The sequence below is a fragment of the Meriones unguiculatus genome, chromosome 5, assembly GCF_030254825.1.
Source record: "Meriones unguiculatus strain TT.TT164.6M chromosome 5, Bangor_MerUng_6.1, whole genome shotgun sequence".
NCBI lineage: Eukaryota > Metazoa > Chordata > Mammalia > Rodentia > Muridae > Meriones > Meriones unguiculatus.
The window spans coordinates 96611431-96683519 of record NC_083353.1 but is presented as its reverse complement, the minus strand read 5'-3'; the positions used below and the strand labels follow the sequence as shown (position 1 = coordinate 96683519).

Genomic DNA, 72089 nt, shown 5'->3' with positions numbered 1-72089 from the left:
GTCATTAGAATAGAACAATAGCCTACAGGCTGGGAAAAGATCTTCACCAACCCTCCATCTGCCACAGGGCTAAAATCCAACATATATAAAGAACTGAAGAAATTAAACAACAAACTAAGTAATCTAATTTAAAAAAATGGGGCATTGAGCTAAGCAGAGAATTCTAAACAGAGGAATATCAAATGGCAGAGAAACACTTAAAAGAAATGCTCAACATCCTTAGTCATCAGGGCTAGTGCAAATCAAAAAGACTCAGATTTCACCTTATACCCATCAGAATGGCTAAGATTAAAAACTCAATTGACAACACATGCTGGAGAGGATGTGGAGAAAAGGGAACCCTCCTCCATTGCGGGTGTGAATGTAAACTTGTACAACCACTTTGGAACCCAGTGGCAGTTTCTCAGAAAATTAGGAATAGCGTTACCTCAAGATCCAGCTATACCACTCCTAGGCATATATCGAAAAGACAACCAACCATTCAATAAAGACATGTGCTCACCTATGTTCATAGCAGCTTTATTTGTAATAGGCAGAATATGGAAACAACCTAGATTTCCCTCACTGAGGGAATGGATACAGAAATTGTGGTACATTTACAAAATGGAATAATACTCAGCTATTAAAAACAAAGAACTTATGAAATTTGCAGGTAAATGGTGGGAGCTAAAAAGATCATCTTGAGTGAAGTAACAGAGAAGTAGAAAGACACACATTTTATATTTATATACTCACTCATAAGTGGTTATTAGACATATACTATATGGTAAATATACTAAAATCTATACTCCTAAAGAAGGGAAATAACAAGGAAGAGCCAAAAAAGATACTCAGATCTCATTCAGAAGAGCAAATACGATAGGAGATGACAGGGAACAGGACAGGAGCCTACCACAGAGGGCCTCTGAAAGAGTCTACTGATGGAGGTATCAAAGCTGATGCTGAGACTCATAGCCAAACTTTGGGCAGAGTGCAGGGAATCTTATGAAAGAAGTGGGAGATAGAAAGAATCAGAGGGTATAGGAGCTCCAAAAGGAGACCAGCAAACCAAAAATACTGGGCTCAAGGGGCCCTGCAGAGATTGATACCCCAACCAAGACTGTGCATGGAGAGGACCTAAAACCCATGCACAGATGTAGCCCATAGACTCAGTCTCGAAATGGGTTCACTTGTAAGGGGACCAGGAACTGTCTGTGGCATGAACTCAGTGGCAGGCTCTCTGATCAGCTCTCCCTGCGGGGTGGGGGGTGTAGCCTTGCCAGGCCACAGAGGAAGACAATGCAACCAGTTATGATGAGACTTGATAGGCTAGGGTCAGATAGAAGGGGAGGAGGACCTCCCCTATGAGTGGACTAGAGGAGGAGTACAGAGGGAAAAGAGGGAGGGAGGGTAGTATTGGGAGGAGACAAGGGAGGGGGTACCACAGCCTGGATACAAATTGAATAAATTGTAATAAGTAATAAAATTATTTAAACATGAAAAAAAGGAATGCTCAACATCCTTAGTCATTCGGGAAATGCAGATCACAATGATTTTGAGATTTCACTTCACACCCATCAGAATGACTAAGATCAAAAACTCAAGGGATGATGCATGCTGGAGATGTTGTGGAGAAAGTGGAACCCTCCTCCATTGCTGGTGAGAATGTAACTTTGTACAACCACTTTGGAACTCAATCTGGTGCTTTCTCAGAAAATTAGGAATAGTGTTACCTCAAGATCCAGCTATCCCACTCCTAGGCATATACCCCAAAAGATGTCCCACCATTCAATAAGGACGTTTACTCAACTATGTCTGTAGCAGCTTTATTTTTAATAGCCAGAATATGGAAACAACCTAGATGTCCCTCAATGGAGAAATGGATACAGAAAGTGTGGTACATTTACACAATGGAACACTCCTCGGTAATTAGAAATAAGGAAGTCATAAAATTTGCAGGCAAATGGTGCTAACTGGAAAAGATCATCCTGAGTGAGGTAACCCAGAAGCAGAAAGACACTTTTGGTATATACTCATTTATAAGTGGATATTAGCCTTATAATATAGGATAAGATGCTCAATCCTCATTCAGAAGGGCAAACAGGATAGACATCGGAAGTGGAAGAAGACAAGGAACAGGACAGGAGCCTTCCACAGAGGACCTCTGAAAGACTCTACCCACCATGGTATTGAAGGTAATACTGAGACTCATAACCAAACTTTGGGCAGAGTGCCAGAATCCTTATGGAAGAAGATGGAGATAGAGAGACCTGGTGGGGACAGGAAATCCACAAGAACAACAGAGCAAATATCTGGGCCCAGGGGGGCCTACAAAGACTGATACTCCAACATGGAGTATCAGTACCATGCATGAAGAGGATCTAGACCCCCTGTTCAAAGGAAGCCCATAGGCTGCTCAATTTCCAAGTGGTTTCCCTAGAAAGGGAACTGTCTCTGACATGAACTCAGTGGCCAATTCTTTGATCACTTCTCCCTGGGCTAGGGAGCAGCCTTGTCAAGAAACAAAGGAAGATGATGCAACCACCCTTAATGAGACCTGATTAGCTATGGTCTGATAGACAGCGAGGAAGTCTTCCCTTATGAGTGGACTAGGGAAAGGGCATAGAGAGAGAGAAGAAAGAGGGTTGATGTGACTGGGAGGAGATGAGGGACTGGGCTGCAGAGGGGATTCAAAGAAAATAAATTGTTATGAATAAATTATTAATTAATTAATTAAAAGTTTGGCTGTTCCACAAACCTGTTTGTTGTATTGATGTGATGTTTTGCTTTGCCTATAAAAAGAAGCTGTTGAATAAACTTGTGGCTTCATGTTTTACTGACAGTCCTCTCGAGGTGATCCCTTGTGTCTGGCTTTATTTCTTTCAATCCTCACTCCCCACTCAGGTACTGTTCCACTTTGCTGGCAGTCTCCAGCATTAACGAATATCCTGTTAAACGGTGAAACTAGGGTCAAAGCTACTTATAAAAGAAAGAACTTACTCTGGCTTTATTCTTTCAAGGTCTTAGATTCCATGTGCATGAATGGATAGCTAAGAGCTAGCATCTGATTTCACTACCAGGAGACAAGGGAGCATAATTGGAATGATATTTGAAATGTTAAAACTGACCCCAGTGACACACCTACTAATTTTTCCTTTGCTTTTCAGAGGACCATGTATTCAAATATATGAGCCTGTGGGAGGCCCTCTCATTCAAATCACCAAAGTGGTCACATGTCCAAGCTGAAGAGACTCTACCTAAATGAAGTACAAAGAAAAAAACAGGTTTATCTAAAGCTGCTGCTCCTTTTTTTCATTCATTGACAGGAGGTTCCATTTTCTTGAATTTCAGACCAACCTTTTCAAGTTTTGTTTTATATATGGCAGTAAATTGAGTTTCTATTTTCATGGGAATGCATTATATTTTGGTTGTAACTGCGAGACCACCCGCAAACAAAAGTAAGAGCAAGAAAATCAGCCATGTACCAAGGATTCAAGGCTTCTCAGAATCTGGAAACTTCTCTGTTAGGTAGTGGTGAGATTTTCATTCCTCTTCTTCAATTTCCACCCATGTACCTACAACAAAGATTTTCTTCCTCTGCAAAAAGCAGTCCATTACTGCACTTGCAAGATACAGCTTTCTCAGTGTTCACAATGTCTCTGTAAATCCCCTCTTTACACAGATGAGTTACTAACTGCAGGGAGGTACTCTCTGTTTATTTCATATCGTTGTCTTTGAATTAGAAGCAAAGCATAGTCTGTTTACATTAGCAGAGATTATAGTATTTTAAACTAAGAACAGGTAATAACAGAGCTCTTCTTCATGACTCTCAGTCCACACTATAAACAGCGAGGAATGAACAAATCTGGCTTCATCCTTCATTGTAAACTTTTAAATAATTTGGAAAAAAAATCTTGAATTTGCAATGATCTTCAGCTATTAGTAATAAAATGACTCTCAGTTTTACTATGTTAAAAGACATGTGTGTTCAGTTGGAGTTAAAATTTGGTATAAGATTCATAGATGTTAATTACTCTCATATAAACTAGATTTTTTTTTTAATTATTTAGATCACAAAAGAAGTTTGCATTGAGTCAGATTTTGCATTAAGAATCAGATTTTGGCAAAGCAAGAGTCCAACTGGAATCATGCATGGAGAGGACCTAGATCCCCTGCTCAGATGTAGTTCATGGCAGCTCAGTCTCTATGGGGGTTCCCTAATAAGGGGAGCAGGGACAGTCTCTGGCATGAACTCGGTTGCTTATTATTTGATGACCTCTGCCTGGCCAGGTGACTTTTCTAGGCCCCAGAGAAAGAGGATCCAGACAGTCCTGATGAGATCTGATAGGCTAAGATCTCCCCTATCTTAGATAGGGTAAGAAGGTGGAAGGATGGGACTGGGAGGAGATGAGGGATGGAGCTATAGTTTGGAAACAAAGTGAATAAATTATAATTATTAATAATAAAAACATAATTATTATTCTCAAAAAAGTCCGACTAAATAAGAAAGATGTCTAATTTTTAATGAAAGTGATTAATGGCTATTTTCCCTTCTTGAATTGAGAACTTTTGTTTCTTAGGTAGTGTTTTTTTTATTTGTATTTTGATCCGGGCAGTAACTCTAATCTACAGAACCAAGAGCATGTTCTGTATTCTGAAAATTGCTTTGAAGGTACATATCTTAAAATAAATCAAGTTAAGATATAACCTTTGTTATTAGTTTTTAACTCTACAGTAATAAACTGCAGTGAATGTGGCTGGATTCATTTCTCCTTTTTGAGATTTATTAGTGTTTTCTTTATAGCTTGATATATGAGCAATCATTGTAAATGTCCCATTGGCTCTTGAAAAGAAGGAGCAGAGCTTACATAGGATTTAGGAGTTGAAATATAATCACATAAAATAAACCCTATTAATATATTACTAGACCCAATTTTGTTTACTTGCTCTGTCACAGACATTGTTAACGTTTTGCAGTTATATTTGTGTTGACGACTAGCTCTAGTTTTATTTCTTTTTGCATGTTAAATATTGAAAATTCTAGGTTAAATATTTACCACCATATAGTTTCCTACATTATGGCTTATGTTTCCAGTACAAATACAAATAAAGTATAAATGCATATGTAAAAATATATTATATCTTACTTTATTTTCAGACATAATAGCTTATGTTAAACTTTATATGCCTCTAATATTTAGTTAAGCATATATATAACTTTAATTTTTACATTTAGAAACTTGATTATCAAGCACCGAGGATTTCATCATAGTTTTCTTTCTTTCTATTTTTTTTTTTTACTTTTTTTTTTTTTTTTTAAATTAGCCTCTCTGAATTATGTTTGATCTTGGAGTCTACTAGAATATTATTAAAATTTCTACACTATTTTTACATTTAAACAATTATAAATCTTTTTATCTTATTTTGTTTAGTTTTCTCTTTTGCTAGGCCATCTAGGACGTTTGTATTGATCCATGTGTCTTGCGAATAATATGGAATTCATTTATAAATGAAATACATATTTGTAATATATGTTTATGTATGCACATATATTTTTTAGGCTACTCTTAATTTTTTTAAACTAGAAATGCACTGAAATGTGACTTAAAGCGAATCATTCCAATTTAAGAGATTTAATTATTTTATTTAATGTGTATCAGTGTGTGCCTGAATGAATGTCTGTGTACCGCATAGGTACAGGCCAGAAGAGGTTGTTTGTTTCCTGGGAACTGGAGTTAACAGATAATTGTGAGCCACCATGTAGGTACTCCGAAATGCTGAACCATTTCTCCTGAATATATCAGTTTTATACACAGAGTTTCGTGAGTGGACTGTATAGCCCATATGTCATGAAGTCTGAAAACATACAGAAATATCACACAATCATTTAATAAAATAGCAGTAACTTATATGGATACAATCCTATGATCCATGGCAGCAGGAATGAAGTAGGAAGCAATGATTGTACATGAAGTAAACCAGGTGAAGAAGAAGTATTCCAAGATATCTGTCATATGTGGAATATAAACTATTTGATCTTAAGGAAGCTAGAAGTAGAATGCTGGTTACTAGAATCTTTGAGGAAGGGTGCCGGGAGAGAGGGGCAGAGAAAGGTTAGCCCATAAGCACTTAATTATAGCTATATATTAAAATAAGTTCTTCCATGCCATTGATGGAGGATAACCCAAAATAATGATGTGCTGGTGGATATTTCAAAAATAAAAGAAAGAGCTTTAGGTTTTCAAATAAATAATTGAGAAAAAAGCTATCCTTATTTAGACATTAATATATATGTATATAATATATGTATATATGTACATATATATTATGCATACACAATTTTCAAGTGTGTATTAAAAAATAAGATATAGAAAGCAACCAAATATCAGGCATCAAGGGAAAATAGGATTCTGAAAGTGACATAGATCATGTCCTCCTCTAATGTGTCCTACAAAGTATTAAATATTATTAATAAACAAAGTTCAAGCATCGGTTGTTAGAACCATTACACTCTGCTCACTATCTCATAGCACCATACCATGTCACTCACTCAACAGACCATAAATGCGTGTTCAATGCAGCTGCAGATCAGTGATCACAATCTTATTGTCATACTAAAAGTATATATGAAGTATGTAGTCGTCATGCAAAAGGAAACACAGCTTTGGCAATAAAATGTTGTTTAAAGATAATGAGAGGTCATAAAATTCTATAAAACATTTTATTATTTTGTGTGTGTATATATTTGGATGAGAAAGTTGTATCCCGCAGTACATATGGGGAGGCTTTGTGGAATTGCTTCTCATTCTCCACATTTATGTGGGTTCCAGGCATCAAACTCAGTTAACCTTTCTTACATGGCAAGCACTTTTATCGAGTGAGCCATTTCACAGGCCCCTACAATTATTTTTAACATAAAGGACTGCAGTATTCTAAAATAAATCATCTGTCATGTCCTTCCTAGTCATCTTTCATGCAAATGGAACCATGTCAGTCATGTACAAAGCATGGCTATTTCATTCAGAACAGCGATTTCAAGATTTGTCTGTGTTGTTGCTTATATTCACATGGCACTTGCTGAGGTTCAAGAGCATCATGCTGAGTGAGCAGATGCACAACCATTTTAACCCCATTGTTTACCTCAAGCACATTTAGGTCTTCCCAATTTTTTGCTATTATACAAATAGAATGCTGTGACAATCTATGGACAAATTTCCCCCTATATACGGCCACATTTCTCCTGAGTAGTTTATGAAGTAGAATTGCTTCCAGGGGTGGACAGGCATCTAAAATCTATGTAGAGTGTTTTCAGTGTCGCCGTAATGGACCCATTTACTGCACGTATCCATGTTTAGCAGGTGGAGGATGAGTGACCCTCGGGTCTAAGCAAACCTTTGAAGGTTCAGAAAAGTTAGAAGCATTTTTATTTTAATACTAGAATATAATTTGTTTTTTTTCCTATTGATAACTACAGGAAAATAACAAAAGCAATTTTAGATAAAAATAAATCTGCTAATATTTTTATATAATTGTACCTGTGTCAAAAACCACACACGAAGTTTCTGCTCTGTGTTTGTTTTTGTTTATTTATTTATTTCTTTCTTTTTACAATGGGAAACAATTGAGTTGGAGAGAAGGCTGGCTCAGAGGTTAAGAGCACACTGGCTGTTCTTCCGGAGTTCAATTTCCAGCAACCACATGGTGCCTCATAACCTTTTGTAATGAGATCTGGTGCCCTCTTCTGGCATGCAGGCATACATGCTGACAGAACACTGTATACATAATAACTAAGTAAATCTTATTTCTTTTTTTTTAAGGAGGAAACAATGGAAACCAAATAGCGTAAAATCGTGAGTGTCCTGGATGAATGTGCAAAATGTAAAATGCAACTAACTTAAAAACCTTAAGGACATCTAATTTGAATATTCTTTCTGACTTTATGAGAACTACACCTAACTCTGACACATTCTGAAACAAAATGGCTATTTTGACAAATATTACTTTAACTATTAATGGCAATGTTTGCTTTTGTAAAGCAACATTGTTTTTCCCAAAGCATAAATGGCTGTGTCTATTCACAATAAGTACCTACTATATATCTTTTAAAATATGACAGTTTATCACTTCACGAAAAAGAAAAATGGCTATGTTATCAGTCACAAAACTTCAACGTCTGGGTGAAATTTTGAAGCTCAGAAAACTTTTGCCTGCTTACCAGTACTTAAAGATGTATTTGAGGAAATTGACGATAACAGTACTATTTATAACTTTTGATATTACACAGTGAAGTGTGTCAACTGTGAGAAATCTACACCAGTTAAGGAGCCAGCATTTGGGAGAAAAAGGTCTATAATAATATACAATGATGGTTGAATGAAAGATACATTCACAGTTTAAGACTGAGCAATGAATCCTCTTCATTATAAAAGAATGTGGGGAGTTTGTTGACCTAAACTTTAGACTCCTAATGTGGCCTAAAGTTTCCTATAAAGTTAGTTGCTCAAAATGTTAAAAATTGTATCTTCCAGAGCTTACTTATTTTTAGGCTTCATCTTCTATGTTTAATTTCTAATGACCTTTCTTTACTAAGTAAGCCTGTTAATGTGACCAATGTTTGTTAATTGCTGTCCTCACTCTTCCCCTCCCTCTTTCTTTTTCATTAATTTTCTTTCTCTATCTGTACATTACTATCTCTCCTGTATAGGGGACTGAACCTAAGGCCTTGTGCATCCTCTGCAAGCTCTCCTCAGTTGACATTATCCCATCTCTAACGGATTTCTAAATATTTATTTATTCTATAATAGTCCTTTGAATTTTTGATCATTCTTTCTCTCATGTTGATGTCCTACCACCCTTTTCAAACATATTTGTTAATTGCTAAATTCAACAACTGTGTTATGTGTTCATTTCTTCTATTATCTTTCATTGTTAATGATTCATGCGTGTAACAGTTTGGTTGTATATAGGGAACTGTAGATATCACTTTGTGGACCCTATGAAGCTGATTTTCTTCCAAATATATATATTTTTTTGCCTGTCAGAAAGACACTTATCTCTTTGATCATATATCTTTTTGAATTTATAGTCTTCTTTATAATGAATATGTCTTCTGACTTTACTGACCCATTAGCTAAGAAAGTTTTAGTACTAGGTTGACTTGTGGAACTATAGGGGTAAATCCTGGCTTCCTAACTCCTGCTTGCATCAAGATTTATCAAATGTTTTTTTTTTTTTTTTCTTTATGCTGACTTTTATTTTTAGATTTAAAATGAATGTTTGCTATGTCTGTGGTTTTGTACGTGTGTATGAATGTTCTTTGAAACAAGAAGAGGGTGTGGGATCCTCTGGAGCTTATCTTATAGGTAGTGGTCAGCCTCCTGATATGGGTGCTGGGAACCAAACATATCCTTGACAAGAACAGCAAGGACACTTCTCTTCCAAGACATTTGTCTATCCCCTGCATGAGGATTTTAAGGCAACGTTCAATAGTTTGACTGACTTGAATTTAAATTGTTAGGTTTTGTATCAATAGTGTCCTCATATTTCAGTCATTTTTCCAACCTCCAGCAGCAACTGGAACTGATGACATGACTGCTCCATGGCATGGTTAAAGAGATGGCTTTTATTGTAAATATGAGAGAGAAAGAACAGCCAGAGGCACCTGGAAGTCTAGAGCAGAAAGAGAAAGAAGTAAACTGAAAATGGCCAGCATACCGGTTTTCTCTAGAACTGTCTTTGAAAGAGGAGAGAATAGCTCCAGAAAGAGGACAGAGAAAAGAAAGTGAGGAGAAGGAAAGGGAAATGGGGATTCGGAGAAGGAGTGAGAAGGGGAAGAGGGAATAGAGAGAAGAGGAGCATGGAGTGGAGAGGGAGGGGTTGGGGTGAGAGAGGGTGAGCACAAACACAGCAAGAATAGCAGGGTTATAAGACAAACAAGCAGCTAGGGGTGGTGGAAGACCTTGGCAGGAGGGAGTTTAGGACTGGCAAGGAGGTGAAAATGCTAGGAAACTACAGTGGACTCTGAAAGGTGTAACAGGTACTTCTTGTACTGAGGAAGCCTGGAAGCCAGCATGAGCTTTGATATGCTAAATCCCTCTGTCCTGAGGTAAGGAGAAGTGGCACTGGTATGGGGAAGTGACTCACTTTGGTAGAGGAGAACCAGTTTCATGTGCTCCTTAGTAACTCTGGCTTTTATCTAACTGCTAGAAATACCTCTGTAGTCTGGGTGAACTCCTTCCTAGGTATTTGGACAGCCTTTTGGAGTTTGAGGATTTGCAGATTTATTTGGACCTAACACCCTTACCTCTGGCTTTTATTTTTGTGGCCTAGAATTTCAGGCTGTTAGGAGCAAATCTTCAAGGTAAAAATTCTTAACCTTGCATTTTTCCTCCAGCAATTGTGCTTTTTATAGTTTCTGCCTGCTTATGTTTGTTTTGTGGCTTTAGACTATTTGATATTTTGTGCAGGATTTATTCATGTTAATAGTTATTGAATTAATGCAACACAGTATTTTCTGCTGTTTTCAAAACTAGAGATCCCCTGCTGATGAGACTAATTTTCTTTCAATTATGTTTCTGTTATTACCAAAGAGAGTAGCAAAAATATTTGATATGTCATACTATTTCATAAATTTTATAAAATTTCTTCCTTTATTTTTTTCATTATAATGCTTTTTAATAACTTGGCAAGCACTGAAAAATAATACTCTCTCAGAAACAGAGAAAGATCAGGCCATGAGTAGCCATAGAAGAGCACATCAGCATCAGTTTTAATAATGTATAAATGATCAATGATATATATAACCCATGTGTGGCAAATCCTTGCTAACAAATGGCCAGCAATGAGAAGCAGATTCAGTCCAATCCACATTCTCTGGGCATCACCCAGTGAAGAGAAATCTGACCCAAGCTATTGGGATTCTATAGATGTAGTCCCATACCTACCTGTCTGTAAATCCACCAGTCTCCACCTTCAGGTGTTACAAAGTCATTACTCATAGTTCAGTGTGCTCTGTGTAGAAAGACCATTATTACTACTTTTTGTATTAAATAATTTTATTAAAACAAAAAATTTTGTTCAACTTTCAATTGCTTCATTGTATCTCACTGTTTTGATATGTCAAATATTTTCTAACCTAATATTTTGTGTGTGACCCAATTGACTTAATAAGTTACTTGTACCAGTATGGTTGGGAATATTATCAGAAATTCTACGGAATCCCTTCGGCACATGATAACAAGGAATCCGGATTCCCCTTTTGGGGTTCTTGGGCTCATTGACAAAAGCACCATATGGAAAGACTCAAGAGGAGGCTTGAAGGAAAACTTAGGAGAATTTAAAGGAAAATCCCCAGGGCAAGCAAAGTGTAAATCTATCTCATCAACTGCCTGCAGGAACGTAACAGAGAAGAGGGGTAAAAAAGCCCCACTGCTTGAGGTAGGCACTGTGGAAGTCAGCCACAGGGTGGCAGGCAACCACCTGGTGAGGAGTGCAGTTTAGAGAAAGGACAGGGAAGCCAAAGTGTTAGGTAAGCATCCTTAGAGATGGTGAAGAAGACAAAGAGAAGTAACATTCAAAGTAAAGAGCGTTATGAAGGAGAAGGGCTAGGACTCTACAAGCTACTGTGCTATGGGGTGCGGATTCTGGAAAGAGAAAGAGTATCCTCCCATTGAAAGAAAGGATAAATACTCTTTGAGATAAACCTATATTCCTAGAGGTTATTTAATTTTTTCTGGTGGATGGTCAGCAAGACAGATGGTAGACCAGCCCATCTGGAATGATGGGGCTTTTGCTAGGCTAGATAGTTCATTCTCCTAATCAGGAGAATATATAATTTCCCCATTATGGGCCTTGAGTGCTGAGTCATGCTGTTCCAATTTCTCCAGCTGTTGCATTCTTTCTTCCATGTAGCAATAAAACAATGAATATAATGAAAAGTTGCTTCTTTGAAAATATGAAAATATTGATGAACCAAATCAACTAAAAATAAGAGGAAAATACTAAAATTGATAAAATTATAAATGAAGAAGGAGACATTACAAAAAATACTATTGGACTCCAGAAAATAATAAAGGTATACCTTAGAAACCTCTGCATTGAGAAGAACAACAACAACAACAAAAAGATCAGAAAGAAGGAGAGGAGGACCTCCCCTATCAGTGGACTTGGGGAGAGGCATGCATGCAGAAAGGGGGGTAGGTGGGACCGGGAGGGGAGGAGGGAGGGGCTTATGGGGGGGATACAAAAGGAATAAAGTGTAATTAATAAAAGTTAAATAAAAAATTTAAAAAAAAAGAAACCTCTGTTTGAGGAAGTTGAAACATCTCAAAGAAATGGACATATCCCAGATCATATAACATAGCAAACTTAACTTAAAATGAGTTAAATAATTTATACATATCTATAATCAACAATGACATTGAAACAATTAAGCCCTTAAACCCCCCCACCCCCCAAAGCCCAAGACCATATGGATTTACTGGAAAAGTCTCTTAGAACTTTAGAGAAAAGTTAGTGAAGACTTCCAAACTGTTTTTATGAAGCTGCTATTACCTTCATATAAAAATCAAATAAAGACAAATAAATAAGTAAATTACAAACTGATGTTCTTAATGAACACAGATATATTATTTCTTTTATTTTTTCTGGAAAAAAATTATCATCCTTCTTCATGCTTTAGACACATGAACCCTCTACTCTGGTTCACATTACACATATGTATTGTGTGTAAAGTTCTTCTACCGTATGTGTATAACAGGTCTATGTAATCAACATCTGACATACACTACCACACTGTAGAGCCATTGATATATTTTCACAAGAGCACACGGTACACATGAACATACCCGCCAGTATGCTATGGACTTATGGAGAGAAAATATGTCATGTGGCTTTGTGAGGCCTGTGTAACGCCGTTTTGAAAAAGAAACTTTATTTTAACGATAAATGACCTGGGCATGAACTCTAGTTTCAAAAAAGGGGATAAATCCATAAAAATGTGCTTTGATCACTCACTTCTGATAATATTTAACCATTACCCCTAGCAATGGCTAAAACAAACAAAAAATACCAATAAGTTCAGCAAAACAATTACAGTATGCAGACACAATCCAGTTTTATCACCTGATAGTTACTAAATATCAATCAATCATAGACTGATCAAGTTGGAATCCCCCGAACCTTGCTGTAACCCCACTAAACCCCCTGCTGATTCAGAGTTGTGCGCTCTCCATCCTGATCCACTGAGATGGTTGTGAGACCCTGCTTTAGCTTGAATAAAACAACCCTGCTATGTTTGCATAGGAATTGGCTCCTTGGTGGTCTTCGGGGTCCCCACGATCTGGGCACAACAGCTTGTTCTACTATAACATTGGAATCTGACATCTTGTTTGGCATAAAGGAGATATTATTTAATAATAAATGTTGACACTTGAATGAGCATGTGTTGGCAACTACCAGAGGGAACACTAACTCAAAATTCATAGAACTGGGATTTAGTCAAGCTTTAAACTTAACATCTGTCATTTTTTTCCTCCTCTCTGTTGTATAGCATTTATGCAATGGTGAATGTCTATAAGCCACTGGTAATTTTTCTTCCAGCCTTAAAATCTAATAAGTCTTTAAACTTATATACCCAATTATCAACATTTTCTCTGATTTTGTATAACATTTTAACGAAAACTAGTTTCTTTGGGGAAACAAGAATTTCTACCCATGCAGCTTCTACTATCTTTTGCTTACATGTAAGAAGTGTCGTTTAGTTCATCTTGTGCTGAGAACAGTCCATCTGCATAAATATTTACTAAATGTCCATCAGTCATAGAACTATCAAGCTGGAATTCCCCAAACCTTGCTATTTCTGTCAGTACTTTATAGAGGTGGCAACTGGGATGTATAGGAATAAAGTGATTTCTCCAGATTCACACATTATCTCTTAATGATGAAGTTAATATTTTAAAACAGCATTGAGTCAAGTCCAGTGCTGTGAACTAGTGCAAGATGTTGCATTCAATGCTCTAGGAAGCTACATATCCACCTAAATATAAATCTTTTCTAAGACTCCTATGGTTTAGTCATGATCTGGAGAGAGGGAGTTATTGACCTGACAAAGGTATTTATATAGCAAGCAAACTAGAACTACAGGAACTGAGGGAACATAACCAAAGATATTTAATTACCTTTCTCCCACTTTTCCATATTTATGTGTAGTAAAGGCAAAAATAAAATGTAATTGAAATGTTTACAAAGCTCAAAAAGTAGTACTTAAGAAGAAAAGTTTAAAAAAAAACAGCTAAAATATTTCTGACTTCTTGCACTTAAGCTCTGCATTACCACAAGTAAGGATATTATTTATAAAATACAGCTGTAATAATGCTCTCTGGAGATTAGCATAGAGAATATATATCAGCAATAAAATCATAAATGCACTAGGCAGGTGCAATATCCTAGCTGTGTTCATTAATACAGTGGTATTTGGGTCTGGGTAGAACTTCAGCTGCAGAATAGCTTTTATCGTTTAATCTTTGTACTTAAGAATGGAATTAGAATAGTTTGTAGTGGTATGTAAAACTGTGTAAAAATCTTGATAGAGTTTAAGATTAAAATACTGTGTATTCATTCCATAAAACTCGGGAAACACTGGCAAACAAAAGCAATGAAATCTATGATTTCACAGCTATAAGCAATGCTTGAACAGAGCACTGTGCGTGTGCGTGTGTGTGTGTGTGTGTGTGTGTGTGTGCATGTGTGCCCGTGTCTGTGTGTATTTCTGTGTCAGAGGATCTGCTTGCAATGGCATTAATAATATAAATATGTGGAATTCTCTCACTCTACCCATCATAGTGTCCCCACTTTTGGAATCTCTAAGTGTTCTGTCTATGGTAACAATTCACCACTTGAAAATATTCTCTAACTGAAGACACTTGATGTTGTTGCTGAAAATCTATGTTAAGAGTTTCATCCTGACATATCACTCGGTGACCATCTGGCTGTCTCCAAACTCAACCAGTGTACAGAATGATTTATAAGGATGAGGTTTCTTTAAGATTTTGCTTCAACTTCTTGGATCATAAGGACTCTAAGCCAAAACAGAAAGAAGGAGCTTGGATGACGTCAAAGATTTGAGAAAGCTCATGTAACTTTCTTGGTATTTTTTCCTATATGTAACAAGGTGCTGCGCATTTTATGAAATCATGTATATTCAAGTGGTTTTTATTTATGAAAAATCTTCATATTTTTATGTTTCAAAATAGTGACTTCTCTTTTGTCTCTCTTAATGAAAACCTTACTGCTGAATTCCAATTCTGATATTTTCTTAGATTATAATTTTCCTACATTATTAATTTTCTTTCCCCACTAATGTGGAACCTCAATTTAATTTTAGTCCATCATTGTCCCACAAGAGTATGCTTCCTCCCATCTCCTCAAGCATGGCTTACCTATTTTTCACAAGACCTGAGTTTCTGAACCTAGTAGAGGAAACAAGAGAAACACTTCCTGATTTAGGTATAGAAAATGGCTTCTGAATAGGATGTCAGCATGTCAGTAGTAAAGGACTTACTCAGTGTGCACAGGGTCATGAGTTCAATTTTGAGCAACACAAAAACTGACAGATAGGTCTGACAGGATGGGTTTGTTTCAAATGCCTCTGCATATTAAAGGAAGCAATCAAGAGAGTAAGGAGTGAGAAGACAGGGGGTGTAACTTTACCAACGAATCACCTAAAGATGATTAGTAAGTTCCTGTCAAATGAGGATCCTCTGAGCAAACAAACAAAAAAGAAATAACTAAGAAAAGCTAATACTGATCCTCTACTCTTAGAGCTGAGACTCTCTCTTGACCCTGTGTGATCAGTCTGGTAAACCTCTCTATTCCCGGGTCGGCAGGGTTTATAACTTTGTTTAACATGAAGAGCCTTAAGAAAATGAAACTTTGACCACTGTCACCCTTTAAGATTAAGGGATCAAAGCATCCTAGGGACTTGTGGCAGGCTGAAAACAGGAGGTAAATTAAAGGGAAAGCAGAAAAGGAAAGCAGCCCCCATGGTGGAATGTGAGTGCAGTCTTTCACCAGCATAGAATCTCAAAAATATGCCAGAACCAGCAAAAGTTCTGGGGAAGGTTACCCCCATTTAGACAATAGTACCTTATCATGGAGAGGCATTTCCAGCAAAAATGTTAAAGTAGAAATGATCATGTTTAAGGCCAAAAAGTATAAATAAGTTTAACGTTATGTTTTATCATCTGTAAACCTGTATTTAAAAAAAATTACAAACTGTGAAGTATATTTACAAGTGAAATGGGTCTTGAACTCTTATATACTGTAACTTTTGATCCTTTTAAAGCTTCATTTTAATCTTTTCAATCTAAAAATATTAATATACTTTCAAAACTGTTTCATAATTTCATTTACTTAAAAAATGTTTCGGATAAAAATGTATCGAAAGATTTTGTAATCGCTTTAAAGTCTGTAAGTAGGTGACATAAAAGCGCACTAAAATGCGCTTTTATATTTTATATATATTTTATCCTTTGTAAATACGAACAGTTAAGCCATTTAAATGCGACCCTCTTTAGAAGTTCTTCAGTGTGTATTATTGTTATTTTTTATTAAATAATTTATTTATTAACTTTACATCCCAGTCGTAGCCCTCTTTCTCTTCTCCTTCCAGTCCCACCTTCCTTCCCCCATTCTCACTTCCCTTTTCTTCAGGAATAGGGAGTCCATCTACCTACCCACAGGAGCTCATCTGATCTCATGAGGATTGAGTTCATTTTCTTCTCTTGTGGCCTGGCAAGGCAGTCCTGTCATGAGGAAGTGATCAAATAGCAGGCAACAGAGTCCATGTCACAGATAGTTCCCACACCCCTCACTAGTGGACCTACATGAAGCCTGAGCTGCCCATCAGCTACATATATGCAGAGAACCCAGGTTTAGTCCATGCATGGTCCTTGGTTAGTGAGTCAGTCTCCATAGGCCCCTCTAGGCCCTTGTTGGTTGACTCTGTTGATCTTTTTGTAGAGCTCTTGTCAGTTCTATGTCTTTTTATCTTTTCCTCCACTTTTCCACTAGGCTCCCCATGCTTTGCCTGATGTTTGCCCTTTAGTCTCAGCAGCTGTTTTGAAATGTTGCTAGATGGAGCTTCACAGAAGACAACTCTGATAGGCTCTGTCTACAAGCATTGCAGAGTATCCTTAATAGTGTTAGGGGTTAGCTCTCTTCCATGGGGTGGGTTAGACCAGGCATTGTTTGGATATTCCCTCACTCTCTGTTCTACTTGTCCTATCTTTGTCCCTGCAGGTCTTGTAGGCAGGGTAAGTTTTGGGTCAATGTTTTTGTGGGTGGGTTGGTGTTCTCCTCCCTCCACTAGGAGTCTTATCAAGGTAGAGGGTGTTCTCTTCAGTCTCCATGATCCCTCCTACTAGTCTCAGCTAAAGTCCCCCTCATATTCTCCCAGAGACCTATTCTGACTTAGTTCTCCAGGTTGTCACAGAGATGGCCCCAACCACAGTTTCTCTTTTCTCTTTAGGCCTTCTGTCCTCCTAACAGAGTTCCTACCAGGTCTGATATCCACCCTTATTTCTCTTTCCATTCCCTCTCCTACTTTGTTTCTTCTCTTCAATCACTACCTTTGTCTATTCTATTTCCCCTTCTGAATGAGATTTAAGCATTCTTCCTTGGATACTCCTTATTACGTATCTTCTTGGGGTCTGTGCATTGTAGTATATTTATCCTGTACTATATGGCTAAAATCCACTTATTAGTGAGTATATACCATGTCTATCTTTCTGGGTATTATTGGTTCTCAAGCCAGTCTCAGCTTACCTCTCTTGTCTCTTTTGTTCTCTCTTTTCCCCTTGTTCTTAACATTTGCACTTAAATCTACAGTAACACATATTCTTCATAAACATCAACTTTGCTTCATAAAAAAGGACTCAAAAAATGAAATATCTAACAAACAACCAAATAATTAAATCAATACCTAAGCAAATAAACTGAGCAGATGTTTCTAAAGTGAAGTACAAAGCCCTTATAAATATGTAAAACAAATGTTTGATACTTTTAGCTACCAGAAAACAGCAATTCTAAAGAAACTGAACTTGTATTCACCCTACACAGTCTGGCTAGCTTCCCCAAAGCACTTCAGAAAAATGACAAGAAGATCTGGAGGAAACTGAACTCTCTATATTGCTGGTAGCAATGTAAACTAACACACCCACTGTGGAAATGAGTATGAAGGGTTTCTACAACATATTAAAAGTTAATAACATATGATTCATCTATAGAACACACACAGACGCCAAAAAATTCAAATTTATATACAATAGTGGTACTTACATGTTCATGTCTGTCTCTTTTACTATAAGCAAAGTTATTGAATGAGTCTGTGGATGAAAGCATAGAAGAAATGTGAATGTGTAGTTACTGGATTTGTCCAAAAAGAAGAATGATGTGATGTCATTTTCAAAAACCACTGATAGAACTACATATGGCCACATTAAGCGAAATAATTCAGACCTGTAAAATCACGTGAAACATTTTTTCCCCTCTTAGGGAAGGTGTTAAAAGTAATATGTAGGTTATTATAAAAGATTTGGAAGCAGATAAGAATTGTAGGAGACAGGGTAATAGAGGGGATAAACACAAAAGATATGCAAACTTGAACCGCTCTGTGATATTGTAGTAGACTGTGGGCTTAAAATGACATGAAAAGAGTCTAAGAGCCAGAGGAGATGAAGGACACCAATAAATTAGACCCTCTCACTCAACATGATAAAAGCACATGTGAACTCACAGAGACTGACTCAGCTTGCACAGGGTCTGTGTGGATCTGCACCAGATGGGGTTCTAGAGCCAAAATGAGAGATGGACACAGGACCCACCTCTAACCCCAAAGCAATATCCAATTGGTGACCACCCACAAATGAAAATTTAGTTTCTTCTAAGGGAGTCTCACTGGGAAAACAAACTGCTGTTAAGGGTTTGTATCAGTAGATAGCCAATAGAAGACAAACACAAGGAAATGTTCAGAGGTCTTTTGTCTCACAAAGTCATATTAGGAATTTTGTTAGTTTTTTTCTATAATGTTGCTTTATTATTTTTTGTATTATTTTAATTTTTTGTCCTCTCTTTTTACCCTACAAGTGTTTTACATATATATCATGGTTTCCAGTTTAGTGCTTTTGTGGGATGCTTGAGTGTGTGGATAAATGGGCCTCTGTTTCTTGAGCCTTCTCTTGGGCTCTTTTCTTTCTTTTTCTTTATTTGTTTTGTTGTTTTGTCCAAATATGATGTGTTAGTTTTTGTTTAATCTTGTTGTTTGTTTTATTATATTATTTATATTTATATTATTTACCAAAGAAGATTGTTTGTTTTCTTTTTTCATTTTTAAATGATTATCTTTATTAATCAATTTATTTTATATCTCAATTGCATCTTGCCCTCCCCCATTTCCTCCCAGTTCCTCTAACTTCAACTCCCCACCAGCCATCCTCATGTCCTTGTCCTACATTTCTCCTCAGAATAGGCTCAGAAAAAAAGGAGTCCTCCCATGGATATCAATCCATTTTGGCATATGAAGTTCTGGTAGAAGCAGGAGCATCTTCTCCTATTGTGGCTAACTTAGGAAGCCTAGTTAGGGGAAAGAAATGCAGAAGGGGTCAACAGAGTCAGAAACAGCTCTTGCTCCTGCTGTTAGAAGTCCCACTTGAAGACCTAGCTGCACAACTATTATTTAGGTTTGAAGGGCCTAGGTTTTCCCCATGTGTGCTCTGGTTTGGTAGTTCAGTCTCTGAGGATCCCTACGTGCCCAGGTTATCTGGTTCTGTATGTTTTCTTATGGTGTTCTTTACCTCTATGACTCCTTTCATTCTTTGCCCGCCTTGTTAATGGAATTCCTCAAGCTCCACCTAATATTTGGCTGTTCTCTGTTTGCAGTAGTTTCTAGGTGAAGCCTCTTTGATGACAGGGTGCCTGTCTGGAAGTATAGCAGAACTGCATTAATAGTGTGGAGGTGAGCTCTCATGGCATGGGTCTCAAGCAAGGTCAGTCATTGGTCTTTCATTACTTTAATTTCTACTCTGTCTTTACCCTTGCATATCTTGTTGGCAGGAGAAACTGTGGGCCTAATGTTCAGTGGCTGGGTTGATGGGGTTGGGTTGATGTGGCTGGGTTGGTGACCCAGTCTCTTCATTGGAAGTTGTTTCTGGTTACAGGAGATGGCCATTTCATTTTCCGCATCCCCCATTGCTAGGACTCTTAGCTAAGATCACCCTTACAGATTTCTAGGAGTTTCCACTGTCCAAGATTTCTAGCTTGTCCCAGAGATGGCCCCCAACCCCACCTAGTACAGTTCTGTCTCCCCTTACCTTTCCCTCAGTCCTCCCTCTACTTGATCCTTCCTGTTCTCCTTTTCAACTTCCCTACTCAGTTTCCTGCCTCTAGCCACCCATATGTTTATTTTATTTCTCCTTCTGAGTGAGATTCAAGAGTCTCTTCCTTGAGCCCTCCTTGCTACTACTCTTCTTCGGTGTGGGGATTGTAGAATGGTTATCTTGTACTTTACAACTAATCCACTTATAGGTAAGTATCGTACCATGTTTACCTTTCTGGGCCTGGGTTACCACAATCAGCATGATCTTTCCTAGTTTCATCCATTTGCACACACATTTCATGATGTCCTTTGTTTTTAATAGCTGAATAATATTACATTGTGTAATCATACAACATTTTCTTTATTCATTGTTCAGTTGAGGGAAATCTAGTTCGTTTCCAGTTTTTGACGATTAATGAATAGAGCTGTTATGAACATAGTTGAGCAAATGTCCTTATGATTTGGTAGAGCATCTTTTTCGTATATGCCCAGGAGTGGTAAGGCTGGGTCTTAAGGTAGAGGTATTCCCAATTTTCTGAGAAAGCACCAAATTGATATCTAAAGTTTTTGTATAAGTTTACATTCCCACTAGCAATGGAGGAATGTTCTCTTTTCTACACATCTTCACGAGCATGTGCTGTCACTCCAGTTTTTGTTCTTGGGCATTCTGACAGGTATAAGGTAGAATCTCAGAATCACTTTTATTTGCATTTCCCTCATGAATAATGTTGAACATTTCTTTAAGTGCTTGTCAGCTGTTTGATATTCCTCTGTTGAGAGTTTTCAGTTTATATCTGTAACAAACTTTTTAATTGGGTTATTTGGTTTAATGATGTCAATTTTTTTTTTAGTTATTTATATATGTTTTATATTAGCTCCCTTGTCAGATATAGGATTGGTGAAGATATTTTTCTCCTTTTGTGGGCTCCCATTGTGCCCCATTGATGGTTTCGTTTGCCTAATTGAGGTCTTTCGGTTTCATGGGGTCCCACTTACTAATTGCTGATCTTAGTGTCTGAGCTGTTGGTGTCCTTTCTGTTCAAAAGGTGGTCTCCAGTATCAGTGTGTTAGAGGCTGCTTCCTACTTTTTCTTCTTTCAGATTTAGTGTGTCCAGTTTTACGTTGAGGTTTTTGATGCATATGGACTTTAATTTTTTTTTGCGGGTTGATAAACATAGATCTATTTGCATTCTTCTACCATCTGACATCCAAGTAGCACCATTCATTAGAAAAGCTGTTTTTATTCCATTTTGTAGTTCTAGCTTCTTTGTCAAAAATCAAGTTTCCATTGGTGTGTGGGTTTACTTCTGGATCTTCAATTTTTCTTTGACCCACCTGTCTGGATTTATGCCAATACCATGTATTTTTATTACTATTGCTCTGTGTATTATAGCTTGAAGTCAAGGATGGTGATACCTCTGGAAGTTCTTTTATTGTACAAACCCAGGATTGTTTTAGCTATCCTGGATATTTTATTTTTCCACATGAAGTTGAGTATTGTTTTTTCAAGGTTTATAAAAAAATTGTGTTGAAATTTTGATGGGAATTGCTTTGAATCCATAGATTGCTTTCGGTAAGATAACCATTTTTACTATGTTAATCCTGCTGATCCATGAGTATGGGAGATATTTTCATCTTCTAATTTTTTTTTCAATTTCTTTCTTCAACGACTTGAAGTTATTACCATACAGGTATTTCACTTACTTTGTTAGAATTACACCAAGATATTTTATTCTATATTATTTGTTGCTATTGTTAAGGATGTTGTTTCCTTAATTTTTTTCTTAGTCTGTTTATCATTTGTATAAACGAGGGCTACTATTTTTTTTTTTTGAGTAAATTTTATATCCAGCCTCTTTGCTGAAGGTGTTTATCAGCTCTAGGAGTACTCCGGTAGAAACTTTGAGGTCACTTTTCCATACTATTCTACCATCTTCGGATAGTGATACTTTGACTTCTTTCTTTCCAATTTGTATTCTGCTTGATAGCCTTCAGTTTTCTTATTGCTCTAGCTAGAACTTCAAGTACTATATTAAATAGATATGTAGAAAATGGGCAGTTCTTCTTCTCAGTCTGCTTGGCCACCTGAAATCTGTCACTTATTTTTTTGTGGGAGGGAGGGCTTGCTTCCTCCCTAGAATTCCTTGCTGAACTCCCAGGGTTTGACTGCTGGTCAGTCAGCCACCTCATTCTGGTTGCTGCAAGCTTTTGTCATTCTCAGGTCTATTAGCATGGATCACTGCATCCATCTTTCTAATACCACTCAGAAAGCAGCCAGCTGTTTCCAAAACAGCCACAACTCCTCTGGGTCACTCAGGGTTTTTGTAGGCTCCTGACTTGGACTTAAGAACCCTGAACCCTCAGTACCTTGATGCCTTCTGGCCTGGAGCTGGCAGCCTAGCCTAAAAGAGCATAACACAGTTTTGCTAAAACATCATTTTCTCCTCTGAACTCCCAGGCTTGACCTGATGTCTTCTGCCTTGGAATTTCAGTTCCAGATTTCATCTGTTCCTGCCTGGCATGCACTTATGTCTCTGAAGCACTCAGGCCTATTATTGTTGTTGGTGGTGTTGGTGTTGGTGGTGTGTGTGTGTGTGTGTGTGTGTGTGTGTGTGTGTGTGTGTAGGGGGCAGGGTCCTTCTATTGTTTTGATTTGGCTGGTGTGAAATTATTCTATCCTGTGTTTCCTGAGTGTAGTTAACTTCCTTGGGTTGGGGTATTCTTCTAGTATCTTCTGTAGGACTGGATTTATGGATACATATCGGTTGAATATGGCTGTGTCATGAAATATCTTGTTTTCTCCCTTTATGATGACTGAAAGTTTTTCTAGATACAGTGGGTCTGGACTGATATCTGTGTATCTTAGTGTTTGCAAGATGTTTGCCCAGGCCCTTCTGGCTTTCAGAGTCTCTGTTGGGAAGTCAGGTATAATTCTGATAGAGCTGCCTTTATATGTTACTTGCCCTTTCCCCTTGTAGCTTTTCATATTATTTCTTTGTTTTGTATATTTGGTGTTTTGATTATTACATGGTGGGAGGATTTTCATTTCTGTCTAAATTTATTTGGTTTTGGATAAGCTTCTTGTATGTTTATTGGTATCTCCTTCTTCAAGTCGGAGAAATTTTCTTCTAGGATTTTGTTGAGAATATTCTCTGGACTTTTGAGCGGAGAATCTTCTACTTCTATTCCTATTATTCTTAGGTTTGGTCTTTTCATAATGTCCCAGATTTCCTGAGTGTTTTATTTCAGGAGCTTTTAGATTTAACGTTTTCTTTGATATGGGTTTCTTCTATTCTAGCTTCTCTGCCTGAGATTCCAAATCTCTTCCAAATCTTATATTCTGTTGATGATGCTTGTGTCTGAATTTTCTATTCTCTATCCTAGAAATTGCATCTCCAGGATTCCCTCTGTTTGTGGTTTCTTTATTGTTTTAATTTCCATTTTCAGGTCTTGGACAGTTTTATTCATTTCCTTTACTTTTGTGATTTTTTTTTCTTTAAGAGATTTGTGCATTTCCTCTGTGAAGGCCTGTATCATTTTCATAAGATTGGATTTAAGGGTTTTTGTTTGTTTGTTTGTTTGCTTTGTTTTGTTTTTGGTGCTTCAGCTGTGGCAGGATATCCAGGGCTTGAGGTAGTTTGATGGCTGGGCTCTCGTACTGCTATATTGCCCTAGGTATTATTGATTGTGTTTCTATGCTGGCCTTCAGTCATCTAGGTTTTGCAGTTATTATTGATTTTGATGCTGATTTCAGAGTTTGTCTTTGTTGGATGGTGGTTTTTTGGATGTTTTCCCCTTTGGTTTCTGTTTCTTTTATATCTACTGGATTGAGTAGCCTGAAGTCCTGGTGACTAGTTAGTCTTCAGGTCCAATAGGGTGTCTCCATTGAGGTTTTTGTGGCCTGTGTGGCCTCTGAGGTTTTGAGTAGTAACCTTGCCTATGGCATTCTTAGTTCCAGTGTGGCCTGGGGTACCCAGTACTGATGAGTCTTTCAGAAAGCAGGCAGGTTGTGGGCTGGAAAATGGAGTCTAGGGAGTAGAATAAGGTTGATGGGTATATTTAAGGGAGCATGGTGGGCAAGGGTCTGGGATAGGGTCTTACCTGGTTGTCCTTTGCAGGCCTCCAGGAATGCAGGCAGTATTGTGGGATTGGAAATGGAGCACAGGGTATGGGGTGAAGTTTACCACTCTTGGAATTCTTTTCAGAAGAGTTGGCAGGCAGACAGGGGCTTGGAGGGCAAAGGGTGTACCTGGCCCCTGTGTCTGGCCGGCCTCCAAAAGCAGGAGGAGTTGTGGGGCTGGAAAAGGAGCACAAGAAATGGAGTGCAGTTTATTGCTGTTGGAGGTGTGATCAGAGGAGTTTACCTGTTCTAGTGAGAAACAGAGAGGGGATGGATCTGCAGAAGAGAGACTGTGGAGAGGAATTGAGATGAGTAGAGGGAGGGAAAGTATAAAAGTAATGACGATTTTTTTTAATTCAAAATATGTCACAACTACCTTTGTGATAAAAATACAGTGGTCAACACAGCCAAGAGCACCATAGGGACCCAGAAAGGAGAGTAACAGTTGACAGAGACATGGTGAGTTCCCGAGACTCCAAGTTCACCTCAGGAATTTATGATTTTTATTTGTTTATTATATAAAAATGCTGTTTATGTATTGTTTAGCCACCTGCTAAAGAGAGCCCTGCAAGCTGAACTTTATCAAGTTCTTTGACCCTTTATTTGGGTTTCATCTTCATGTCCCTGTCCTTGTGGTCCTGGTCTTGTTTTATTCCAGAGTACATTTCTCCTAGGCTATATCCTTTGCCTGCATCTCTCTGCTTTCATTTAGTAACATCAAGGCCAAGGTTTGTGTATAAGGAAGAAATTGCAGACCATCTGGACCCCAATACCAAGCCATGTGATAAATGACTAAAATGACGTAATACTCCCCCAATAATGCCAGCAACACTGTGCCTTCTCATTGCGTATTGAGTATTTTATAGTCATCATCTAACTTGTAAGCATAGATTGACCAGACCATTGCTTCTAGCTTTGAACAGACAACTAGACTCAGAGGACACTATTATCTCAAAAATGGTGGCTCCAGGAGAAGAACCCATCGCTACCCGATTCCCTGGAATACTAGTTTATCAGTTATAAAACGGTTAAATTGTAGTGTAACTCTTTCAAAATCAGCCACTTAAAAAAATTGAGGCAGGACCTAAAAAAGCCCATGTCAGCCTCTTACTTTACTTTATGTTGAGGAAGACCTTAGATTTCTGATTATGGTGTCTCCATTCCATAAAGTGCTTATATTATAAGTGTATCTGTTTTACCCGTTTATACAGTCCTTGAGCTCAACCGCAGGTATTCAAACTTGCTAAGCAAGAACTCAACAACCAGAGCCACAATCCCAGACCTTCAGAATCAGGTAAGTTTAACTTAACTGTTAACATTATTGGGCTTTATTCTTGACTTCCAGTATTTAGACATCCTAAACATTGCTGAGTTGAAGTGAAATCCCAGGAACGTCCCATCCTATTTGTCTCTTCATACCTCTAATAAATCACTTCTCTATCTTACTAAATTGGCTTGTTTCTTTTTCTGGTGTTTAACAATATGCCTGGGAGTTGCTGAATTAACTTTGGGATGAAGTTCAAGTATTACAGGGATTCCCTAAACAAAATGTTTTTCTTGTGTTTTAATCAAGCAATGCCTAACAGATTTATATCAAGCCTTCCGTTCAGATGAAGAATCAAAGCTACCTGGTTTCACATCCTTGAGAACCTAAAATGTAATTGCCGTTTTATAATAAAATAGCTAATAATTAGATCTCCTGGTTGCTGATGATAGGAGTGGATTTTGTTTATTAACCAAAGACTATAGAATTTTTGGTCTAGTTAGAATAGAAGATAAGCTTTTAGTGCCAATATCAGTTGTTGGCATACTGATTATTTTGTTTTCTGTGTGTCTTCCTCTCCTAGATTGTAGCCCCAGGACACATCTGAGATTCACAGTACTCTGCCAGTGAACAACTTGCAATATGAAGTCTCCAGTCACATAATATTTTAGCATTTTGCCAGCCTCATTCTAGTTGGGGGAGATAGAAATGAAAACTAACCACTTAAATGTGGACAGACTGCACAGATTTCCCACATATGTCTCTTCAGTCAGTCTCCAACAAGCCAAGATAGCAGAGTCTCATATTTATAAGCTGAGTGGATTCAGATCAAAGATATCTTGACAATCTCACAAGTTTTATGTCATGATCAAAATTATATTCGCATTTGTAAAATTTTTAAACTGAAAGGTGTCTTGTAATTTAGAAAGTATTTTATGGATAATAGTACTCATTTGTACTCATTGCTAGCTACCCACAGTGCCTCTGACCAGCCTATCATCAGCCTATTAAGCATGAACAGCAAATAAGGACAAACATAAAGTATCTTCTAAACATTTCACTCTTACAGGATTATTTATGAAAATCATCTGTATGAACTGATAAGATTCTGCCACAAAACAACCATATTCATTGAAGAGATATAGTAAATAGTACTTATAATTTTCATTAAATTTAATGAATATAAAATCAATAACATCTTTTGCTATTAAAAGTTTTGAAGGTCAGTGTTTATTGTTGACTCACATTGTAGGGTTCGGGCCCAGAACTTTACTGTAATGACTCTCAGTGGCATTTGCCACGGGAGAGTACAAAAGAGACTTAACAGGACTGTGTCATCTTGTGAGACCCAGAAACTTATTTTGTGTTTTCATGAACTTTTCATCTCACTTGATGATCTTCACATGCTGCTTTGCTTTCTCCTTTCTTAGCCTTGATAATTATACTGTCCTGTGAATTCCGGGGAAGTGCTTTTCTCGGACTCTTCTAAGATATTATGGTGTTTTATTTTAGCTTCTCACTGAACCCTGACCCTCTTCTTTAGCAAATTTCCCTTGCCTGTAGTTGTGATTTTCAATTATTTGTTGCTCATTACTAATCACACAGGGAAGCCTCCTCTAGGCCATAAACTGTTTTTTGTTCCTATTAGGATTGAAATCCCAAGTACCAGAAACTCATCGCACATTGTGATTTTAGCTGATATTGCATAGAAACTACTCCTATGAGCTAGGTATGTCTACCAGATGTCTACATAAAATTATTCCCATTAATCTCAGGTAATATTTGCTTTCATTTAATTTCTTCTACACATTCTTAGCTTTGTGTTTTAGCATCTCAACAACAAAACATACATCTGATTTGAAAAAACAATGGTGAGTAATAGGCATAGTTATTTTTAATACAGTTATGACAACTATTCATTGAAATACAACTTTAAGAAATCAATTACCAAAGGATTTTATGTCATTTTCATACAAGCAGTTAATTTTTTTGACAGTGCAATATATTGTAACAAAGAATTTCTACTACTTATGATCTGCTTTCCTCCATGTGAATGGTAACAATCCAGGAACCTCACTTTGGCAATGACATCAATATTTGTATTACTTCAGGCAAACCTCAAAAACCATACTTCATATGTTTAGCATATATTCCTCAAATATGCATGAATGGTAGTTTCTGTGTTTACATATTGAGTAGGCAAAAAGTTCTACTCATGGCTTAAATTTTCTCTACAATATAAACCTATACCTTGATGTGGGCAATTAGGCTATTTACTCATCATTTGGTTTATGTCTATTATAATTATATGTAACTTGAGTACCGTTGATTCACCTCCTTGGTCATTTCTCCCAATTTCTGTCAAATTTTAACTATGCGGATTTTCCCATCATTTTTTTTCTTTTATCAATCTGTATTCATTTAAGCATGGAGAAAACTGTAAAATGTAAGCCAAACATGTGACATAAATCGTTTCATTCTGCATCTTTCCCTGGATTCTGTGTTGGAGTAGTTCAATTTTGTATGCTTTAGAGGTTAGCAACAGGAAAAAAAAATCCCTATATAATAAGTAACACTAAAATGTGTGAATGACTGCAATCATCTCTGTTACTAGAGGCTGTACTCTCCACTAGAAAGCCACTGAATATTGACTTTTATTTTCCTAAATCATGCAAAGATCTTTCCTCCAATGTCAGCTTCTGTTATCAGGTGTGTTTGTGTATGCATGTGTGCATGTGTGTATGCATGTGCATTCATTTTATGCTTTCGTGTGTGTGTGTGTGTGTGTGTGTGTGTGTGTGTTAGATCTACCTTGAAAATTAATCTCTCTTTTTTAAAGTTAGGCATAACATAATTTGGTTTTGGAAATAAGAGCTTACTTATTCAAGGGCCTATAGATCTTTATGATACAGGAGATCTTGGGAAGACACATGAACAGATTGCTTATCACAGTTTTTATTAAGAAAAGATATTCTTACCTGACATATCTATATATATTTGCTGATTTTGAACTTACACTAAAGAAATAGCTCAGATCACGAAGAGGAAATATACTGTGAATGAACGAACCCAGCTAGCAAGGAGGTGGCTTGAGTATTCAAACATAGAAGTAGTCCCCAACATAGGACCAGTTGTCCTAGGAGGTTGGAGCTCCAGAAAGAGCTATTGATGCATTCTTGTAGGAAACACAGAAAGTTCCAACAGAGGGCAGATATTTTCAACAAATGCAATGCTTAAGTCAATTGAAAGCCAAAAGTTGTGAGAAATTAAAATTGTACTCAGAGCCTTTTGGAACTGAAGGGCCAGAGACCCAGCTACTTACTAGTCAGAGTACTGTGCTGTCTAACAGTGAAGAGACGAGTCTATGATGGACCAAGATTCACAAACATTACAACATAGCTCCATCCTCTACTGGAGTAAAGTGAGCATGGCATTCACAATCTGCAAACTTGAGGGAAGCTGGAATGTTAGTTGCCATAACAAACCCTTGAGCCACTGTACTTCATCTCTATATAATATCTGGCAAATAAACAAACAAGTAAAGAGAGGCTTGTAGCTGAGGCATACTGCAATGTATTTTCCTATCATTATAAGGCTATGGGGTTCAATCTCTAGCACAGAAAAGAAAAAAGTTGCTTCCCATGAAAAAAAAAAAAAAACACTGATATATATGATCATATAAATAAATACACAAATCATAGAAATCACAAAATATGTTTACAAATAAATCTGATATTTGAGGTATGTGACAAAGAATTAAAAATAACTCTTTGATCACCTCCCCCTGGGGGGGAGCAGCCTTACCAGGCCATAGTAGAGGACAATGCAGCCACTTTTGATGTGAACTGATAGACCAAGATCAGAAAGGAGAGGAGAAACCTCCCCTATGTGGCATGCAAGCAGAGGGAGGAGGGAGGGTGGGACTGGGAGGGGAGGAGGGAGGGGCTTATGGGGGGATGCAGAATGAATAAAGTGTAATTTTTTAAAAAAGGGAAAAAAACAAATAAATGAAATAGCAAAATTTAAAAAAAAATAACTGTCACTGGCGGCATAACACAGGAAATCTGAAAAAAAAAAGAATGAAAAGGTAAACAATTTAAAGACAGAAAGGTAAACTGTACAATACTCAAGATGCAGTTCTAGCAGGAGACTAAAGTGTCTGAAGGTAAAGGATTATTCATAGAAATGATGAGGACATTCTAGGAATCCACATTGGCTGAGAAGAAATCATTTAAATGGGGCTCCAAAATCAGAAATAAAACAAGACACAGAAACAGACTTTGCCCAATTAAGGAAACAGTCCATCACAGGCATCTGCAGGAGGAAAAGCAAGGAAGTTATTCTTTTGTGTGTGTGTGATTAAATTTTTATTAATTACAGTTTGTTCACTTTGTATTTCAGCTGTAACCCCCTCCACCATCCCTTCCCATTCTCACCCATCCTCCCTCTTCTTTTCCTATGCTCCTCCCCCAGTCCAATGATAGGGGAGGTCCTCCCCTCCCCTTACATCTGACCCTAGTCTTCTTGATATGTAAAGTGCTGCATGTGGATTCTGTAAAAAGTCCACTGACAAAATGAACAAACTGAGACTCATACTGTTTTCTAACTTTGTGTATGTGCACTATCTGTGGCAAAATATGTATAGATTTCTCTGGGCTCCTGAAAAAGATTTGGCTATCTAAATCTTAGGTAATTCATTTTTGCCACTTCTTCCTCTAAAATAGTTTCATATCAATTATCATTTTAATTGTATATTATGTAGAATAATTGGTATATTTCATATATGAATACTTTCTTTTAAGAAATGGGTGTTATATTACTAGAATCATTCTACATTATTTATAAATGACTTTAAATGTATATTTATATGTGTGCAAATATTTCTAATTTTTTTCAGAATATAACTTATAAGAATACAATACCGTGAAATCACTATATATGTTTATTTATAATAATTTCCCAACTAATTAGGTAGCTTAATCACACCATAGATTTTATTTTGTTATAGTTTAACAATTAGAGACATTTTGTTCATATGTTGTTCACGGTTGTTCCTTTTGAAGTGAAAAACTGCAGTTGTAAACTTAGGATAAAAACTTGGAGGCCTACTTTGGAAATGTAATATAAATAGCCAATTGAATAACACAAACTCACTTGATGGAATAGTCCAAAATAGATTTTTTCTATTTTATTTCTAAGGAAATACACTCAAGAGATATCACAAAAATAAATTTTCTTTCATTGTAATAAAAAATAACAAGATTCATATGATTCTATGAAGTTGGTTCCTTGGTAATATCAAATAAAATATAGGAAATTGAATTCACTTCATCCTAACATTTTTCCTTAAAATAGGATTCTTCAGAAAGTAGAAGCTTCTTGAAATTCTCCTAAGTTCTATGAACCAATCAAAGGTAAAATGAAATGTGTTGAGTGTGAGTAGTATGGTAGTTATTAATGCCAGATGAATTAAATGGTGTTTATTATGCATTTTGAATTATTAAAAACTTACATATGCTCATTCTTGCTAAAATATCCATTTTCTGGTGATCTTACTTAATTTGGTGTATGGTGCCTCATAAAGACATTTCCATGACACAAGCAAGATAACAGGATTTTCCATTATCAGACAGTATTTAACTTTTTAAGAAAAGTCTGCACATTTTGTAACCTAGGAAAGCCATGTGCTTTTATTGATTCGTAAAAATTCTGGATAAAAAAGTGAACCTTTCTTCTCTTTTGAAAATTTTACACCATATCTTACATTTTTTTCATTGTATCACTAAACCTAAGAAGACTTAGGGTGACTTAGAGGCTTTGTTAAATACAGTGCTGGTGAAGAATTTCATATTTTTTAAAAAAAATATTGTATATTTCCTCTCATCAGATTGCCCTAATAAGCTAGAGATTTAAGACATCTTGGTATAATTAACAGTTTATGTGTATTTATGACCATCAGAATCTGAAAAACATGATAGATAAAATCTACACATGAGAGCAGCACTTTCAAAGGGCATTCTGTTTTTCCTTCTAGAATTAAATTTAGCCAAACAATAGAAAACTTATATTCATATTCTGCAGCGTCTTTTGTATTCAAAGTACCTTTCTCAGATCACATATAGCAGCAGGAATAAATGCGTAAGGGCAGTTGCAGGAGTAATGGAATTATGCTGTGCTGTTTGACACTGCTGGATACTCTCATCAGTACTGCTCCAGGCAAGACGGAAGAAAGCTTTTCACATGGAGAGAATAATGATAATTGGGGAAGAAGGTTCTCATTGCTTCGCACCAACACTGTATGAAATAGTCTCACACAAGTGAACAATGAAACTGCTATTTTTTTTTTTTTTTTTATGGCATCCAGTCCCTTCATCTACTTGTCAAAGAGACAAGTTCAAGGAAGAACTCCTCATGCCTAAAGAGAGTGGAAACAGGTCAGGCAGACCTTGTTTTCTTTCTTCATCATTCTTGCTATACATCTCTAAACCACCTGCTTTTGTTGTTGTTGTTGTTGTTAATTATTTATTGCTTTGTTACCCTAGCATTCATCACATTTTCCACTCTTTATCTTGTTTGGAGTTCACCTTAACTGGAAAATTTCTTATTTTGCAAAAGTTCTCATGACCATATTTGTTTTTCCTTTTAAAGTTTTAGCTTATTCCTTTAAAATCATGTGTATAAGGATATATGTATGTGCATGTGTGTCTCTTGAGTGTCTGCGTGCAAAAAAGACAGCATCAAATCACCTGGAGCAACTGTTTTAAGGAGTTGTGAACCATTTAACATGGGTTCTGGAACTTAACTCAAGTGCTCTGAAAAAATAGCAACTATGCTTACTACTGAACCATCTCTCTAGCCCACATGCTTGGTTTGCTTTTGATAAATACTTGAATTGCCATATTGTTTCCCATCCTACTTCCATTTGTTAAAATTTCCTTCCCCGAACCCCCATGTTTTATTGGCACAACATAGTCAGTGGCTTAAAGTCCTGACCATACTCTAGAGCAAACTTGATAAATCTACATGGTTCTGTAGAAACACTTATCTTTCACTTCATTTTTGTGCTATTTTTTTGTAGCACCCTAACATGTGTCTTTTGTCTGAGGACTTAAATTGGGCATGTTACCATTCAGTAGAAGATTACTTATAAGTGTCTTCTTTGGCTGGGTATATGAGAAGCCTTTATTGCCAGCACTAAGAGGCAGAGCAGGTGGATCTCCATAAATTCCAATCCATCCAAGTTGAAAATGGGAGTTCTACACCATCCAGGTGTGCAGTATAAGATCCTGTATCAGGATTATCTAAACTAACTGCATACTAACTTATTTCCAGACTAAGACCTTGGCTTCTAAAGTAGGTTATAACCACTACGGTTTGATATCATGTATATTCTACATACAGAAACAGCATTCTGCACTGACACAGATGCCAGTAATTGAACCACAGCACAACAAGACATGTGTTCAGTCATCTGATGGCTCTCCCTTCATTACTGCAATTATTACAACTTAATGGATCTTGATAAAATAGGATGACTGCTTTGGAAAAAGCTAGCTCAATTCTTCTACTATCTCGAAAAGAAGTCATATCCTTTTGACTTAGGATGACAATGCTCCTCCAGATGAACAATACCCCCTGTGTAGACAAGACAGAAAAGTGTTTTATCAGATCAGGGATATTGTGACTACTTACCCATTGTAAATATCTCTAATAATTATCATGGCAAAATAAGAGCTATCCATGAACTACCTACTAAGCATCATCTCTCTGTCTCATAAAAACAATATAATCCTTCTTTATTTTTTCCCTCTCTTCCTTTCTTCCTTCTTTTCTATCTTCGATTTATTTACCAATTGTACCCCTTCCCATCTCTCTTCTTGGTCCCACACCCTCCCCATTCCTCCTGCTCCCTTCCCTTACTCCTCAGAAAAGGGGCATACCCCCCACCAACTCACCAGACAGCATCAAGTACCATCAGTACTGAACGCAAAGTGATCAAAAAGCAGGCAACAGAGTCCTTGTGGTGACAGCCTCTGCTCTCCTTACTAGGAAACCAACAGGAAGACCAGTCTGCCCATAGGTTACATCTGATCTTATCTCCAAGAGAATAAAACTTGTTTCACACTGGTTCTTGAGAGGTGATCCTACATGAGACTTCTAAGTCTTCTGTCATTGTTGATATAGGGCTAGTTTGATATTAGTTGTAATGAGAATCCAATTTCAAATGTTAGTATAAAATCTAAATCTAGCCTTGGAATTATGACTTCTATTTTATCATTGGGTAATTAAGGCTCAAAGGGGTATTTTGTTATTCTTTTTTTTTTTTTTTTGGTTTTGAAGAGAGTTTTATTTTATTTTATTTATTTATTTATTTATTTTCAATGCAGTTTATTCAGGAACATTGAACAATCCTCGGACCCCGGGGAAAGCCAGCCCACAGCTTAAATAGCCTCTGGGTAGCCAACCCAGGCGTGCCTCGGGGGCAATGCAGATAGGTCCACATACATGGAAGCAAGCCAGATCCTCGGCCTCAGCCAAATGTGGAGTTGTTCGTGACAGAGAGCACTCACCATCGGGAAGGTGGAAGGCGGAAACCAGCTCCATCTTTAAGGCATAGCATTCCGCAGCTCTCTACAGTTCCCCCTTTTTGTTTTAGGCGCATCAGGCAAGAGTAGAGGTCTGATCTCTGATATTAGAAATAAATTGGGACTTTGTACAGATGTTCATTTAGGTGTCATCCACCCAAAGAGCATCAGACCCGTCTGATACCTTTTTCTCAGAGCCGGGACCTGGGGCATCAACCCGCATGCAATCAGACATGCTCTTCTCTGGGTCCAAAGCGGCTGACCCTGAGTGCAGTGCTTAGCCTCGCATCCTGAGCGTAATATTTTAGCTTTTTATGGTATCCAACCATGCTTGGGGAGAATGTCCTGCTTCAATGGCTGTAAAGGCCTGAATGATCATGGCTGCATCACACTGTTGTGAGACTCTAATCTTGCATATATACCACAGGCAAACCAAGGAGACCAACACCAGAAGGCCTGCTAACACTCCCATGCCCGCCCATTCCTTCAGATGATTCATGGCTGCAGCAATCCATGTTGATAATCCTGTGGCGAGTCCTGCGTCCACTCCGGTAGAATTTACTGTGACAATGGCCACTCTCAGCTGCTCCATCGTAGTATCGAATTCTCCAGTCCAATTACCTAAAATATAGCTCGACAATTGTTTAGACAGATTTGCAGAATCATTTAGCCAATGTAGCTCATGCCTTAGTTGTACATAAAGGAATTAATGCTCAACTAAAAGGAAGCTTGATGGTGTTCAATCAGAGGATTGACCTCGTGCAGGAGCAAATTGATACCCTATGGCAAATCGCTCAACCTGGCTGTCAATGAAAGTATGCTGGACTTTGTGTCACTAGCATACAACATGAGAATTTTTCCGGTATTTTGTTATTCTTGTTATTCGCAGTACAATTGGCAAGTCAATTTTTTTATAGTTTATTTCTCTTTCTTTCTTTCTTTCTTTCTTTCTTTCTTTCTTTCTTTCTTTCTTTCTTTCTTTCTTTCTTTCTTCATATCACTTTACTCATTTTGTATTCCAGCTGTAGCCCCATCCATCTCCTCCCCTTCTATCTGACCCTAGCCTATCAGGTCTCATCAGGACTGTCTGCATAGTCTTCCTCTGTGACCTGGCAAGGCTGTACCCCCCAGAGGGAGGTTATCAAAGAGCCAGCCACTGAGTTCATGTCAGAGGCAGCCCCTGCCCCACTTACTAGGGAACCCATTTGGAAACTGAGCAGTCTATGGGCTTCCTCTGAACAGGGGGTCTAGGTCCTCTCCATGAATGGTCCTTGGTTGGAGTATTGGTCTCTGCAGGACCCCCTGGGTCCAGGGGTTTTGGCTCTGTTGGTCTCCTTCTGCAGTTCCTGTCCCTTCCAGGACTTTCTATCTCCTTCTTCTTTCATAAGGATTCCAAAACTGTGCCCAAAGTTTGGCTATGAGTCTTAGCATCTCCTTTCACACCCTGATGGGTAGAGTCTTTCCACAGCCCCCTGTGGAAGGTTCCTGTCCTGTTCCTCATCTTCCTTACTTATGATGTCTATCCTGTTTGCAAGTCAATTTTATGTGTAGCATTTTACTCTTGTTCTGTGATTTTCTTATAGTCTTCTCAGTATGAGTGATCCTTATAGGCTGTCCTTGACACTCAGTGTTTTTTAGTCAATTCTACTAAAATTTAATACCTTCTAATATTTTCATTATATTGACTTTTCAGTAGAAATTGTCTGCATAATACTTTTTTTTTTCAGGAAATTGTTTTATTATGGGCCTGATGACAATGAGCACATAGTGCCACCTTTTCCTTTGTCATCAACACATAAACACTGACTATTTAACTTTCACATCCCAACTGACAAACTTAGCAGTAACCACAAGGGAATGACATGTCAGGAAGAAGGTATCAAAGGTAGTTTAAAATGTATCAGGGCATAAGGAGAAATATATTCTTTCTTTCTTTTTTTTTTTTTTCTCAAAAGCATGACCAAATTGCATTTAGAAGTTTTGGTAGTTGTCTCTTTCAAGGGATTATCATCAGCCAGTGCAGTTGGCTGTTTTCTTCTTTACAGGCAGAGCACATGTCCACCTCTCTCTCCACGGTGATCGGTGATCTTGAACAGTTTCTACAATTGAAACATTTTCCTTGTTTGACTGCCTGTCTTGTTTCTGTAATCTGTTGTTATGGAAATGACTAAGATGTCAAAACATTCTTCAGTATGCTCCCATGGGAAAGGAGGAGAAAGGCTTTAGGCATCAAACTCTGAATGAGGTTTAGAGGCGAGCTAAAAACATACTTGGGTCTTGCACTTAAAAATCAAAACACATTTTGTGCTTGGCTGTGCTTTGATTTTCAAACCACTTCTCTTGTTTGGACACGTACTGCTCTAGTGAAAGGGCCATGGATCCTATTTTCAATTGTTTACTATACACCCGTGAACCTGAATAAGTCAACGACACCATTTCTTGCTGCACACCAGGAATATCTCAACCACTGTGACTGACTTGACCAGCATAATAAAAATGAAATGAATCAAACCAGCTATTTGGAATAATGGACAGGCTAAATGGCTGATTAAAATGCCCATGCTCTGTCAATATCTTTCTACTCTTTTGTGACTATAGGCATTCATTTATTTTAATGTTTAACACTTGACCAAATGTAAGCCCATTGTTCTGAAATGTATATTTCAGAGCCTACATGATTTGGTACAATTTGAATATATGCTTTGAAATGAATAATGTGATCTTCCAATTCTACGTTAAACACATGTTCCTATAAATAAATGCAATTATTCTCCCTTATTGCAGGGTTGAACGTCATGGTGGCAGTTTACCTAAAATTGCCCTTGTCTGCCTTTTGTAAACATTGACTATGTTGGCCTTTTGCAAATAATAAATCTAAGCATTCCACAAGAAAAGAGTTAATTTTGAATTAAGAGAAGAAATAATGAAGACACATAAGAAAAATAGATCAAGGTGTTAAATATGTAAGAAAGCTTATTTGTTATATGTCAATAGGGTGAGAAAAAGAGAAAAATTAGATATATCTTCCTTCTACTTTATATTGTTCAGAAGTATGCTAGAATGCCATATGTTGAAAGGAAAACAGATAGAGATATGGGATGGGGCAGAGTTACCCATCTACTGTATACTCCTTAGAGAGGCAGCTCTGATGTGTCCAAGTCTTTTGATTCGGTTTGTCTCCGGTACCATGATTGAGTCACTATTGCTGCTGAGCTGGTAGATGGGCTCAGTCTTGGTAGACAGTAGCAGGTAATGAAGTCATCTGACATTTTCTAACAGAGAGAGTTTGCCATGGCTAATTAGCAGTGTGGGTCAGATAGGGCAAAGGGCAGGACACTTTGTGGCTTGACAAGAAGTATTTAAGGAAGGAGTTTGTCGGATTGCAACCTTTCATAGAGCACAGTTTCTTCAGTTGTAAAGTGGGATAAAATAACCCTATGTTTTCTATGAGGAAACTGTTACGGTACATGTTACAATCCTTTTAGAAGTTGAGGCTATTCATAGGTGTGACACTGTTGTCATTTTGTGGATATTTCCCCTTTGCTGTTATTTGTCCGTGTTTACATGTACATATGTACATATTTATTTGTCAGTATTTATATGTACATTTGTGTTACTCATGCGACTATGATGTAGAAAACAGATGTTAGGAAAGATTAATACTTAAGTAAAATGCAATTTAAATCTTGGTTTTTGTTCATGCAAATTTGGTGGTATTTTTTTTTAAATGAAATTATTTCTGCAGTAGCATGAACCTGTAAGGCAGAATTACCTTAGGCACTTCAAATTATTTCAAATATCTATTCTGTTATTTAGTTATGTTATTCTTCCTTTTGTTGAAATAGTATTCTATGGATTTATACCCAGAACATTTTCAGGTGATACTTGAAATAATATCCTCCTATATGTTAGTTAAGGCTGTCTGTAAAAATGTTTCTTCATGTAATTGCTTTGTAACTTTTTAATCTACAGTCAAGTCAAAAAGGGGTTTTAAATTATTGTTTTTTTCCAGATTCTAAATAAAAGCCACAGGTCTCTTGTTGATCTAATTTGATAATTCATCACTTAAGTTACAAAAATCTACCTTTTACTATAGAAAATTTTCAGAAAGGTATTGTTTATATTTTAGCCTAGTAGTTATTCATGATATTGTGAGAGTCTCCCTCTAAGAACTGTTTACAAATTATGCTACCAATTAATACTATTGCTGAGAAAAGGGATTTTGTTTAAAAATAACAATCCTTTAAAAACCATGAAACATGACATGAACTCAGTGGCTGCCTCTTTAATCACCTCCCCCTGATGGGGGAGCAGCCTTACCAGGCCACAGAGGAGAACAATATAGCCAGTCCAGATAAGACCTGATAAGCTAGGGTCAGATGGAAGGGGAGGAGGACTTCCCCTATCAGTGAACTTGGAGAGGGACAATGGGAAGAGATGAGAGAGGGTGGGTGGGATTGGGAGGGAATGAGGAAGGGGGCTACAGATGGGATACGAAGTTAATAAACTGTAAATAATATAAAAAATAAATTTAATTAAAAAAACACCTTGAAACATGTCTTTTGAAATGAATTGCATGTGAAGGTGGGGTGTTGTTAACAATTTTAACATCTGGTATTTGCCAGACACTGTGATAGAGAATTTCTAGATAATTCTCACAGCAGGCTTGGGATTATCCCACTTGATAAAGCAGGAAAATAATATTTGATGAGTTGAAAGTAGAATGATTGACATCATGCAGTAAGTGGAAGAGAGCATGTCTTCTTTCTCAGTAAGCTTTCCATTTTAGAATAGATGTGCACTGGAAGGAATGCTGCAAAGAAGATTAGAATGTTCCTATATACCGCACATGAGCTTCATTCCCTAGATCTGCAGACCTGGTTGGTCAGCCATGGTGGTCCTGAAATTCGGTCTCATTCTTTTATTCATCATTAATCGTTCTTGCCTCTTTATTACATTAGTATAGTGTAATTGTAATATCTAATGAACCAAGATTGATACATTTCCTTCTTGTTTACATTTCATTCAGAATTCCTTAAGTTTGATCTGCTGTCCTTTTGTCCCAGTACACATGCCATATTCCAAGCATCTCTTGGCTGGGACTAGTTCCCCAACATTTTTCTCAAGACCTGGACAGTTCTGAAAAAATGCTTGTAATGTATTACATATTAATAGAATACATTTAAGTTGGGGCTTTATCATGGTTTTCTTATACTTACCTTGGGAGTGAGGTTATGCAGAAGAATCCATCCATAAAGGCATAGAACTATTCTCAGTCCAACACATCACCATACAGGCAAAAAGCTATTTCAACCGTTCACTCTGTCACACAGATAGAGCATGTGTTCTGTCAACATGACGTCACCATGGATGATCAGCTTCAGTAAAAACTTAAACTTCCACCTGTAATGTTAGCTTCTTTATTTTTACATTGTGCTGTGGAATCCACTACCCTCAGGCTGTGTAAAGTAGAGGGAAAGGATGTAGCTTATCTTCAAGAGGGACACATAACTTGGGGTTTCTCTATTTTACAGAAGGTTTGTCTCTTCTTTGGCATTCATTTTTTATGTGAACTTTCAGGAATGTAATTTACACTTGGGATTATAAAATCAGGCCCTACTACTTGTTCTGTTGGTAAGGTATTTTTTGCTAAGGTATGAGCCATCTATTGACATGTTTGCTTTCTTGTGTGGACCCGGGAATAGAACATTTTAGCACTTCTTTGCTTTTGCTTCTACACAGATGATACAAGTTATGGTTTCATTCACCTTCTTTTATCTTTAGAATCAGAAATGTCACCAAACAATCTTAGTATCTCTCCAGAGGCTGATCTGAGTGCTGAGACCTTCTCAGCTGGAGAGGAAATGTGTCTGTGCATATGGTTCCATTCATTCATTTGTCTGTTCTCCATTTTCACTTCCTGTTTGCTAGCATGATATCTGTCTGTCTGTCTGTCTATCACTTATGTTTAACTTATCCCATGCATATATTCTATATGCACCAATATTAAATAAAAATATCCTGATGTCCTGACTCTGAGCTAGTTCCCAAGCATCCAATGAAGGAAGTCCACCTCTGTCAGCTTAACTGTTCTATTTCATTACATGTGAGTAATGGGTTGATTACCAGCCTGTACTCACGAGAGCTGCTTTTATGGAGTAGGTTGTTTTTGCATAATTTCTTTTTGCTTTCATAATCTTATAATTTCCACTTTTTATAGTTACTTAAACTCAGACCCCACAACCCTTTGCAGATAGTTCAGTCTACATAATTTAAATAAATGAATTTATAATTATTTTTGTCACAGTCTTTATTAATCTTAGAATTTTCTGAGTATCTAAATAGAATTATTTTTGCTTTAACTTTTACCCTTTGAACTTTAAAGTTCTACTTAATTTTAATGAGTTATGGATCTGCCTTTGTAGTAGTATGAAAAATTGATAAAATGACCTTAAAAATCTCTTAGGTCTAACCTAAGAGAAAAATTTCCCTGCTCACAACCATGGGGACTATTGATGTTTCTTACTTATATACAGCTTTGTCTTTCTCAAAACTTCATATACATTAGAATAAATAATATGTCCATTGCTTGTGTTTTTTTACTGCTTGATAGTTCGCAGTGTTATGTAATTACTGGAGCATTTCTTCATTCCTTACTTCTTGTTTGTTTCCTTATTCCCTATTTTCTTTCCTTCTCTCCCATCATTTCTTTTATGGGGTATTAGGTATTCTATATTGACCTCAGACTCTAGACCCAAAGAAGACAATAAACTTCAGATCCTCCTGTCTGCTCATCTTGAGCAGTGGGACTGCAGATGTGTTCCCTTCACATACAGTCGATGTGAGCTTAGGGATAGACTCTAAGGTTTCTTGTATGCAAGGCAAGATGCTACCAATTTAACATGCCAAGTGCAGAGATTGCTTATCCGTTATTCTACTGAAGGACAAAAAGGTTGATTCTCTTTGGGGGTGATTATAAATAAAACTATAAATACTACTTGCAGGCTTTTTGTATGCATGAGTTTTCATATCAGGCTGGCAGACACTAAGGGTGCAGTTACTGAATTGCATGGTAAGACAATTTTAACTCTGTTAGAAACCATCAAAGCATCTTGAAAATCAGCTGCAGTGGTTTATATCCTGCTAGAAATGATTAATGATAAAGCCAGTTTTTAGAATTTAGGGACTGCGAGGACATGAGGGAGTTGGCAACAGCTGGGATACAAAGTGAAAATATTGTAATAAATAATAACAATAAAGAAAAAAATTTAAAGTTAGCCAGTGTGGTAGGTATGTTGTGATATTTTACCCTATATTTGTATTTCTGCAGTGACAGATACTTTTAAGCATATGTTTTAATTTAAATAAAGTTTATATTTTTTTTAAATTTTTCATCAATTACACTTTATTCATTCTGCATCCCCCCATAAGCCCCTCCCTCCTCTCCTCCCAATCCCACCCTCCCTCCTCCCTCTGCTTGCATGCCACTCCCCAAGTCCACTAATAGGGGAGGTTCTCCTCTCCTTTCTGATCTCAGTCTGTCAGTTCACATCAAAAGTGGCTGTATTGTCCTCTACTGTATTTTAAAAAAGCTAAAATCACTGCAAAATTTCTCAGAAAATATAGCAAGTTACCATATGGCTCCTACCCTTGCCCATAGATAGCCTTCTATACTCTTAGTTTTCCTTATAAGAGCAGTGCCTTTATTGTCACTGAAAAGCTTATATTAGTGCTCTTTCTTGGTGCCATGTGTATTTTCACAAGCCTATATGGTTTCTGCAATTCTTCCAAGTGGCATCTGTTTGGCATCTGGGCACCTCTCATTGTAGAACATTTTCTTGATGCACACAAGGTGTTGAGCTCAACACCCAGTGAGGTGTAAAAAGTGGAAGTTTAAATTAGGTACTTGAATTTGTTTTTAAAAGGACATCTACATAGGCTGTAAGGCACTTGAAAATAAAAAGTGTTCAACAACTCTATGGTGGTAAAGGAGGCCTGTCAATCAAAATCACTACAAGAAATCATTTCCTCCAGTGAAGATGGCTTCTTTTCTAAAAGATTGCTCAAATCAACAACTATCCACAAGCATGGGTGAAGAAATGCATGAGCACTTTGAGTATTGATATACATCAGCACAGCCATTAAAGAAAAAGTATGGAGGGTCCTCAAAAAATTAAAAACTCTAGAATTGTATGGAGCTGTAGTCCTGCTCCTGAGGGTGTTTCCAAAACAAATGCTGTCCAAAATTTAATTAAAATCAACTGTACCATGTCAACTTCTGCAAAACAGCTCTTCAAAACAATGAATGAAATACTATTCAGTCATAAAAAGAATTTTTATTTCTGCCTTTTAAAGTAGCATGAATGAATCCATTATGTTGAATAACAGAGACACAGAAAGACAAGCACAGTTTTGTCTTCTGATCTGTGGAATCTACCCTTGATCTCAGAGACAGATTTTGGGAACAGTTTAATGGTGAGTAGGGAACATTGAAAGCAGGAGAAGGAGGAGTGATCAGGTTAAGTGATCAAAGGCTACAGAGGTGGGAGAGTGTGCTGGCTATTTCTGGGTTGTCAACCTGACTCCATTTGGAATTAACAAAAATCCAAATGACTAGGAAAACCTGCGAAGATATTTTTCTTAACTAAATAACTTGAAGTGAGAAGATTCACTTCTAATATATGTCTTTGAGGTGAGAAGATCTACCTATAATCTGGATCACACCTTCTGTTGGCAGCCTACATAAAAGAAGGAAAAAGGGCACCTTCTCTTTTTGCCTGTTTTCACCCTCCCTAGCAAACCCATTCCTTTTCTGTAGGTAGAACCTGTTTCTATGGGATTATGGCATATACTGAAGACATCTATATATTGAGACATCTATCTATCTATCTATCTATCTATCATCCATATTTAAATGTGTCTTTATAGATATTCATTCTATTAAGTTCTACGAGTCTAAAGAACCTTGAATGGTATAGATTGTGATGGAGATGGATAGAGAGAGGGTAATCAGTAAGTAGTTAAGATAGGGTTGGGTAGGAACAAGTCCCTTATAGGCTGCTCTTAGTTGGATAACTGTACATAGCTTGAGTGGACTATACATTTTACAAAGTAAGATGAAAAAATCTGGAAACTTTTTGCAATAGAGGAACAATATTCAAGAAGAGAAATATGCTTAGTTCAATTAAAACATTGAGCACTGGAGACATGTATGGAGATATGTGTAATTCTACACTAATATATGAACTCTTCAAATTTTTTATCTACCAGAAACTAATTTGAAACAAAATATTAGAACTGTATTTTTCCTTCAGTTTTACCAGATTTAAAATTTTACATAGAGAATAAATGCTTTATTTCTTTCTGACTTTTTACAAATTCTATTTGTGTTAAAACTTCATTTATGAGAGAGTCAGAGAGATTGGGAGAAAAGAGATAGAAAGAAAGAGAGAGAAATAAGTATGAGAGAGAGAACATGAATATGCCACAGCAAACATACAGAGGACAAAAGACAACTTTCTGGAATCATTCTTCCCTTCCAACCATGTAGGTTCTGGCAATCAAATTCAGGTGGTCAGGCCTGGTAGTAGGCATCTTTACCTGATAAACTTTATGTGTTGTCTGATTTCCTCATAAAATTTTGGTCAGTATTTTTGAAACCAAGTACTAATTAATTTAAGGCTTTCAAGTAATTTGTGTTTGTTTTGGTCCTCATGCAATTGTTAATGCTGGGTACAGAAGGAGTGTGCTGCAATAGCTTTGCTCATAGAACAGTACAAGGCAGGCACTGTGTATTTCAAGTATGTACTGAAAGGTGCTTGTACTACCCTGCCAATGACTCATTTGCCAGCCAGGGTTAACTAGGGTATCTAAACCTATTTGTTTAGCTACAAAACTCAAGATTAAGATTAGAGTTAAATTAGCTCCGGAAACAAGATTTATTTCCACCCTGGCAAAACTCCACATTACACAACCGACTTAGACTTTATCAGAGCTTCTTTTCTTTTGATATATGTTGCCTTTCCAATTTCAAGGAAAAAGGTTGCATGCTTTGCCTGAAAGATCCCATCAATGATTTGCCTAGGTTGATTGATTTGTGATGAATCTCTACTCAGGCTGACAGTCCCAGAATTCTCCACAAACAAAATTTCTGATGTCTTTCTTAAATCATTTGCAATTATCAATGTTAATTTGCAATTAACAATGGCCCTTGTTATTAGTTTTAGACACTGGAAAACTCAGCTGATTTTCCTTGGGATCAGATATGTTATAATGGAAACATCAAATATCCCTAAAGAGATAGGGACTCTGATCCTGACTTCCATTGAAACATCATCTTTTTTTTTATGTTCTTTTTCTTATTTTTTATTAATTACACTTTATTCATTTTGTATCCCCCCATAAGCCCCTCCCTCTTCCCTCCCAATTCCACCCTCCCTCCCGTTTCTGCATGCATGCCACTCCCCAAGTCCACTGATAGGGGAGGTTCTCCTCTCCTTTCTGATCTTAGTCTATCAGTTCTCATCAAAAGTGGCTGCATTGTCCTCTACTGTGGCCTGGTAAGGCTGCTCCCCCCCAGGGGGAGGTGATCAAAGAGCAGGCCAATCAGATTATGTCAGAGGCAGTTCCTCATCCCATTGCTATGTAACCCACTTGGACACTGAACTGCCATGGGCTACATCTGTGCAGGGGTTCTGGGTTATCTCCATGAATAGTCCTTGGTTGGAGTATGAGTCTCTGGGAAGTTTCCTGTGTTCAAATTTTCTTGTTTTGTTCCTTTCCTTGTGGAGACCCTGTCCTCTCCAGCTCTTACTATTTCTCACTTCTTACATAAAATTCCATTCACTCTGCCCATCAGCTGGCCATTAGGCTCAGCATCTGCTTTGATAGTCTGCAGGGCAGAGGCTTTCAGAGGCCCTCTGTGGTAGGTTTCTAGTTTGTTTCCTGTTTTCTTCTTCTGGCTTTCAGAAGCCCTCTGTAGAAGGTTCCTAGGTTGTTTCCTGTTTTCTTCTTCTTCTGATGTCCTTCCTCTTTACCTTTCTAGATGGGGATTGGACATTTTTGTTAGGGTCCTCTCTCTTGCTTAGTTTCTTTAGATGCACAGGTTTTAGTGGGTTTGTCCTATGTTGTATGTCTATATGAGTGAGTATATACCGTGTGTGTCTTTTTGCTTCTGGGACAACTCACTCAGGATGATCCTTTCCAGATTCCACCATTTACCTGCAAATTTCATGATTTCCTTATTTTTCATTGCTGAGTAATATTCCATTGTGTAGATGTACCACAATTTCTGCATCCATTCTTCAGTTGAGGGGCATCTGGGTTGTTTCCAGCTTCTGGCTATTACAAATAAAGCTGCTACAAACATGGTTGAGCAAATGTCCTTTTTGTGTACTTGAGCCTCTTTTGGATATATGCCCAGTAGTGGTATGGCTGGATCTTGAGGAAGCGCTATTCCTAGTTGTCTGAGAAAGCGCCAGATTGATTCCCGAGAGGTTGTACAAGTTTACATACCCACCAGCAGTGGAGAAGGGTTCCCTTTCTCCACAACCTCTCCAGCATGTGTTGTCACTTGAGTTTTTTATCTTGGCCATTCTCATGGGTGTAAGGTGAAATCTCAGGGTTGTTTTGATTTGCATCTCCCTAATGGCTAGTGAGGTTGAGCATTTCTTTAAGTGCTTCTCTGCCATTCGGTATTCCTCTACAGAGAATTCTCTGTTTAGCTCTGTTCCCCATTTTTTAAGTGGATTACTTGGTTTGCTGCTTTTCAGCTTCTTTAGTTCTTTATATATACTGGATATGAGTCCTCTGTCAGATAAAGGGTGGGTGAATATTCTTTCCCAATCTGTAGGTGGTCGCTTTGTTTTGATGACAGTGTCTGACAGTGTCCTTTGCTTTGCAGAAGCTTTTCAGTTTCATGAGGTTCCATTTATTGATTGTTGCTCTTAGAGCCTGTGCTGTTGGAGTTTTGTTCAGGAAGTTTTCCCCTGTACTAATGAGTTCTAGGGTATTCCCCACTTTTATTTCAAGCCGATTTAATGTGTCTGGTTTTATGTTGAGGTCTTTGATCCACTTTGACTTCAGATTTGTGCAGGGTGACAAGTATGGATATATTTTCATTTTTCTACATGTAGACATCCAGTTGGACCAGCACCATTTGTTGAAGATGCTATCTTTTTTCCATTGTATGGTTTTGGCGTCTTCGTCAAATATCAGGTGTCCATAAGTGTGTGGGTTTAATTCTGGGTCCTCTGTTCGGTTCCATTGATCCACTGTTCTGTTTCTATGCCAGTACCATGCAGTTTTTAAAACTGTTGTTCTATAGTACAACTTAAGATCAGGGATGGAGATACCTCCAGAAGATCTTTTATTGTAGAGGAATGTTTTAGCAATTCTGGGTTTCTTGTTATTCCATATGAAGTTGAGAAATTTTCTTTCCAGGTCTGTAAAGAATTGTGTTGGTAATTTGATGGGCATTGCATTGAATCTGTAGATTGCTTTTGGTAAGATGGCCATTTTTACTATGTTAATCCTACCAAGCCATGAGCATGGGAGATCTTTCCATCTTCTCATATCTTCTTCTAGTTCTTTCTTCAGAGACTTGAAATTTTTTTCATACAAGTCTTTGACTTCCTTGGTTAGGGTTACTCCAAGGTACCTTATGTCATTTGTAGCTATTGTGAAGGGTGTTGTTTCCCTAATTTCTTTCTCAGCCCTTTTGTCTTTTGTATACAGGAGGGCTACTGATTTTTTTGAGTTAATTTTGTATCTGGCCACTTTGCTGAAGGTGTTTATCAGCTGTAGCAGTTCCCTGGTAGAGTTTTTGGGGTCACTCACGTATACTATCATATCATCTGCAAATAGTGATAATTTGACTTCTTCCTTTAAAATTTGTATCCCCTTGATCTCCTTCAACTGTCTTACTGCTCTAGCAAGGACTTCCAGCACTATGTTGAAGAGATATGGAGAGAGTGGGCAGCCTTGTCTTGTCCCTGATTTCAGTGGGATTGCTTTAAGTTTCTCTCCGTTCAGTTTGATGTTGGCTATAGGTTTGCTGTATATCGCTTTTACTATGTTTAGATATGTGCCTTGCATCCCTGATCTCTCCAATACTTTAAACATGAATAGATGTTGGATTTTGTCAAAGGCTTTTTCAGCATCTAGGGAGATTATCATGTGGTTTTTTTCTTTCAATTTGTTAATATGGTGGATCACATTGATGGATTTCCATATATTGAACCACCCCTGCATACCTGGGATGAAGCCTCCTTGATTATGGTGGATAATATCTTTGATGTGTTCTTGTATTTGGTTTGCGAGTATTTTGTTGAGTATTTTTGCATCAATGTTTATAAGGGAGATTGGCCTGAAATTCTCTTTCTTTGTTGAGTCTTTGTGAGGTTTAGGTACCAAGGTGACTGTGGCTTCATAGAATGAATTTGGTAATGTTCCTTCTGTTTCTATTTTGTGGAATAGTTTGAAGAGAATTGGTGTTAGCTCTTCTTTGAATGTCTGGTAGAATTCTGCGCTGAAACCATCAGGTCCTGGGCTTTTTTTTTGGATGGGAGACTTTTGATGAGTGCTTCAATTTCTTTGGGGGATATAGGACTATTTAATTGATTTACCTGGTCCTGATTTAGCTTTGGTACGTGGAATCGATCAAGAAAATTGTCCATTTCATTTAAATTTTCAAATTTTGTTCCTTATAGACTTTTGAAGTAAATCCTAATGATTGCTTGGATTTCCTCAGTGTCTGTAGTTATGTCCCCCTTTTCATGGAAAAAAGATAGCATCTTCAACAAATGGTGCTGGTCCAACTGGATGTCTATATGTAGAAAAATAAAAATAGATCCATACTTATCACCCTGCACAAAACTGAAGTCCAAGTGGATCAAAGACCTCAACATAAAACCAGACACATTAAATTGGCTACAAAAAAAAGTGGGGAATACCCTAGAACTCATTGGTACAGGAGAAAACTTCCTGAACAGAACACCACCAGCACAGGCTTTAAGAGCAACAATCAATAAATGGGACCTCATGAAACTGAAAAGCTTCTGCAATGCAAAGGACACTGTCATCAAAACAAAGTGACTGCCTACAGATTGGGAAAGAATCTTCACCAACCCTTTATCTGACAGAAATATCATGTTTATTGACAATTTTGATTAACAATATTAGAACATGATCTATGCATCATGAAATGGTTACCACCATGGAATTCAGTGATTAGGTGTTTAGAGCTGTCACAGAAATCAAAATGGGATGATAAATTGAGAGATTTTGAGATGCTATCTTCTTTCCCTTGTGAGAAAAGTTCTCTTGTAGGACTTCCCATGTTTCTTTACCACTACTTAATTATATATAACTCATATCCATCTTCTTTCACTGTTGGAACTAATTTTAATGTAATAGTCTAAGGCAGAATGTTGAATTTCAGAAATCATAATACAAAAAAGAAGAAAACAAGTTAGTCTTCTTTCCACTAGCATAAACTATCCTATGACAAAAACAGATTTATTTACTAAGCAGTCTTGCAAGTAAATGTCCTTAATTGGTTGGCCTCATTACTCTTGTGAGAGTGTTGGAAGTTCACATCAGGACATTGAGGCTGAATGAAACTATTCATCTCACAGTCAAAGAAAAAAAGGGGAGCAAGGATTAACTTGGGGGGGGGGGTCTCACTGTTCCATCCAAAAATATGTTTCCAATAAACTGAAGCTTACCTGGAGAAAGCATAGTCACAAAGTTTGACTCATTAAATACCTTTGTTGGCTTAAATATAAGAGATTAACAATACCCACCATCATAGAAACCACTTCCACAGATAAGGTCAATGAAGACTAAGTAGGCATTTATGTGAGTGTTCCCAACATACACACACACACATATGTATGTGTGTATATATATATATGTATGTATATATGTATATATATATATAAGATATATATATATATATATATATATATATATATATATATGTAAAAAGTGGTTGTCAGGGCCAGAATTCCAAGGAAGTTCCCTCCATTTAGAAAGTCTTGCTCTTTAACTCACATATTCTATTGAAATGTTTAACATTTGAACAATGTTGCAGAATTGCTTGGAGCCAATACATGCTTAGTTTTGCATATCAAATCAGACACACCACAGTGAAACAAAGATGATAAAACAAAAAGTAAATAAGGAATAGCAACTTTTGTGATATTATAAATGTAATCCCTACCTCCTACACAGGGAAAATTACCAAAATTACCAAATTCTGAAAGTCTGCCATACCTCTGGTATGTGTGTTGGCCACCCATTATTGCAGTAATATATTATCTCTCACTTAGCTTAGAATCTCAGAGCTTTAATATTGCCTAGTTCTGATGCAGGTCTCTCTGAGCTAAAATCAAGATGGATACTGGCTTGCTCATTTCTGGGCCTTAGGGGGAATAACCTATTTCCTTACTATTACTAGCTTTTCCAACTCTTGCCTGTGGCTTCCTCTCTGTGTCTTCAAACACAATGTTGGGGCAAGTGTATTTCTCCATAACCACATTTTGCTCTAGCCAGTGTCAGGAAATATTTTATGATTTTAAAGATCCGCTTGGTTAGACTGGTGCTGTGTGGAGAACCTTAATATCCCAGTAATTTATTACAGAAAAATCATACTGTGAATTCACAGTCTCAGACATCAGGACAGGGTGTCTTTGGGAGAGCTATTATTCCTCTCCCCACCAAATACAAAACTTTGCAAACACCGTCTGAGATCAGCTATGAGACTGCAGGGTAAATACAGACAACACGGCAAAGGCTAACCTCAGAGCAAGATGGCTCTCTGAACATTAAAGGGATGTTTTCAAACCAGGCCAATCTTTCTCATCCTACAACTGTGAAAATATTTCCCTTACCTAGAGCTCCATCAGGGCTTCTTTTCTATCCTTTCTGTGAAGTGTCAGCCATGTTAAAAGTTGGAACATGGGGACACAAAGACACCATAGGATCCATCTTTGCCAGATCCTGAACAATTCTCTCTTTAATCTATGAAGCTAGCTGCTCCTGGAGGGATGAAAGTCAGTGTCAACTGATCATCCTTGGGAATAAATGGCCTTTCAGCATTTGGAAGGAGCAAGATTCTATGGCTAATTCTATGTAGTTCTGATCAATAACTGGCATCATATTCTTCAAAGAAACCCTTTTCCAGTATTTACCCTGCAGAGGACTCTACCCTACATACCTTCCACACACAAACACACACAAAGAAGTTTCAGTTTAGCTTTTGAATTAAGGGAAAAGAGGTTTGTCACAGGAAATGGCTAATAGCATCTACTTGACTCCCACTTCTTCTAAGTTATGACTAAAAGCAACAACAAATACCCAAAGAGCTTATAGAGTAAACACTGCTAGGCACTTCACAATGTGCACCTTAAGCACCAAAAACCCTCAGAAATACACACGTGTGTTCTGTCCTAACAACCTCCCATTCAAAAATGGATTGCTAACCTTTATATTTAAGGGGGTTTTCTGTAAAATACAGCGAAACTATTCAATTTATCATCCCAGAGAAAAACTGTCATACTGTCACAGAGCAGAGAATAGCCAATTGCTAATATCAAATGCTGTGAAAATGGTGCTGCCCAAAGTTCCCTGGGAGTGACCCAATTTTGCAGCAGAGCACAAGTAGGATGGGCAGAGTATACTAGAACAATACCACTGAAATATTAAATTCAGTGGTTTTATTTGAATGAAGAGAACATAAATCCAAGAAAGAATGTTAATCGAAATATTCTGAAAAATTTGCATGCTGCAATATGTCTAGTACTCTGAATATAATACTCTACTAATTTGTGTAGGTTCAACCAATTGCTGAAAGCCTCAAAAGAAGGTCAAAATGAGTTGGCCTAAAACTAGAGGAAAATTTTGCTGATTCCGGAAATGCTGACAAGTTACTTTAGAAGTCTTGACTCTGGATTCTTCATGAGAATACCACATTATAAATTGTATTATATTTTGGTAAAGGAATCTAGGCTGCACTGGAGTAGCCAAAATAAAAATCTCAGTGTATTATCAGAGTCAAATGTTTTGCTATCTGCAGGAGATTAGATTTCTGCCTGGAATAATTTTTTTTTATGTTTTTAAGAGGGCACAATTGCAGGGCAGTGTTTGCACAAGCCTTTAATCCCAGCACTTTGGAGGCAGAGGCAGCTGGATAACTATGAGTTTGAGGCCAGCCTGGTCTACAGAGTGAGTTCCAGGACAGCCAGAACTATAGAGAAAGACCCTGTCTCAAAAAACAAGAACAAAACAAAACAATAACATAAAAAAGAAAAGAAGAGGACCCAAGCAGATATGCTTACTGGCATTTACAATTCTTTTTTTTTTTTTAATTTTTTTTTATCAGTTACATTTTATTAACTCTGTATCCCAGCCGTGTCCCGATCCCTCATTCCCTCCCGGTCCCTCCCTCCTTCCCTCATCTCCACCGTGCCCCTTTCCAAGTCCACTGATGGGGGGACCTCCTCCCCATTCATCTGATCCTGTTTTATCAGGTATCTTCAGGACTGGCTGCAAAGCCCTCCTCTGTGGCCTAACAGGACTGCTCCTCCCTTCGGGGGTGGGGAGACCAAAGAGCCAGTCATTGAGTTCCTGTTAGAAATAGTCCCTGTTCCCCTCACTTTGGGAAAACAATTGGTTACTGAGCTACCACAGGCTACATCTGAGTGGAGGTTCTAGGTTATATCCATACATGGTCCTTGGTTGAATGTCAGTCTCAGAAAAGACCCTGTGCCCAGATATATTTGGTCCTTGTGGAGCTCCTATTCCTTTCCCCATCAGACTAACTCCCCTTCTTTCTTATGATTCCCTGTACTCTGCCAAAGGTTTGGTCATGAGTCTTTGCTTCGAAAACACTGCTACTTAGAGTCTTTCAGATGCGCTCAGTAGACTCCTGTCATACGTTCAATGCACATCCCATCTGTCTTTCTAAACGAGGATTGATCATCTTACCCCATGTCTGCTCAATTGATTATCTTTTTTAGGTGTATAGATTTCATTATGTTTATCATATCTTATAGGTCTATATAAGAGAGTATATCCCATGTTTGTCTTTCTCCTTCTGGGATATTTCACTCAGAATGACCTTTCCTAGATCCCACCATTTGCCTGCAAATTTCATGATTTCCTCCTTTTTGATTGCTGAGTAGTATTCCATTGTATAAAAACATAAAACCAGATACCCTAAATCAATTATAAAAAAAAGTGGGGAACAGCCTAGAACTCATTGGCACAGGAGACAACTTCCTGAACAGAACACCAACAGCACAGGCTCTAAGAGCAACAATCAATAAATGGGACCTCATGAAACTGAAGTTTCTGTAAAGCAAAGAATACCGTCATCAAAACAAAACGACTGCCTACAGATTGGGAAAGAATCTTCACTAACCCTTTATCTGACAGAGGACTAATATCCAGTATATACAAAGAACTAAAGAAGCTGAAAAGCAGCAATCCAAGTAATCCAATTAAAAAATGGGGAACAGAGCTAAACAGAGAATTCTCGACAGAGGAATATCGAATGGCAGAAAAACACTTAAAGAAATGCTCATCCTCATTAGCCATCAGGGAAATGCAAATCAAAACGACCCTGAGATATCACCTTACACCCATCAGAATGGCCAAGATGAAAAACTCAAGCGATAACACATGCTGGAGAGGTTGTGGAGAAAGGGGAACCCTCCTCCAGTGCTGGTGGGAATGTAAACTGGTACAACCACTCTGGAAAGCTATCTGGCGCTTTCTAAGACAAATAGGAATAGTGCTTCCTCCAGACCCAGCTATACCACTGCTAGGTATATACCCAAAGTTTGTTCAAGTACACAAAAAGGACACTTGCTCAACCATGTTTATAGCAGCTCTATTTGTAATAGCCAGAACCTGGAAACAACCCAGATGTCCATCAACGGTGGAATGGGTACAGAAATTGTGGTATTTTTATACAATGGAATACTACTCAGCAATCAAAAAGGAGGAAATCATTTACAATTCTTATCTCAGTCATTTTTAAAAGGAAGTCATTGTAAAGCTTCCAAGAAATGTCCTTTGAAGAAACTGGAGCTATATGTTTTTTAAATTTACTCAACTCTTTGAGTGGATAGATCTGAAGATTGTGGTGAGAACAAGAATATCTATGGTCTGGAGGTAGCTGAGATATCTGGGGCTTCAGATAGATTATTCTATATGTGTGGTGTGTGTGTGTGTGTGTGTGTGTGTGTGTGTATGATGACAATGGACTGAGAGAAAGCATGTTATTATATTATATTAGTATTTGATGGATACACAATGGGAAAAGTGAAGATATGTGATAAAGCAATTTGCAGTAACATTCCTTCATGAGTATATTTTTCTAGTTCGTATGATGAAAAAGTGAGAGTTATAGGAATATTGATCAGGAGTACATTGTTGGGTTAACTAATCATTTAGATAATTTCTGCAAAAAGGATCTTGGTTAATCCCTAGGGTCAGATTTTCCACTTTGTAAGCACCCTTTTAATTTTCTTTAGTAGTTTTGGTTTAGCACCTGTTTTTAATTAATTTACTTATTATTAAATTCTATTAGTATTACAGCATCTGATAGTCTTCTTTCCTGACTCCAGTGACATAAAACCAAACTTCTTATTTTCAAATTATGACAAATATGGTCTTTGTAACTTTAACATTGAGTTAACTTTTAATCCTGGGTCTGAGAGTATGGCAAGAACATGATATAATGTCTCCAAATTGGAAGTAAATGTGAGGATTTAAATCCCTCTGGGGCATTTCCAGCCTTCATTGGAAGCCTGTACATGATGTAAGAATTGTAGTAATGTAGTAATGTAGAAGTAGATGAGGTTATCATCAGCTGAGACATTCAGAAAAGAGCATCCCTGATGGCACAGTTAAGTTCAAGTCTGCAATAAGGTTCTTTTTGTGATTACTCCTCTACTAATGGAGAAAGAGGAATTAGAATGTTCTGAATGGAGCTTGAAAGATATTTTCCAGTGAGGTACAAGAGTGATTTTTATCTCTATGCAAATCATCTGGTCACTCTGAGTGGATTAGAGCTTTCACATTCTCTGCTCTTGAACTTCAATGAGCCTCATGATGACAATTGTCTCTTATGATTCTTCATCAATGTCATCTGTATTAACAATGACCATGAAGAAAAATATCTAGCATGAGATTATGTGTCCACGAAGTAAAGAAATGAAATTCTCACTTTTCAAAGCAACTAACTACTCACAAATTATCAAGTGAAGTATTTAACACCTTCCCGTTTTTAATTTATTTATTTTTCATCGTTTCTGTTTTTTTTTTTTTTCCATTTTGGCAATAAATTACTATCCAAACATTTACTATGTTCAAGTCATCCTATGTATAATGGTGTTTAGTGAACTTAGCTTAAACATGGCTGCTGACAGAAAGGGAATTGAACCAGCATGTTGTTCCTGCAATGATTGTATGTGTCTGTTGTTTCACTTAAGGCTTTTGGAATTTTACCTAGGACTATTTTGTTGTTGTTGTTGTTTGTCTGTTTGTTTTAACAATATAAATGTTTTTTAATGTTTCTATGTATTTAATATACATTTAACAACTGAAAGCGAAATTGTCAATCTACAGAAATAATAGTAAGAAACAAAATTTAGCAGCCATATATATTGTTTTGGGTTTTTTCAATAAAAGCAATGCATACGTGTTTCTAGAGATTCAGAGATACGGATAGCCATGAAATTGAGATGGCGCAATATACAGCAACTTAAAAGCAAGCCTAATCTCCCTAGTCCTAGACATCCTCACAAGTTAAAAATGATGGTTATTCCTCCCAAGAAACAGGTGTGCTGCAGTAAATGTCTCTCTAGCTTTGCAAAATTTGAAAATTACAAAAGGGTTATATGACCTCTGTTTCTTGATCTTTACAGAGCAGAACCTGCAGTCCCACCTCACACTCTTGAGTAGATGGACATTTTAATGAGAGCTTGTAAATGTTTTATTTAACAGTTGCAGGTGATCCCAGTGGTCAAGTGGTGGATATCCAGGACCCAGGAGCAAGATCAGCCCAACCTCTTAGCTTCTCTTTCTGACTCCAAGAGGGTGAATCGCCCTCTTGAACGGGCCCTTGACGTTTCGAGTGATAGAGCCGCTGGTGTGATCCATAAATTCCACAGGCACCTGGGTGCATTGTTCCTGCGAACCGGTTCTGCCCAGCACTTTGGTTACCCTAACCAGCTTGATAGGCCGCACGCAGCTCGTGTCCATGATGGCGGCAATATGGCAGAGATTTTGAAGTCTCTCCCAAAGTCCATTTGTGAGAGTCACATTTCAGTGTTGAAAACTGAACTGAAAAAGAGAGTGCCTTTATACATGGATTGTCACTATTACTGGGTAGATTAGTCAGTCAGTGGTTTTGTTCTATGTAACCTGGAACCTACACTGTTCTTTTCCTGTTGAGTTGTGAAGCACATAAAATCCTACAATCACTAGAAGCAAGCATCGTGCTCTTACAAGTGTCATGCTTTTGGATTGTCTATCTTCCAGAATCAGGAGCTTTATAGATTTTCTTTTTATCACAAATAATGCAGCCATGAATATTCTGTTACACCAGCACAAAAAAAGCTTAAGACGGGGATGGTAAATTAGCTTAGTAGGTAAATGCCCTTGCTGCAAACCTGAAGACATGGATGGAATCCTATAATACACATTATGGAAGGAGAAAACCAACTCCTGCAATTCATCCTGTCCCTCTGTTCATCTCACTACATTATAGTGTATGCATGCCTACACATATATGAAAAATAAATATATGTAACAAAATTTAAAATATTAAGCAAGACTAAAACTGCAGTTTTATTCAGTGCTGCATTTCTTAACTGCATGAAAAGAGCAAGGATGTTGTGTTGACCCATGGCTATTTTTACTTAAGAGGCCAAAAGGTGGTATTTGCAAAAAGTCCCTGATGTCTCGGCCATGTGCTTTGTGTTTGATTTTTTTCTCAACAAAAATAAGCTAGAAAAAGTTTCATAGCTCCTATTCTCATGGACAATCTGAAAAAAAGAAAAAAGAAAAAAAAAAAGCCTTCCTTTGCAAAGACTGAAATAGTTTCCACTGCAATAGCTTCCTCCTCAAGCATTTTTTCTCCTTTTATATTTTAGGACATTATCATATACTATAGAACTTTGTCAATTGAAATTTCAAGTGATGAATGATATAACTCACTGGTCAATGACTGTCCTACACTCATCTGTAGACAGAGATAACTCCCCTGGATTTTCTTCACTTAGAATGAGTAACATGCTGTAAAAGTCTCACCAATAGTTGTTAGCATTTCTGAAAATCTTCGAGTGAATTCATGTTGCAAATATTTTACCGCTCTAAGTTCAAAGTCCATGGGTCCATGAACAGTGAGTTTACTATAGCAAGAACTTGTTTGAGAATTGTGTCATCAGCTCTCATACATGACTTGCTTGCTTTTGCCATTCTTTCCCCCTTTTATATGATGGCATTAAAGCAGAGCCTGTGTTGTCACACTTGCTGGATTAGTCACACAAAGCTTAGGAATGTTGCAACAGCGAAATGTGGCAATTTCAGAGCTTAATGTGAAATGTAAAAGCATTGATCTTTGGAAAATTAGTTTTAGAAGAAATAGGCAAAAGGGGACTAATTGGGAGTGGGTTTTCACTATTTTCTTGCCATTGACAGTGTTTTAAAACCACAGCACCAAAGGCAACTAGAACATTTAACCTGTTTCTAGATCCAGGGGACATCTTGTTTTCTTCCCCCCCCCCATCATGTTAAGTTATATTACCATCCAAACTCTTTCCTTCTTTGATTGTTTAATTTTTGGTCTCATCTTTTCTTTTTTTTTTTTTTCGTTTTTTTTTTTTAAATTTTTCATCAATTACACTTTATTCATTCTGCATCCCCCCATAAGCCCCTCCCTCCTTCCCTCCCAATCCCACCCTCCCTCCTCCCTCTGCTTGCATGCCACTCCCCAAGTCCACTAATAGGGGAGGTTATCCTCTCCTTTCTGATCTTAGTCTGTCAGTTCACATCAAAAGTGGCTGCATTGTCCTCTACTATGGCCTGGTAAGGCTGCTCCCTGCCAGAGGGAGGTGATCAAAGAGCAGGCCAATCAGATTATGTCAGAGGCAGTCCCTCTTCACATTATTCTGTAACCCAATTGGACTCTGAACTGCCCTGGGCTACATCTGTGCAGGGGTTCTGGGTTATCTCCATGAATAGTCCTTGGTTGGAGTATGAGTCTCTGGGAAGTTCCCTGTGTTCAAATTTTCTTGTTCTGTTGCTCTCCTTGTGGAGACCCTGTCCTCTCCAGCTCTTATTATTTCCCAGTTCTTACCTAAAATTCCATTCACTCTTTTCTTAATTGTCATTATTTGTCTGTGTGGTATAGGTGGGTATGTATATGTGTATTTATGTGATTGTGCCCTTGCTTGTAAGTGTGCATGAGGAAAACAAAGACCAATGGCAGGTGACTTCCTCTATTACTCTCCACCTTATTTTTGGAGTCAAGATTTCTTTTTGAACCTGAAATTAACCGTTTTAGTTAAAATGGATGACCGGTGGGGTTCAGGAATTCCCAGGTCTCCAATTCTCTGCTTGAGATTATGTGTGTGTATTACTATGCTTGGCTTTTCACGTGTTTGGTAGAGATTGAAGCTCAGGTCCTCCTGCTTAAGCTGCAAGTACTTTCCCCATGGATTCATCTCCTTTGCCCTTTTTCTTTTTAAACGGGGTATTGGTGGTTCGTGCTATGTTCAAATCTCAAGTTGGCCTAAAATTTACAGTTCATTTTCTTCAGCCTTCAACATGTTGGGATCACAAACAAATTCAACCCTTATTTTTAAAGTTCTTATATCATAACTGTACCACTTATAACTGCCATGCTATAAACAGTGAAGTAAGATATTTCTATTCTGTGTTTGCAAGTGGGGCTTTATGTTTATTTCTTTGACCATTAAACTGCAAGATAAATTCATTATGAATTGGCCTTATTATTGCAAAACTACAGCTGGGGATCTAGACATGTATTCTGTAGAGATGAGATGGGACCCCAGAGCTGGTGTTTATAAACTATCTTAAGTAATACTCGTGTTACTGGTCTGATTATCAAGGGAGTAACCATTAAACAAATATGGTCATACAGGAAGAAACTGTAAGTCTAAGCTATCTGATGAATGATCCTATTATAATCAAATATAGAAAAGAAAAAGCAGCAAGCACTTTCCCCATGGATTCCTCTCCTTTGCCCTTCCTTAGATTTATGAGATGGCTTCCTTTTGCTAACAATAATGCCTACCTCCTCATCTAAGCATCATGTGCTGTGCAGAAAAAGTACCACATACTTCAAGTGCACAGATTTCATCCTCACGACCATTCTATCTTGGTTGTATCAGGTTAACTATGAAGTATAGAACCTGTTTTTATGTTCATGTCACTGTCTTATGATAACCTGGTCATTGGGAAAGTGTTCAACTGTCTATCTCTTTATGTAGGACTCATAAAAATCAAAAAGCAAGGTCAGCAGAGTCTGAGAACTGAAGATATTTGCTTGCAATGTAGGCAGACAATCTAATGACTAAGGAAAGTGGGCTGCTATGATTGTTTGGCTAAATTTCCTTCTTTCAATTTTAACAAAATGGTATCTCGGACATGATATTGGTTTTTTTACTGATATGAATTCATGAGTAACAGAGTCACAGGAAGGTTTTAAATAATTCTTTCTATCAGGAACAGTTGGGGCCTGACCACAGAGCAAAGTGAGTACAAAGTTATTAGGAAAAAATATATTTCCGAACTTAAGATAGACAGAGAAAGGTGACAGGGAAATGGTAGGAAGGGGGTGTGAGGGTAAGATTGGGAGGAAAGGAGAAAGGGGTTGGGGTGAGGATGTAAACTAATAAATAAATAAATAAATAAATAGACAGAGAAAAATAATTAAAGGCATAAGGAGTGTGAATGAAAGTTTAGATTTTCCAAGTCTGACCTAGCCTGCTCTATTATTTATTGATTTATGAAGAGTCGGTTTCTATTTGAGAATCCCCAGGGAATGGTTACAGAATAAGATATTTGCGATAGTGTAGTATAAAAGCACTAAGAATGAAACAAATAAGGTAGAGAACAGTTTCAAAAATGTTATGACAAAGAGAGAGACTATGGAAGAGCAAGCTCATTAAAGGGATCGAGGAAGTAGCACCTTTGGAGAGGAAGGGCAATGCTGCTTCTTTGTAGTCGGTTGCTGTACTCCCATTGAGTTTATACCTGGCACTTCTTAATAAATATTAATTAAGTAATATGTTGTATAGGGGAGATGATTTGAAAACAAATAAGTTTACACAGTGTGTATATTTCCCAAAAGGACAAATAAAAATGAGCTCTTAAGAGGGGAATAGCTTTGGGTTTAGAAATCCATTGTTGGCTGTTGGGGAATGAGATTCAGATGAAATGAGAATGCACATGAATCAAACTATGGGGTAGGATATCTTCTTAGTTTAAATCATATGTACTCAGGATTTATTTTGTCATAGGAAACCAAAATATTTCTGGTCTGATAATATCTATAATCTAAGATAAATAAGGCAGCAGTTTGTTTTCTTTTCATCATCAATTGCTCCTAGAGCTTCATGTTTTACTGGAAAATATAATTAATGAAACCCAAGAAACAACATTGTTTCAACATATAATTCAACACACTAATTCAGTTCTCAGATAAAGTGGGTTTTGTCCCAGGTGCTTAAATATTGATTTCACAAGGAGCAATAAACAGCCACCAAGAGTGATATATAGTGTTAATTATTTTCAGTTAGTTTCCTAAGCATTAAATTGTGAGGCTTATGTACATATGTGAGATTGTGTGTGTGTGTGTGTATATATATATATATATATATATGTGTATGTGTGTGTGTGTGTGTGTGTGTGTGTGTGTGTGTGTAAAAATGGCATTTCTGTAAATCACAGCTTTTTTGACTATGGGCCAGATGACTGATAAATATATTTTAATGCAACCAATCTCTGAGTAGAAAAAAAAAATACTGAGGAATGCAAAAGACTTTTGTCAGCAATAAGCACATTGTAATAGGGAAATGTTAGGTGTGCCACTTAGGACTGTTTTGCTTTTAGCTTTGTTTACATACACATTTCTGTTAGCATCATTGTATTAAAGTACAACCTTTAGGTTCAGGAGAGAAAAGTAACAACAGCACAGAGTTAAGAAAAACATCAATTTACTCTGCAGGTACCAGTAGAATGTTTACTTCAGTACCTAAAATGAATGGTTATGTAGTACTCATTTACAGCATATTTTATTACAAGGCCATGGGATAGACTTTTGTTAGACTGAATATATAATCAGTACAAAAGTGATGGAAACTGCAGGTGAATCTCAGATACATTTCCTCAAAGTTAATGGATGTTTTTGATAGCTGACCTATTGCAACTGCACAGCATCAAACAAATCACAAACAATTGGAGTACAGAAAGAAAAAAAAATTTTGAATTCAAGGTCCCAATTTGTTCAGTTCCCTGTCACTACCTATGTGTGCTTTTAGGCAACCCACATTAGCTTTCTAATTTCTCGCTTTAAAAAAAAATCTATTTAAAAAGCCAATGTGGCAAACAATAAAAGATTCTTTTCAATGGGTATTCAAAAATATTTTTTTAAAAGTACAAATTTAGGAGGAAAAAAAGCTTATTCAGTAATATTAGTTTGGCCCATTGGTTTATACAGGTACTTACGTATCCAAATAAAGGTGTCAGGTTTGGGGTAGAAACTTTGTAAACCATGAAGGTAAGTGAAATATAACAACAACAATAACAACAATAATCATAACAATAATACTTCCTGTTGTTGCTATGATCTGTTGCTATACTTATGCGAGATGCAATAAAGAGGCATGATCTTTTTGAAGAAAGATTTGTGAATGGGATTAATGCCCTTATGAAGGAGGCCAAGAGAACCGTGGTTTCCTCTGACTTTGCAAACATAGATAGAAGATACAATCATTGGGAGGCTTCAGGTACCCCTCCACCTCCATAGCACCTTTGTCTTAAGATTCGTTTTATGATTGCTTCTCTTGTTTACTGATTAGTACACATAAGATATTTCATGTTATACTCGTCTGGCTGTTCTAATTCAGTGATGTGTCCCAGAATATATACAAATATTATACAAAACTTTCTCATTTGGGGGTTTACAATTACTCTGTAAGAACTGATAAAATATCAACTTTATTTTACAAAGAAATGGAGTTTCTTAAATTGGATATCTTGTCCTAAGTCATACGAAATAAATTGAACCAATGTTCAGACTAGAACTATTTGAGGCTAAGTGGCTAAGTTGGAAACTTTTCTGCCCTTCCAGGTTCAACAACCATTTTAAAGTGCTTTTCAAAATAAACACTAATCAGCCCTAACATTATCTGCATGCCTAGAAGGTAATATTCATAATTTGTCATGCTATCAATTATTCATCATTTAATCCTAATGGGGAACCTGACAGAGTCAGATTAAGTCAAAATTTTCAACCAGCCATGTACAAGGGCCATAAAGGATTTTTCTGAAAGACTGAAATGAGGTATTTTGAGAGAAATAGTATCATGAATAAGTCTGTTATTTGGATGAAGCAGGAAAAATATGGATTAAGTGCTATGTGCGAAACATCTTTGACATTTTCATTATTAGCCAGGGTGTGTACTTAAGTTTGGTTTGGTATTTTTTGGAATTATTTTGATTTAGCTCATCATATTAGATTTATGAAGGTGACAATAATGCAAATTATCAGAGAAGCAAACAGGACACATTTGCTTGACTATCATCACAGCAACTGTCAGACACTGAACTTAAAGAGCTTCAAGTTTACATCTGAGAGGTGGCGTGTTCTTTTCAAATGCAACCCCAGAGCATCATTCCTCATCTCATTCCTGTAATGTTTATTCAAGCTCCTAGCCTACTCCTTCCTCTGGTCTACAACCTTCCTTATCTATCTTATCTAATGAACAAAAGATAAACTCTAAACTCTAAAGTTAAAAAAAATATTGGTTAGTACATTTTTTTTAGAAAAATGTGGGTGGCATATTTATTTTAAATTATAAATGTTCTGTTTGTTTTTTTCAGGCACAGAATTAACCAAGCAAAATTATATGTGATGACATGTTTGTCCAAACTAAGACTGTCTAGGATAGTCCTGTGAAACCTATTACATTGTAAGCTCATTTAAAGATGTAATTAAAATACACACACATAAACAAAATCATTGGGTTGAAAGTGCTCTTTATCAACCTGTATGTTATTAAACAAAATTCCCAGTGCTGTGTAATGCCTTCCTATGAGTTGTCAGTCAGGCAGGCTACAGGGACTCCCTGAAAATACAGGTTATTGCCATTGCTGGAGGTTACCTACCAGAGTTTGATGATATGATCCTAAGGAGAAAGACAGCACACACTTTTGTTGGAGGATTTAAAGAAATTAAGCTGAAGTTGAACTGTAAACTTCCTCCCTGCTGGGTAGCTTTTACAGAACCTGTAGATTTTTCTTCTCTGCCATCCTGCTTCAGGAAAAAAACAAACAAACAAACAACAACAACAACAACAACAAACCGATCACCATTCTTACCTACCTGTGGACCTGAATACTTGACTTGCCAAAAAAAAATAGTGTCTCCTGTTGTAAGACTGTTACAACCATTATGGAGTAACCAACTTCTGTGTTAATACACACTGTACTAGACTGAAATGCTGCACAACACTGTAAGCTAGGTCTGAAGCTCATGGATGGAAAGCTGATAGGCCCAAATACGCTACTGTAATTTTGCTGTGTGATCATGGTTTCTAACTGAATTCTACATGTTTGTAAGTATAGGCTTAGAGTCATGCTGCTCTCAGTCTTGGTCAGAGAGTGTCTTCATGCAGTGGGCAGCAGTGAAGGTAGGGTCATCGCAGGTCATATCGATGACAATTAGTTTAGTGCTTAGTCCTACATGGGTCATTTATATCCTGCCTTAAATGGTTCAGGAAGGACTCTGGAATAGCATTCAGACACTTTAGAGGGGAGCACAGCAAAACAGTGTCTTCTGAGTGTAACATAACTGTTGAACTGATAAACCTACAGTAGCTGTCGTCATCTGTACAAGGATGCGTATGTCAATAATCTGCTGTAGATGGGGAAAATTTTCATGAGATACCATCCTTTCCCAAGTTAATGGTTGCTGCGAAGGGAGAGTCAATTTCTTTCTTGCTGTAGACACTCACTGATAAGTTGACATCACTCAAGTAAAGAAACCCCTACTCATGCTCATACAAACAACAGTTCATTACTGTTTCAGAATAAAAGGGCATAAGAAGGGAAGGGGACTTAGTAGGAAGAAGAGATTTGTGGTGTGGATAGGAAGGGATAAGAACGGAGAGCTGATCGTGAATATGGTCACATATGGCATGTGTATATATAAAATTGTCGAATAGTAAAGTAAATTATCTTATTATCTCAGGTTGTAAATCTTAAGTCATTACCTCATCCATCCACGTTAATTAATCCTTTACCAATGTGCTGCTTATGGGGTTATTCCCTAGGACAATTCTGCTGAATGAATCTCCTTCAAGTGGTATTATGTTCTTTTTTCAAAATGGTGATTATTATTATTTCTCTTTTTTCCTGTTTTCTATTTTAATTATTGTTAAGTGATGTGCCTTTAATGATCTATGTATCTACAGATCCTTTGTTGAATAGACTGTAATTTCTCCTTAGAAGATCTTCTAGCTATAATTCGCACTAGGAAGAGAGTGCTTAGAAATTTAACTAGTTCCCCTGGAAGCTTTAGCTCCAACCTTACTAATTTCAGCTGTTCTTTAGTTGCTCTAGTTCTATCTCACCCTTATTTCTTTTTAATTGTCTTTGTAATAGGTTAAAATCCAATAGGCTTTTAAACTGGTCATTTCTTGCCCCGAGTACAAAGAAGGATGGTGCATTTCCCAGAAGCCTCAGTCCTTCTAGTGATAACAGATGATGAGCCTATAAAATTTATTAGGCAGAAAAGAATCGAAACACCTGAAAATATTGTGCATCTCTAAAAACTAGATGCTCTGTCAAGCTGCCCTATTAATATTGTAGGATTTTTTTATTTTATTATGCTCATTAGCATTTGAATTTTGAGAAGTTGAAGCTGGCAGTGAATCAGGGATGAGACGGAGGAGTTCTTGTTCTTGTTTCGCAGCTAGGGAGGATACAGGCTCTGACAAAGAATGTACCCAACGGGGAGGCACAGCCCTGTGAGCCTGGGGAATTGTTTCCACCCGAATGCTCCCAGCTTGTAAAATCCATAACTTCCATGACCATTTTCAGATGGCAGAGCTAAGCAGCATCTGCGGAATCCACTATGATTTACACAGCTTTTAAAGCTAATGTTTCACAAACTAATCACTTTAGAGGTACGCATTTTCGTTTCCCAAACACAAACTAATCATGGGAGATTTTGCATTTCTAGTGCTTCTTGTTGGCATCCAGTTTTTCAGCATGTGAAAGAAAAATAGTCTAGGACGTACTAATGTAGCTGAGTGACCCAATTCTGTTCTTCAGGTAAAGATATGGGTGCTACTTTTAAATGGCCTATAAATACAATGTTAGCCAAACTAATTTAGAAGTTAGCTTGACCTTTAAAGACAATTGTCTCTGATAGCACTGAGGAAACAATCGGAGAGAAACACAGGATTCCTTAATGTTGGTGTACCTGTAACTTAAGAAAGGCAAATGGGCAATTAGTAAATATACAAGACACTGATTGTTTTCTGAACCAAGGTCAAAGGAAAGCATATATTAGCCAAGGCTTAACTGTTACAAGTTCGAAAAGCTACAATCTTTTTTTGAAAAACAATATTACACAACATGTGTGATAGTTTTTTGAAGTACAACTTCCTTTCTGGACACTGTTAGAGACATAAAGGGCTTAAGAACACTGTACATTAGCTTAAAGGAGGCAGTGAGCCCTGGAGTATTAAAAGCTGGGCTGTCAGTCACAGTCACCCAATGGAGGAAAAGTTAAACCCGTATGTTCTCAAGTTCACAGTCTCTTCACAATTCTTAAGCCATGAATTGCATTACTGTGGCTTGGGAAATGGCTCAATTTAGAAACAAAGCATTTGCTTTACAAGTGCAGAGATCTGAGTTTCAATCCCAGAAATCATTGAAAAAGCCAGGCTTGTTGTTGAGTCCATAACCCCAACACTGAAAACTCAAAAACAGGCACATCAATGGGGTTTACTCTAGCCAGTCTAGTTTAGTAGTAGGCAGTCATGGCAATGAGGGATCCTGTCTCAAATGAAATTGATTGATTTCCTGATGATAACAGCAGAAATGTCTTCTAACCTCACTATACATACATACATACGTACATACATACATCACACATACATACATACTGCACATGTGTGCACACACAAACACACACATTCTGCAAGCTAATGTTTAGCACAGAAATAAATTAATGTGTTTAGGCTACTTATAAAATCATAATACTAATGTCCACTGATTTTCAAAACAAATAGGTAAAAGATATCAGACAATGGACTTCATAGTCACATGGTGCTCACTGCCTGTGCTTTTCAATACAACTATCCCAGAAGAGAAAGATATGTAGGATCATTCATATACCTTGGATTCTGTTACAGTGGCAGGCTGAGCACTGGCTGATAATGAGTTCATCCTTACTGCATCACTTCTTTTCTGTAGCTCATCTGAGACTTATCAAAAGTTCGAAGAATGAATAAAGCGCCAAGACTGCATTAAATTATTTTCAGGGTTGCTGTTAACATAGACAAAGATAGCAACAATTACGTCAACCCAGCCCAGCTAAAGGTGGGTCTGTCGCCATGAACTGTCAGTCTTATCTGAAATTTCTAAATTTAGTCCCACGTGGTCTATATTCAAAAGAAAATATGTTTTCCCCTGGACATGGACAAATGAATATTTGACTAATGAAAACCAGTAAATTCTGTCCTTGGCTTCAAACACAAATCATTATGGTGGACTATTATGACACTTTCTCTTTAAGTCATTTATGACTATCTTGTAAAATTATAGTCAGACACACCTCAGTTTATTTTATGTTCCAACATTTTAACTAAAATGCCGATTTCATTAAAGATACAATCACAGTGGTAAAAAAAAAAAATATTGTCCCAAATGTCCACTCATCAAATCATTCATCATTTGGCTGGATTTAGACATGACTATGACAAATGGGTTGGAGTAATAGCACATAGGAGGAAACCCTGAGGCGGAATAGGAGAAATTCACAGCATTCAGGCAGAAGCAGAACAATTATGCTATTCTACCTAGAGTATGTAAGAATAATGTGGACTCATGGTCTGGGTCTTCCTGATCCACTAGCTACAGACCTGAAATCTTGTTAAGGCTTTCTCTCTTGTTTATCCTTAGCCAAAACAGCTGCTGCACTACTTTCTGATCAAGCTGGATTAATCATGTTCAAATGTGCTTTCTTTGGTAAAATATCTATTTATTAAAGGTCATTATATATACCAACCTACTTTTGAAATTATTATACTACAGAAGTTATTTTAACTTTACCTCCTCCATGTGTGGGGATATGCAACAAATTTGGAATAATTCTTAATTTAGTTAAAGTTTTATAAATATATATATAAAGTTTTATATATATATATATGTTTGCTTAGTCTTCTCTTAAAATGCAATTTTGCTTTATGCAACTTAATGCACAATGAAGGCATAGAAATTATTGTCAAAATTCAAGCTTTGTTTTTTTTTTACAAAATAATCTTTTTTTTAATTTTTTTTTAAATTTTCATCAATTACACTTTATTCATTTTGCATCCCCCCATAAGCCCATCCCTCCTCCCCTCCCAATCCCACCCTCCCTCCTCCCTCTGCTTGCATGCCACTCCCCAAGTCCACTAATAGGGGAGGTTCTCCTCTCCTTTCTGATCTTAGTCTGTCAGTTCACATCAAAAGTGGCTGTATTGTCCTCTACTATGGCCTGGTAAGGCTGCTCCCCCCCAGAGGGAGGTGATCAAAGAGCAGGCCAATCAGATAATCTTTTAATTAGGAAAGAAACATGCATGTTTAATCCCCACTTCAGAGAAGACAAGAAAAAAGGAAGGTATAAATAAAAGCACAGGAAAGAGATAAATATCTAAAGTCTGTAAAACACATCTGGTGTCACAGTATGCACTACTGATATTTTTCCCAGCTATACAGATTTGAGTTTCTCCAGAGGATTAAAATTTTCATTTAGAATTGTGTGTATTTAATCTGGGGAGATGGCTCAGCCAGCAAAGTGTCTACCATGTAAGCGTTAAGGCCTGTGTTTGAATCTCATTTTCTCACACACACACACACACACACACACAGAGAGACGAGAGAGAGAGAAAGAGAGAGAGAAAGAAAAGAAAAGAAAGAAACGAAAAAATTCAGAGTTGTAAACGTATATAACCTCAGTTTTAGGAGAAGGGTAAAAGGGTGAATTCTGGGGGATTCTTGATACTCATTGGCCAGCCAAACTAGCTGGTGAGTTGATGAGATTTAGATTTTGTGGTAGATCTTTAAAAAAAAATGCTTGAATAAAGACACTGGACAATAATCATGCTCCTTCACATGAACACACACAGTCACAAACACAACCATGCATGCACACATACATCTTCATGCACATGTCCACACACCATTAGGAAGCCAAAATACTTTGGAGTTGGTTCTCTCCCTTTGTGGTTTCTGGGAATCAATCTTTGGTCCCCAAGCTTGCACAGTCTTCTTTGTTATGTTTAGTCTTCCCATTCAACAACAAAAGTGTCAATATAAATTTTCTTATGTCTATGTTCCAATATAAAAAATGCACAGCCTGCCTACCGTTTGGTCTGTTAATAAGATTCAAACACAATTTGCATACTATTAAATATAATTTGCATATCATTAAAGACAACATTGTAAATGTATTCTTCATTAGTTCTCTTTCCTTCTATATTAGACTGTTCATGCTGACACAACGAAACTACAGAGCAGGAACCTCAAAACCCGGAAATTTATATCTCAAAGTTCAAGATAACTATTAAATTTCTTTTTCATGAATCTTTTTTGTTTGTTTGTTTTTGTTTTTGTTTTTGTAGATGGTTGCTTTCTTGCTTTATCTTTGTGAGGCTCTTTATTTGCCTTTTAAAATCTCTATTATCTCTTCCTGATTTTGAAACTATATTAGTCACGAGCTGACCACTCCCTTTGCATTCACAAACTCCTTGTATCAAACTATAATATATAATCATTTCAAATATTGCTATTGTCTGAATTAGGGTTTCAATATATTAATGTTAAAGAAATTCAGCTACATCCAGATTGGTCTTCTTGAAATTGTTATTTCTATTTCCAATGTGGGATATATTTCTAGGCATGCGGCATCATAGAATTTCTTCATAAGCCTGAATATTAGAAATCTCAGCATCTATATATTGCCGATGTAAGGCACAGGTGTAGCAAGGGTCATTTTTTTCTTTTGTCTACTGAAGTAAAAAGTAGGGTACTTCTGCTCACAATAGACTCACAACAAAAATACCATTGCTCATTTACTCACAGCTCAGAAACAAACACACCTGATACCCAGGTTCTATGTATTTATGGGAAGTAAAGCAGGTGTTTTAAAACTAAATATTTGGGGAATATGTATTCAGGAAAAATTGCCCAGTTAGAATACTGTTCAAATCATGTCAAGGAACTGCTTTCTTTGACCTAAATTTTAATAGGTTTGTATTTGAAGCCAGGCAATACAAAGTTCTTTATTTAGTATGGCACACACAGTACATGGTAGTAAGCCTAGAATTATTCTTTCTGATCTGGGTAATTTCTGTCAAGTGACATATTATAATTAGCGACAACTTACAGTGTTGCGATAGTCCAGTACATGCTCTTTTATTTTTTTTTAAAGTCACATATTGCATGATTTTGATTTGGTACAAGGGAAATTACTTTCCTTTCACTTCAACTAAAGAATGTGTGCAGTTATTGCAATTTGATGTGGGTTTCTGCCACATGATCCTAAGATTTTTATATTTTTTTCTAAATGTTGAACTCTGCGCAACTGCACACAGTCACATAAATCTATATAAAAGCACATAGGGCAAAGGTAGGGTGATGGAATAACAGGAAACATGGGTGTAGGTGTGCTTGCTAACAATGAGGAGCAAAGTATTATTTGAACAGCATTATTTGAATGGTGTCATATGGTTGAATGGCTGACTTGATACATTCCACTACCTCTGTTCTAGGAGGTTCAAGGTAGACAGCAAAGATATCTAACAGTAGTGAGATCTGCAAAAGGCAAAGGTGGAAGGGAAGTAATACATGAAAATATGTGAGAAGGGTGAGTATATAAAGACAGTGGTACATCATGCTAATCGTCATACTTGAATCAATTTGTCAATTTGAGCTAAATTTTTCTCTAGGCGCAATGGAAGAGGGAAATGTCAGCCATGTGTTCTGAAGCCAGTCAATTGATTGCTCACTGGAAGTACAACTTTGTTACAACAAGTAGATGCTTCTTCCACGGATGCTGATTTGACTCCTATTAACAGTCTACTCCGCTTTATTAGTTTCAAGCAGAATGTGACAAGAAATCCTGTGGAAGTTAGCACTGCTTGCTTTGTCAGGAATACTGTGATGCTTCCTGTTAAACATGACCTTCTTTTATGCGCTTCTCCTGTAACAATAGTTAATAGCACTAAACAGACTCTTCAAATATCCCAGTTAGGATAAGAGATTCAGTGCTCAAAAAGGAAATGTTTTCATTTCCTTCACATAAATGATAACATTTAGCTTACTTAACATTTCAAAACTGCAAGCTCATACTTTATTTATTTTTATTTCATGTGTATTGGTACTTTGCCTCCATATATGTCTATGTGAGAGTGTCAGATGCTATGGAACTGGAGTTAGACAATTGTGAGCTGCCATGTGTTTTGCTGGGAATTGAACCCAGGTGCTTTTGGAGGAGTAGCCAGTGCTCTTAACCATGGAGCCAGCATCTGCTGTCACAACTTCATACTTTAAGAACTAATGGTAAATAAGATTTCTGTCATCTCTTTAAATAGTTACTTAGCAGTATTAATCTGCTGGTATTACGTAATGAAATATCTCCCATTTTAAAGAAAGAATTTAGTCTTAACATAGTTAGAGCAGGAGATCAAGATGCCAATAGGGTTGATTTGGAGTCTGTGTCCACTGCACATAGATTTTTGTCTTTCCAGTTTGTCTTCTTGTAGACTCATCCTTGTGTGTTATGTGTCTCTGTTTTAATTTCCTTTTATGAGGATGCAAAATATGCTAAATTTATTTCCACTGTGGTTATCTCATTTTATTTATATTGTTACCTAAAGACATAGTTTCTGAATGGCACTCTCTGTATTAATAGAATAAAGATTTTACTCTAAGTACTTGGGTTATGGGGGGGGTAGAGATTAACACATAGTATTCTGTATGTTTTTGCTTGTTTGTTTGTTTGTTTTTTGATTTAGGAAATAAATACTATGAAACTAATGAGGAGAAGAAAACTCCAGGGTTTCTGCTCAACATAGTAATTGACTCGAACCATGTAGCTCATACGACAGATTCCTCCAGAGATGCTGAGGCTTCTGTCACTTGCCAGCATCAGTCCAGATGTTTTCAGGATGTGTGTCTTTTCTATGGAGGAGTTAGTGAAACCATGTTCTTGCTTGCAGTCAACTAGGCTGTACTTCTCAGTCCTCACCATAGAGTCTACAGACAACATGGTTATCCATTTTCCACAGGCTAGAAGAAGAAATGTTTTTTAATGATTTCTGTCTATGCAGTCAGCTACAACCTCAGCTAATGAATATTCCTATCACCATTTGTAATATAATGTAGCAATTAAATGAAAGAATTTCTCATCATATTCTCATTGTTAAGGCTACTCAAATGAAGAGAATTAGACAAGTTGTGTCTGTGTGTGGTAGAATGACTCTCTGGAGAAGCATTTTACAATTCTGCCTACTATAGATACACATTTAATTTGGGACAGGCTACTAGGTATATTTGCAGATAAGTAAACACTTTAGACATAGGAATTTGAGGTATTAGCAATTCCCAGGAAAACAGTAGCTCTTCCTGGGTAACTCATTGGACTCCATGCCAACCTAGCCTCCTTATCTCAGAGAACAAACCAAACCAAAACAAACAAACAAACAAAAATCTGGCTGTTGACACATTGTTAATGGCTTCTTAGCAAACTGCAGATTCAGGGTTGGTGTCTGTGTAAATAAATTATTCACGCTATATTGGACCTTCTCTGCCTTCAAAGCCACAGAACATTTAGACTCTGACCCTCTTGCTATGTTCTTTAGAGTGCACACTCTTTTATACACACTGTCTGATCTATGCTGGATATTGCCACACAACTGTTTTATTCCTTTGGAAAATTGTTTTTTTAGTTTTTGTTTCTCTTTCTTTTCATCACTATAGAAGGTCTACTTATACTTCAAATTCAGCATCAAGAAGCTGCCTGATCCAGTCCTTCTCTGGCCTTGTGCTAAGGTTAGCTGATATTTCAGGGAATCTTTATTTACAATATTACAATTCTATGAAGGTTAAAAAATATTTTATTTTTATATTTTAACCAAGATTCATATATTACCTACAATTTTCTCTTTAATCCAGTAGAATATAACACTGTTTAATGATCAATTTATGGATAATTAATTATTAATTATAGGTCAT

The 72089-nt window shown here is 37.1% G+C and overlaps 1 pseudogene; it reads right to left on the bottom strand.

Annotated features, from left to right (window-relative positions):
* Positions 1-55387: 55387 nt before the first annotated feature.
* On the bottom strand, positions 55388-55592 carry LOC110544324 (small ribosomal subunit protein eS28-like; annotated as a pseudogene).
* Between the last annotated feature and the right edge of the window lie 16497 nt (positions 55593-72089).